General features: G+C 34.3%; 1 long non-coding RNA gene across 1 annotated transcript; it reads left to right on the top strand.

Moving 5' to 3' along the window:
- Positions 1-41,037: 41,037 nt before the first annotated feature.
- Positions 41,038-44,116, top strand: LOC141696654 (uncharacterized). The gene is made up of 3 exons (XR_012564462.1): positions 41,038-41,420; positions 42,998-43,091; positions 43,828-44,116. It is a non-coding gene; the product is annotated as an uncharacterized LOC141696654 (long non-coding RNA).
- The last annotated feature ends 27,973 nt before the right edge of the window (positions 44,117-72,089 follow it).

Genomic DNA, 72,089 nt, shown 5'->3' with positions numbered 1-72,089 from the left:
ATGCTTCCTTAAATGTATCATATGTAGTTCCACCAATAGTTCACAGCTAAGTGAAAGATAGAGTACCTTTACATCTAAGTAACAACATTTGAAGATACAATAATTCACCAGTTATTTCATGAACCTCTGTTAACCTCCCAACCACATCACATCTTTTCCTAAGCTTCCATTTAGCAATTTTCTTGATCCATGTGAAATTGCTAGGAAAGTCAGAATACGTAAAATTTCGAGCTTGTGGAAATTCACTATTAGCTACAAACCAAGCCTCTAGTTTATTGTTTTTGGAAGTCGCGTTATTGCACACATTCTGTTAGGTCACACACACTGTAGAAGGGGGTTGAATACATTATTTAGCACAATCAAATCGAATATAAGAACTCAAGTAACAGAAAATAGATTTTATTCAACACAATAAACTCTGTAACAATATGGAACTTTCCTTTCTCAGTGATGAACAAATTATCACGAGAGCTGCTAGAGTTACAAAGAATAATAACTTCGATAATCGTAACATTTATATTGTAAACTCTATGCCTGTGTTTATATACTACACAATTACAAGATAATCTTCTAATTGATATGGAATATAATTCTGCTTCCTAAAATATATCAACTAGTTATCTTTTCTTTCAAGTATTCTATTCTTCATAGAATTCCTTCTTCATGCACAATTCTTTCTGTCTTAGTCTCGATCTTCTTTCCTTTCAATCAGCCGCCTGCCTTATCTGAAAGTCATCTTAAGTCCCGATATTATCTCCTGATAAATATATTCTGAACCTTAAGTTCTGATAACTTAAGTTCTGATATCTTAAGTTCTGTCTTCAGTATAAGTGCTGATTTCCAGTTAAGTACTGATTTGTCCTGTTAGGTAATATCTGAAAACTAAACACGAATCATATTACACATGACATTATCAAATATATCTAACAATCTCCCCCAACTTGTAAATTAGCATAATATACAAGTTCAACAGATATTTGATGATATAAAAAACATTAAGTACAAAAGCATGAGAATTTGACTAGATAACTACAACTTAAAGTCCTTTCAGCTTTACCATCTATAACTTTTGATAATAGCTTCAGTCTGTATAAACTTTAGAATTTAAGTAGTTGTAGATCTTTGACTTGGCTTTAACTTTTAATTTCTTCTGATCATTTTGATATCAGGAGTTTTCCTGAGACAGTTCTTCAATAAACATCTCTCTACATATTCAAGTTCATTGACCATCCTCCTTTTAGCATTTATCAATTCATCTGTATCTTCTCCAGTTTAAAAAATAGCTGCTCTGAGATCATTTATCTTAGCTTTTCTTATCTTCTGATCTAGTCTAATCAGATATGCCTTGTCAGACTCTAGATTGAAGTCCACAGCCTTATAACCCAGAAAAGTAGTTATAATCCTAGCAGAGTTAGGCTTCATATCGACAATATCACCTTTGTGATCTCTGTACTTGGGACAATATGTGTTGTTAGACTTTACAGAATAAAGCTTCTTCTGTCTTTGAATTTGAGACTTTAAATATCCTGCAGCACCATCTGTTAATCTGTTTTTCACTTGAAGTAGGAATAGAACATGTTCCAGTTCTTCAAAATACTTCAGTGGTATAGCATTTTTCTTAATCTGATATACCCTTCTATCTGTCATAAAATATAACAAGATATGTTCTTTCAAGAAGGTATGGTAAACCATTTTTATAGATTCAAGTCGATTCAATCTTTCAGGAGTTGCTCCAACACCTGGTTTACTTAAGGAAGTTGGATCATTGGTAGTGTTATGTACTCTTCTTTCATAAGAACTACCCAACCCAGATTTATCTCTTGCTTCATTTCCTGTAACAACTCTTGTTTAAAAACCACTTGTTGCAGTCTTCAAAGGTTGAGTCTGTTTAGCTTTGGTGAATCCTGGTAGGAGTATCTTTGAAGGTTTAACATGAGCAATGTCAGAGGTTTCCTTTTCCTTATCTTCAGATATCAAGCCAACTTGAGCTATGTCATAGGTTGCTTGCTTCTCTGTCATATCAGAACTTACTATATCTTGACTCTGAACAACATGAGCCATGTCAGAGGTTGCTTGAAAAATCTTCTTATGCATCAATGTAAGATTAGCATCTGCTTCATCATCAATTATTTCTTCATCCATGATTGGCATATAAACCTTTACAGGTTCATCAACTTTTTCTTTACCCTTGGACCTTGGATCAATTTCCATTTGTGATTTGGCCTTGGTTGCCTCAGAACTTGTTCTTTCCTTTATCACAATACCCTTAGGCTTTGAAAATTTCTTTTAACAACAGAAGCTTCAGATTTTGTTTTGACACCTTCTGCTTTGAGTCTAGCTTCTTCTTCCTTTAGACTCTCAAAGTCCATTCCTGGATTTTCTTTAAGAAATAACTACTTTGAAATTTCTTCATCAAGTTCTAGATATTCACCAGAACTTATCCTTTTACCAGTATCAGAACTTATTCTTCTCCCAGATCAGAACTTGTCCCTTGACTTGTAATTCTAGCTTTACTTGACGAAAGTCCTTTGCCTTGACCTTGACCTCTATCCTTATCAGAGTTTCCCTGGTCATCATTTCCATCATCTTTTTCTTTCAGTGTCTGAATAGATTTGCATTTGGACTTAATCACTTTCTCCCCCTTTTTGGCATCAGCAAGTAATAGAAGAGAGACAAGCAATTCCACTGAGGATCGGATCTCATTGATATCGAATATAATTCTGCTTCCTAATATATATCAATCAGTTATCTTTTCTTCCAAGTATTCTATTCCTTATAGAATTCTTCTCCATGCATATCTCTTCTTATGTTTGTCTTGATCTTCTTTCCTTTCAATCAGCTGCCTTCCTTATCTGAAAACCTCCTTAAGTCCTGATATTATCTCCTCATAAATATCTCCTGATAACTTAATTTTAGACAACTAAAGTTCTGATATCTTAAGTCCTGACTTCAGTATAAGTACTGATTTCCAGTTAAGTACTGATTTGTCCTGTTAAATAAGATCTGAAAACTAAACACAAATCATATTAGACATGACATCACAAATATATCTAACAATCTCCCCCAACTTGTAAATTAGCATAATATACAAGTTTAACAGATATTTGATGATGTCAAAAACATTAAGTACAAATGCATGAGAATTTGACTAGATAACTACAACTTACAGTCCTTATAGCTTTACCATCCTCAAGGTCTGATATCAGCTTCAGTCTGTATATCCTTCAGAATTTAAGCAGTTGTAGATCTTTGAATTGGCTTCAATTTCTGATCTCTTTGATATAAGGAGTTGTTCAGAGATAGTTCTTCAACAGACATCTCTCAGCATATTCAAGTTCATTGACCATCCTCCTTTTAGCATTTTTTAATTCAACTGTATCTTCACCAGTTTGAAAGATAGCAGCCCTGAGATCATTTATTTTAGCTTTCCTTATATCCTGATCTAGTCTGATGATATAGGCTTTATCAGACTCTAGATTGAATTCAAGTCCCTTAATACCAGAAAATGTAGTGATGATTTAACAGTATTAGGCTTCATTTCAACAATTTCTCCACTGTGAGATCTGTACTTGGGACAGTATGGGCTGTCAGATTTTAAAGAGTAAAGCTTCTTCTGTCTTTGAATATTTGATTTTAAACACCCTGCAACACCATCTGTTGATCTGTTTTTCACTTGAAGCAGAAATAGAACATGTTTTAGTTCTTCAGAATTCTTCAATGAAATTTCATTCTCCCTGATATGGAATACCCTCCCATCTGTCATAAAGTATAACATGATATCTTCTTTCAAAACAGAGTGGTAAACCATTTGTACAGATTCAACTTGATTCAATCTCTCAGGAGTTGCTCCTACACCTGGTTCACTTAAGGAAGTTGGATCATTTGTAGTGTTGTGTATTCTCTTCTCTTTAGAACTACCCAATCCTGATTTATCTCTTGCTACCTTTCCTGTAACAACTCTTGCTTCAAAACCACTTGATGTAGTCTTCAAAGGTTGAGTCTGTTGAGCTTTGGTGAATCCTTGTAGTAGCATCTTTGAAGGTTTAACATGAGCAATGTTAGAGGTTTCCATTTCCTTATCTTCTGAAATCAAGCCAACTTGAGCTATGTCAGAGGTTGCTTGCTTCATTGTCATATCAGAACTTACTACATCTTGATTCTGAACAACTTGAGCCATGTCAGAGGTTGGTTGAGAAATCTTCTTTTTCATCAGAGTAAGACTAGCATCTTCTTCATCAATTATTTCTTCATCCATGATTGGCACATATACCTTTACAGGTTCATCAATTTTTTCTTTGTCCTTGGATCTTAGATCTACCTCCACTTGTGATTTGGCTTTGGTTGCCTCAAAATTTTTCCTCTCCTTAATCACAATACCCTTAGGTTTTGGAAGTTTCTTTTCAACAACAGAAGCTTTAGACATGGAATTGACAATTTCTGCTTTAAGTCTAGCTTCTTCTTCCTTTAGACTTTCAAAGTCCATTCCTAGATTTTCTTTAAGAAATGATTTCTTTGAAATTTCTTCATCAAGCTCCAGATGTCAAGTAGAACTTATCCTTTTACCAGTATCAGAACTTATCCTTTTACCGGTATCAGAACTTGTTCTTTGACTTGTAGTTCCAGCTTTGCTTGATGAAAAACCTTTACCTTGACCATGACCTCTACCCATTCTAGAGTTTCCCTGGTCATCATTTCCATCATCCTTACCCTTCAGTACTTGACTAGATTTGCATTTGGACTTAATTACTTTCTCCCCCTTTTTGGCATCAGCAGGTAAAAGAAGAGAGACAAGCAATTTAACTAGATAACTACAACTTACAGTCCTTATAGCTTTACCATCCTCAAGGTCTGATATCAGCTACAGTCTGTATATCCTTCAGAATTTAAGCAGTTGTAGATCTTTGAATTGGCTTCAATTTCTGATCTCTTTGATATCAGGAGTTGTTCTGAGATAATCCTTCAACAGACATCTCTCAGCATATTCAAGTTCATTGACCATCCTCCTTTTAGCATTTTTCAATTCAACTGTATCTTTACCAGTTTGAAAGATAGCAGCCCTGAGATCATTTATTTTAGCTTTCCTTATATCCTGATCTAGTCTGATGATATAGGCTTTATCAGACTCTAGATTGAATTCAAGTCCCTTAATACTAGAAAATGTAGTGATCATTTTAGCAGTATTAGGCTTCATTTCAACAATTTCTCCACTGTGAGATCTGTACGTGGGACAGTACGGGCTGTCAGATTTTACAGAGTAAAGCTTCTTCTGTCTTTGAATATTTGATTTTAAACACCCTGCAGCACCATCTGTTGATCTGTTTTTCACTTGAATCAGAAATAGAACATGTTCCAGTTCTTCAAAATTCTTCAATGAAATTTCATTCTCCCTGATCTGGAATACCCTCCCATCTGTCATAAAGTATAACATGATATCTTCTTTCAAAACAGAGTGGTAAACCATTTGTACAGATTCAAGTTGATTCTAGTTAACAGAAGGCTCTGATACCACTTGTTAAGTCACATACACTGTAGAAGGGGGTTGAATACAATGTTTAGCACAATCAAATCGAATATAAGAACTCAAGTAACAGAAAACAGATTTTATTCAACACAATAAACTCTGTTACAATATGGAACTGTCCTCTCTCAGTGATGAACAAATTATCACGAGAGCTGCTAGAGTTACAAAGAATAATAACTTCGATAATCGTAACACTTATAGTGTAAACTCTATGCTTGTGTTTATATACTACACAGTTACAAGATAATCTTTAATTGATATGGAATATAATTCTGCTTCCCAAAATATATCAACTAGTTATCTTTTCTTCCAAGTATTCTATTCTTCATAGAATTCCTTCTTCATGTACAATTTTTTATGTCTTAGTCTCGATCTTCTTTCCTTTCAATCAGCTGCCTGCCTTATCTGAAAGTCATCTTAAGTCCTGCTATTATCTCCTGATAAATATGTTCTGAACCTTAAGTTCTGATAACTTAAGTTCTGATATCTTAAGTTCTGTCTTCAGTATAAGTGCTGATTTCCAGTTAAGTACTGATTTATCCTGTTAGGTAAGATCTGAAAACTAAACACAAATCATATTACACATGACATTATCAAATATATCTAACACATTCTCCAAATCTGCAAAACTCTGGAAATTAAAGTATTTCTGACCGGGCAAATGTATTGGTAAGCGATCAACACTTGGGGAACGATGATGAATGTCAAACCCAAAAATCCTCCAGGATGCCTCAGATGCACAAACATGTCTACCATCAAGAAAATTCTTCACCTCATTCAAATTTTTCATGGATCTTACAGTTTATTCATTCCCTGATTTGTTACCTTTCTTCTTCAACAATATTATAGCAGTGCCATGACCCTTCAAACAGTACTTGAAGAGACATTTCTACAATCTTGAACTGTTGCATATTTCCAAATTTATATGACACTGAAAACGCAACATAAGATCTTGATTGTATGGCACTACATATTGATTGGCAAGGTTGATCCCTTTTTTATTGATAACTCTACCAGTGTTACGCCTCCGCTATACAGGAAAACCACAATCGTCAAAATAAGTATTACCATTAAATCTGCAATGAAAATATGAAAACAATATACATGCGTCAAAATTAATAATAAAATAATAATATTACGAAATATATGTATAATTCTAATTATTAACACCTCTTTAGAAATGACGAATGCATTTTCCTTTCACCATACATGGAGATGTGTATAAGTCCTTACAACAAGGTCCATTCATCATGTAGTTTTTAACAGCTTCCTATCCTATTGGATCAGAATTCTTATCCGGTATTTCAGCAGATACCAACTGGTCAACCTTTTCAATAGAATTAGGTCTTCTTTCGGGGCTCAACCATATTAACATATGCACATGTGGCAAACCCGCTTCTGGGATTCAATTACATGCATAACTGTGCAACATAAGTAAAGAAAAAACATGTCGATCAATTTATTGCATGTGTAGATATTTAAGCAAAAACTTAATGTAAAATTGTTGGTATCCAATAAATAAAATTTACCTCCTATACACTTTCCAAACTAGTTCTTCTTTTTAATCAAATCTAATAGTTGATCAAGCTTCAACTTAAATAAGCAGGAAACAATATCCGGTGCATCGACGGGATCAACATTAGGAAATAATTTAAGCTTGTTTTGTATCTCTGGCCACTTTGAGTTGCACATCATGGTGAGAAATAAGGATGGATAACCAATTGCAAGACATATTGCCAAGGAGTCCTTAAATTATTGAGACATGTATCGCTGAGATACAGTGAATAAAGCAGGCAGTATAACAGCTTTTCCAACATGCATTGGATCAGGGTATCCTCTACTGAGAACATCACGTACAGAATTATACAAATCAGCACGGATGGTAGTTTGATGCGTTGAAACCCAATCTAATCTATATTGTTCAATGGCAGCAAATTGATCCACAACGTACTGTTTCCATAAACGTCCGACAAGGTGTGGCGTTAAACCTGAAATTAATGACACTATGGTGAAAATTATGCACTTATTTATTACGCAATTTTTATTCTAATCACATAGCCTATGTAATATCCCAGGTTTTTAAATTGAGCGAGTCTATAAATCTTGTGATTTACCTTAAGTAAATATTATTATGACATTGTGAATAATTGGCATGTGTTTAATATATGGATTAATATGGATTAACTAATATTTGCACCCTCTCTTTCTTTCTGTGATTCCGAGGACGGAATCCGTTTAAGGAGGGTAGATTATAATGACCCGAACTTTTTTTATTATTATAAAAGTATTTTTCTTAAAAAGAAAGAAATAAAATTTAATATTTTATTCCAGTTTAAATAGTTTTCAAAATTTTATATTTCAATTCCGGGCTATTGTGTTGTTGATGTGTAAATTTCTTTCTAAACTAAATTTTATATATTGTCTCTAAAATCCAGAATTTATGGATTACGTGAGAATAAGTGTTGTGTGATTAAGTAGTTCGTGTGGTTCTGATCGTATGAGTAGTAAAGAGAAATTATGAATATTATACGTATATTTTATGTAAAGTTATATATGAATAATTTCCCGTAATTGTAGTTTATATGTGCCAGAATTGCGAATTTTAATTATTGATATTCTCAGAATGGGTCATATATTATTTAGATATTTTAAAAGTGAAATATTGATTGTCATATAATTTTATAAACGATTTGCGGAATTATTTAATGACTTTCTAATTCATTATATTTTGGATATTCGGGAATCGTCCAACTTCAACCGTTGTTACGTTTTTACTACCCGGAAGTCTCGAGAAAACTCCTTCCTAACCTAATTCGATTATTCTGAGCACTTTCCGTGTTTTAACTTTTTCGATCCGGAGTACGATTTTAGTTGTGCGGTTCCCGACACAAATTTTACGATACAATTTTTCTTTCGGTAAATCGACAAAACCCGTATTTTCGAGAAATGGGATATTTTGATTAAACTATTATATAATCTTCTCGTAATTCGTGTAACTAAGGCATATACAAAAAGCCTGGTTTTGATAAATATACTAAAACGGAGACCGTTTGGATCAGGTTTTATTTATTCTTAGCTATTAGTATTGGATTTTTATATCCGATATGATCCAATGGAGTCCTAAATTCTCGTAAATAGAAATAGACGTCAATGTACTTCATTCTATATAGATAAACATGAATATACAATAAAATTATACAGTTATCCAGCGAAAACATTAATATTCATCGTGTTCTTCAAAATCAATCGAGGATTCGAAGGCGTCATCGAACTCCAATTTTTGCGTGCAAGTAGTCGAATCGAAGCTCTCGACGAGTACAATCAAGTCCTATAATCTGTTCAACTGCAGAATCATCAAGTAAATTTCTATTTATTTTATTAATTTTGAATTCAATTGGAATTAAAATAGGGTTTTTTTTATTTTGATGTTATTTATGTGATTTGATGATTGCATGTTGTAGAGAATTAAATTATGAGCATTTTGGTATATTATACTCTTAATTTGGAGTTCAATAACATGTTTAAATTTGAGTTTGATTTTCGAATTTAGAAAATTAGGGTTATGAATACTTTGAATGTTTTCAATTCGAATTGGGAACTTCTTATAGAATGATTGTCTGTTTGTTTTGATTATTTGGGTGGAATATACTGTGTTTAAGCTTTAATTTCATGTATAAATATCTGAGTTTGGTTCAATCGATATAATTGTTTTGGATGGATTTCTGATCAAGCTCACCGGCGTTAATGGCGTTTCTTGTCAACGAACGAATTCTGGGATCAGTCTAATATTGTTCTTGTTTTCTGTAGATTTCTGGAAAGCTATTGACTGATGTAGGATTGAAAAACGGGGAAAATAAAGCCTTTTTGGCTCGTTTTTAGGTCACTTGAAAACGGGGGTGGCCGGATTCTGGGAAATTTCACGCCAGACTCGAAACCAGTTCTTCGCGGCCCGTTTCTATCATTCTCCGACCTGGTTTCGATCCAGAATTTCCCAATTCAATTCTTAAAAATCTATTAGTGCAGATTTTTTTTTAAAAAAAATAATCCAAAATTCTTATTTTGAATTCTATTTTTTTTATATTCAAAATTAATTGGGTTAATTATTTTTTAATAATTAACTGAATTATTTTAATTCTGGAAAATTATTTTCTTTAATATTTTTAAAAATTCAAAATTTGATTTAATTATTTGAGATTTATTTTAGTTAATTATTTATTGATTTAATTAATTGATTAATTCATTTAATTAATCAATTAAATTTGTAAATGGTTAAATAAAATGTAATCATTTATAATTAAGCCAGATAATGATTTAAAAATCATTTTGAGCTTTTAAAAATTATATAAAGGTATTTAAAATTCAATTAATATTATTTTATTCATAATAAATATTCTGCTTTTATTAAAAATACTTTTAAGACATAAAATCTTTCGTTTCAAAAGGTCGCTTAATTTTGTAAATGGTACCGAGTAAACGGTACCGAGTCGAACGTTGTGATGAACCGAGTCATATGTTATACGAATTATTTGATACTCGAGTTAGGTGTTTACATGATATGTGATGCCTGCTATCTGTTATATATGATATGTGCTGATAGGAGTGTCATGAAACTGTTTTAATCATATCTTCTGATCCGTAATTCGGATTCAGACGAAACGAAAAGTGATTAGAAGCTTATACTTTCTATTTAATATTTCGTAATAAAGTGATTGAGTCAGAAATGTGAGCATATGCTATTAAATATGCACAATGTGATTATATATGATCTGATTATGTGTTAAGTGAAGATCTTGTGAAGTATACGGTTGTATTTTATGTTAGGAAGGTGGTAAGTGAATCGAATAACATAATATAGTGTCCATGTTGATTGATTGTTGACTGAAATAGAATAAAAGGGGTATATTCTAATAAATAGACGAGATAATGTCAGAATTTTGATATGAATTGTACAAGCGTTGGTTTATAGAATATTGTGTGTAAAATGGGTTGACTGTAAGATAGAGTTCAAGCATGAGTATGTATTAATTGATAATTGGTATGTCCGAAGAATTATATGAGTTGAGTTTTGATTACGTGTTAAAAGTTTATCGAGATAAGTGATATGTATATGTGAAGGGGGTATGGATACAGATTTAATAATTTTAAGTTAAAGTCGATAGACTGTTTAGTGATTATAGTATTATGCTTTTCTCGTAAAGGATCCTTTCTCGTAAAGGATCCGGACGAGACGTGCAATTTTGAAGACATATAGAAGGTCAAATGATGTCACAAAGAGAATACGAAACAAGTCGAGAAAGCAACGACGTGCAGTGAATAAAGTAGAGTCAGAGGTTATCGGGGAATTAATATGCATAGATTGTGAAGTATGAAGTGTGAGACTAAGCTATCAGTTGAGAATTGAATATAAGGCATGTTCCTAAATCCTTTCTTATATGTTGCAAAGATTTGATATTTATTTCATGATTACGGTATTTTGTATTATGCGGTAAACACATCTGGTAAACTTTTACTTTTGAGAATGAAACCATGAATTCTTTCTATCTTCGAGTTTTGGAATAACCAAAAACTTATCCAATGTTACAATACTTCTTCAATGTCACCAGATATCATCCATTCATCGAACACACCCTTATGTAACTGATTTCTTTTCAGAATTACCAAACCTTTGTTATTACAAGATTGAATCTCTTTCATGCAGGTTTTATTTATAAAATGCAATGTTATTTAATTAGATGCTTTTAAAACTGTTGATTTTTGTCCGGTTTATGAATATGAATGTTTATTTGAATTGAATTATTAGAATGTGATTGTTTTTATAAAATATGTGGACCAAATTCGTGGTCAATTGTAGGCCAAAGTGTGCCTTGGATCCAGTATAGAGAACACGGCTGTGTTCCATGTTCGGGGTTAGTGTGTGACTGATCAGCAGCCTAACCTTTGGTTTTAGTGAAAATGAGATAAGTCTAGTTCTATAATTCTTTCGAATGATTGAATTTTTCCCAACTACCCTGAGCTTGTGAACTCTTGATAAATTATTTCAGATTGTTGTTGCTATATTGGTACTTGCTGAGCATTGTTGCTCACCATTGCTTTTCTTATAACCATTTCAGAAAGGCTTAAAGACGAGTTGTTCGAGTTCGGTAGCATTTAAGGATAAGGCTGTGCGAAGAGTATGAGTGATTAAGTTATCCAGAGGTCAAGGAAGGTTCTTAGAGAATGAGAAGAAGAAGGTTCGAGTTAGAGTTGTCTACTGAGATTCAGTTGTAAATCAGATTTGTAAATAAATTAGTGGTGATTCTTCTTATTGAAGAAGACTTGAAATTGTAAGAGATGTTTTTTATTAATAATAATGGTTAATTCTAATTTCAATGATGTAACTTGTATTCGATCCTGTTTTTAGGGGGTTGAACTGTTTTCTCTTAAATCATTTTAGATGTTTATGTTTTGAACTCTTTGATTTTTATTATCTTTTAAAAAATACAGGGTTTTCAAAAGTATTTTAAAAAGTGGTTTTCGTGTGATGACGTCAAATCCAGACTCCCGAATTTGAGGGACATCACAGTTGCTATCAGAGCTACAGGTTATAAGTTATTGAGATTGGAATATAGGTTATAATAAGCTTAATAGAGAAGAAGAATATGGTGTAACCTCAGATAGAGGTATAGTAAGACTATATGGGGATAATCTTCAAGTGGGTGAGTAATAAAATCAAGTTAGACGGTTAGGTTAAGAAGGTTAGATGGTTAAGTTGAGAATGTGAAAAGATTAAGTTCTAAAGTCTTAATGAATATTAGGTGCTTAAGTTAAATGTCTATCGTTATAGAGATTAAGATTCCTATTTCTAGATATTTCAGTATCCAGTAGGTGAATCAAATCAGATTAATAGTAATTTGAGAAGGGTCAGAGTTAGACCTATTTGAATAATTTTAATAGTGAGCAGTTGAATTAAAACTTGTATAGAATTTTGTATATCCTAGAAAGGCCTAGTAGTATTGAAATGTAGAGATGCTGGTTATTGTTCTGCTCAAAATATAAAGAGTAGATATTAAGAGATAGAGTGAGTGTTGAGTCTGAGTGAGAATTTTTGTATATGGATGAATAGTAGATAATAAGGTGTGTGTAGAGTTGAGTTCAATTATATGTCTGCAAATTTGTTAGAATGTTAGTATTCGATGACGACGACTGCGCAAAGCGGGATGAGGCATCAGGTTGTGTCAAGCTAAATGGGACTTCAGATGATATCAAGGTAGGCCAGACTTCTTGCCAATGATAGCACCTACGACGAGATCTTACGAGCAAATTACGAGTTAACGTTAATCGATTGTTAAGGATGCGAAGAAGAAGGCATGTAGTGGACAACGATTTATTAAATGAGAGCAGAAATTTGAGAAGACCTTGGCAATACTTTTCTTCAACTAAAGGTTATTCTGATTGTTTCTCTTCATCATTAAAGTATTCTAGTACTTGTTCTACTAAAAATTTTGATGATATTTTCTGCAAAAGTTTTGATAAATGGGATTTTCCATATCTCGGATATTGAGATGACAATTGTATTGATTCCTTGTACGAATTTGGAAACAAAGGTGTGTGATAAAAGCTTGATTGTGAAAAGTCAGCGATCTTCAATTTCTTAAGAGATTCTTTTGATATTCCTTTAATTCGACTGGGATGAACAACCCTAACTATAAGGGGAACAAGGTATACATGTATGTTTGATAGGAATTGGTTGGGACGTCATCACTTGTGTGTGTTGTGACTACAAGAAGGTTAACAACCGTTAGTAGTGTCTTAATTTGGACACGCAACACCAAGTTCGTTTGATCATATTGATCTCTCGGTCATTCTTTTATTTAAATGAAATCTATCCCGAAGATATCTTGTCTTATGATCAAAATTCTGAAAGATTGATTTTGGAAAGTAAATTGTGCATTTATGAAAGTCTTGAGATTCTTATTTCTATAAATTTGAAGTATGCCAAGGATAATCAAAAGAAACTAACAATACAATATTACGACACACGTAGTGGAAATATATATATACATACGTCTTAATTCTCTTCGCTGGTTCCGAGGTCGGAATCCTTATAAGGGGGGTAGGATGTAATATCCCGGGTTTTTAAATTGGGCGACTCTATAAATCTTGTGATTACATTAAGTAAATATTATTATGACGATATGAATAATTGGCATGTGTTTAATATATGGATTAATATAGATTAACTAATATTTGCACCCTCTCTTTCTTTCTATGATTCCGAGGATGGAATCCATTTAAGGAGGGTAGATTATAATGACCCGAACTTTTTAAAATTTGTTTATAATTATAATAGTATTTTTATTAAAAAGAAAGGAATAAAATTTAATATTTTAGTCTAGTTTAAATAGTTTTCAAAATTTTATATTTAAATCCCGGGTTATTGTATTGTTGATGTGTAAATTTCTTTCTAAACTAAATTTCATATCTTGTCTTTAAAATCCATAATTTATGGATTATGTGAGAATAAGTGTTATGTAATTAAGTGGTTTGTGTGGTTGTGATCGTATGAGTAATAAAGAGAAATTATGAATATTATATGTGTATTTTCTGTAAAGTTATATATGAATAATTTCCCGTAATTGTGGTTTATATGTGCCAGAATTGCGAATTTTAATTATTATAATTCTTAGAATGGGTCATATATTATTTAGATATTTTAAAGTGAAATATTGATTGTTATATGATTTTATAAATGATTTGCGGAATTATTTAATGACTTTCTAATTAATTATATTTTGGATATTCGGGAATCGTCCAACTTCAATCGTTGTTACGTGTTTACTACCTGGAAGTCTCGGGAAAACTCCTTCGTAACCTAATATGATAATTCCGAGCACTTTTCGTGTTTTAACTTTTTCGATTCGGAGTACGGTTTTAGTTGTGCGGTTCCCGACACAAATTTTACGATACAATTTTTATTTCGGTAAATCGATAAAACCCGTATTTTCAAGAAACGGAATATTTTGATTAAACTATTATATTATCTTCTCGTAATTCGTGTAACCAAGGCTCTGAGACCAAGACTGTATATACAAAAAGCCTGATTTTGATAATTATCCTCAAACGGGGACCATTTGGATAAGGTTTTATTTATTCTTAGCTATTAAGTATTGGATTTTTATATCCAATGGGGTCCTAAATTCTCGTAAATATAAATAGCTGTCACTGTACTTCATTCTATACAGATAAACATAAATATATAGTAAAACATACAATTATCCAGAGAGAACATAAATATTCATCGTGTTCTTCATAATCAATCAAGGATTCGAAGGCGTTATCAAACTCCGATTTCGGCATGCAAGTAGTCGAATCGAAGCTCTTGTTGAGTACAATCAAGTCCTACAATCTGTTCAATTGCAGAATCGTCAAGTAAATTTATATTTATTTTATTTATGTTGAATTTAATTGGAATTAAATTGGGACTTTTTGATTTTGATGTTATTTATGTGATTTAAAGATTGCATGTTGTAGAGAATAGAATTCTGAGCATTTTGGTATATTATACTCTTGATTTGGAGTTCAATAACATGTTTAAATTTGAGTTTGATTTTTGAATTTTGGAAAATTAGGGTTATGAATACTTTGAATGTTTCTAATTCGAATTGGAAACTTTTTATAAAATGATTGTTTGTTTGTTTTAATTATATGGGTGGAATATACGGTGGTTAAGTTTTAATTTCATGTATAAATATCTGAGTTTGTCTCAGTAAATCGATATAATTGTTTTGGCCGGATTTCGGATCAAGTTCAGCGGCGTTAATGGCGTTTTCTGATGGCGAACGAATTTCGGGATCAGCCTGTTATTGTTGTTGTTGTCTGTAGATTTCTGGAAAGCTATTGACTGATGTAGGCTCGAAAAACGGGGGAAATAGAGCCGTTTTGACTCATTTTTAGGTCGCCGAAAAACAAGGAGTGGCCGGATTCTGGGAAAGTTCCCACCGGACCCGAACCCGGTTCTACCCGACCCGTTTCTATCATTCTCGGACCCGGTTTCGATCCAGAATTTCCCAATTCAATTCCTAAAAATCTGTTAGTGCAGATTTCTTTTAAAAAAATAATACAAAATTCTTATTTTGAATTCAAAAAAAATTATTCAAAATTAATTTAGTTAATTATTTTTAAATAATTATTTTAATTCTGGAAATTTATTTTCTTTAATATTTTCAAAAATTCAAAATTTGATTTAATTATTTTGTGATTTATTTTAGTTAATTATTTATTGATTTAATTAATTGATTAATTCATTTAATTAATCAATTAAATTTGTAAATGGTTAAATAAAATGTAATCATTTATAATTAAGCCAAATAATGATTTAAAAATCATTTGAGCTTTTAAAATTATATAAAGGTATTTAGAATTCAATTAATATTATTATTAATTGAATTATTCTTATTTTGTTCATAATAAATAGACCTTTCATCCGTTTAATATGAAACGAACGCGTCTAGACTCTAGAAAAATATTTTGCTTTTATTAAAAATACTTTCAAGACATAAAATCTTTCATTTTGAAAGATCGCTTGATTTTGTAAAAGATTCCGAGTCGCGTAACTATCAAAAAGTTATATTTCGACTCGATTTCAGGTTTAAACGTACCGAGTCGAACATTGTGATGAACTGAGTCATATGTTATACGAATTATATGATACGTGATTTAGGTGTTTACATGATATATGATGTCTGCTATTTTTTATATGTGATATGTACTGATAGGAGTGTCGGGAAACTGTTTATAAATTAAACGTTTCAACCCTATGGATACAAACATAAACCAAAGAAATTAGATAACACTTAACGTGCATAATGATTAACAGGACTTCAGAATGAAAACAAACCTATAAGTGAAGTCCTTGCAGAGCTTTCCTGGGAGCGTGGATCCATGATTAACAGCATACCACAGGAGCATGGAACGAATGAGAAGATCAGGTAAGGCTGGAGTTATGTAGCAGTTCTGAGAGAGAAGAATTCAAAAAAATTTAAACGTACTATTCAATTTCTACAATTAGGGAGTGGTTTAGGGGTATATTAGGTTAGTTTCTAAATGGGTTGTTAGTTTCTAAATGGGTTATAATGGATTTAAATATGAAATATCCATGGATATGTATATAATATAAAGTTTTATGTGTAAATAAAATGGATCATGGGTTATGGGTAAATCTTATATGGGAAATAATAGCCTTTAAGATAATATAGATGTTTCAATGCTATAAAGAAATGCACTGAATAATCAAGAACAAGGTAATCATATTAGCATCCTTTATCTAAAGTTCATCTATACCTTAATCCTGACTAACTAGCATAGTACATATCAAGACACAACCAACCATTCATTTTTAGACTAAAATTTCAAGAACTTAACAGTACCGATCATATCACACAGTCAAGCAATAATTTTTCTAAGCAATACATAACCATAATATAGAAGGGGGACTTAGAGATTTGGGTAAGTTGTAAGGGGTTGAAGTATAAGGAATAGCCTCCAACTACTTTTTGTTTTTAGCAGTTTAACAAAAATTATTTTGGGTATGCATTAAACTATGTGAAGATATGTTAATAAAATAATATTAAAGGAAGCTACAATAAGTTGGATGTACTTTACAGAAAAGACACAAAGGCTCAATACAGTTTTATATATACATAAATATACCTAATGTGATTTGTATTTACCTTCTGTCTTTGGTAGCTTAGGAACTATAATTGGGAATTTCTTCTTCCTATAATTGACAAAATAAGAAGATAGAAAGTATTAGAGACTGTGCTTGTGAGGAGGGCGCATATCAACCAAATTTGATTATCTCACAAAGTCGCAACAAGATATTAGCATTGTGACTAAAACACAAGCTCAATACTAAGTTAGTCTGTGTTGGTGTTTATGTTACCTACACATTACAGCCGTAAATATGTACATTAACCATCACATATAATGTAACATCTCAGTTCTCATACATAATCAAATAATTACGAAATTTTTATTTACACTTGTAAACATAAATAAAATATGATAAAATAATTGCATCAAGGAGAAGTTCAAACCAAAAATTTTAAAAGGAATTATAGAGATGTTAAGCACATACACAATGGTTTGCGAGAAATATAGACATCGTGAGTAATCAAAGTCATACTTTGTAAGTCATTAACTCTAACCCAAAAGTAGGGCTGCTAACGTGGAAATAACATGTGTGCAGATTTGAGGCTTCTACAAGAATGCAGTCACAAAAAAGGGGGACAAGTCTAAAGAGATAAGTAGTCACACGAACTATTCAATAAGAAAAACATATATTTACAGAAATCCATTGTGAACACTAAAACATTATTTTTCATATTTAACAAAGGGCCTTAGCTTACCAACATCACCAATAAATGCCATATTCAAGTGCCTTTTATCAGCAACTTCAGTCTAGTTTTCATTTTTATCAGGAGCGAAAACTTCTTCTACCACTGAAGAGTAACAAGTATTAAACTCTCTGTTTAATGCTTTAGATGAAGCCAAAAATATATAGAAATAGGCACAACATAGAGCCATATACCACAATAAAAAAAGGGAAGGGGTTATATGCAGCTGAGACTCCTAATACAATCCATACCAATAAAAATAGTGATGGCCCCTCAAAATATAGAAAACAAAGCAAAATATTATGGTTAGACAATTGCAGAACAAAAAGAACATCCCATAACTTACAAAATCTATACATTAGTTCAAGTAAGAGGAGCCCAATTTCATCACAATAGTCTCAACTCAAAACCAAAATGACCAATAAGAACAATTTGAAGTAAAGGACAATAGTACATTAAAACCTAATTGCAAATTTAGTTGAGCCTCTCAGCTTGAACCGCGACCGAAACCTTAATTTGACCCTTCGCCTTGTAAATCGATCTCTAATTAAAGCTTGTAATCGAACCCCTATGCTTAGTTTGAAACACTAACCAAAGCTGCTAACTGACAGAGAATTAGAGAATTAGTAAAAGAAAATGTGTGACGGCCTCAACCCCGGGGTTGGGAGTTGACGTCACTAAACACAATTAACAGAAATACGAAAAAGATTATTATTAATATTAAACTACTACGACCCCATACCAAGATCCGATCCAGGTTCAAGTATGATCCAAGCTGTACATTATTACAAACCATTTATTCAAAAGTCCGACACACTAACTTATTCAACAACTCATAAGACCGCACATGATCTCTGATACTAACTACCTCTGAGGAGCCGGGTCCTGAAGGGGTTGAGACACGGTTCTGCCAAAGTCTGACTGGTCTTCTAGGCATCTGCGATATATATATATATATATATATATATATATATATATATATATATATATATATATATATAACAGGTTGCAAGGGTGAGCCTAATCGCTCAGCAGTTGCAACATATGAATATCAAGATAAAAACAGTAATGTAAACAGTTATAGGAACAGAACTATAATCAACATGAAATCCAAAATCTGTAGATCATCTCGAACAACAGTACATAAAGAAAAGCTGAGATAACTGGATATCAATGACTAGCATGCTTTTAACAAAACAAACGGAGAAGTGTGCTGTGTCAGTACCAGAGTCCAATTTTAGCATGCTATTCCCTTTTATAAATCCACTATATCAATTACTTAATCCCCTATGAGAATCATAAAGCCAAATCAGATATATAACAGATATGTGAAGCAGCTGATCAGGATATCAACATCAGACGGATCTAACTGTCATCCCATATACCTGTTCCGGAACTCAAAGACTAGCTAGGTCTCTGACCTGCTGGACTAATTGGTTATGAATTGTGCGCAACCGAATTAGCCTTTTACGCCACCTCAATAGGCCTACTCTGGCCCCTAGGTATCATATCTCTGATCGTTTTATCCAGTTTTCAAAACACTTGTATCTATCTCATTTCAAAATCATTCATTTTAACAGCACACGTAAAGCTGGTTCACAAATTATTTTTATTCGAGATAGGTACCTTTCGAAGTTACTTTTCCCCAAAACAAGTTTAAAACAGTGATTTATAACTACAGGGAATACGTAACTTAAAACGGTTCTGTTCCTTTACGAAAATAAAACAACAATCTATTCATACGTACTGAACCATAAAGAATGGTCAGGGTACTTGCCTTGCAACGCTTTGGAACCCCTAAGTAGCTTTTTCACTGACTTCGGTCCTTACGAAACTCGACTGGGATCTACAATAACATAATACCCTAATTAGTTATACCAACATGCTTGATATCCTCGAATCCTAATAACCCAATTCGATAACCCGACTCATGTAATAATTATACACGTAATCACGTAGTCCGTATTCAAATAATGGCAACACATTTCATATAATAAAGTACATTTCTTGTATTTAAAATAAATTTTTAGAAACTTTTTGACGGCGACTCCTCTATTTATGAGCCTGCCCGTCGAAACATAACTTGACGTCAATCCCAACAAATCACAACAATCCACAATCCACATTACAATGTAACTCGTATTTCGATACAACTAGTAATACAAATATTTATTTATTTTCGAAAATATTTTATACAAATCGTTTTATTTATTTATAAAATTAGGACTCAGATAATGGTCATCACGGTCCACCGTCCGCACGTAAAATGTCATCGCGGATGTCGGCAAAATTCTCGGGGCACCCGCTTACTCGGGTTCCAACACGAAAATTCCGCCGATAAATTTGTAAATCAACCCCACACGAAATTATATTTAATATCATGAATGGCAATCATAATTCCTGCAATTTAATAAAATAATATGAATTAAATTCGAATTAACCAAACCAACATAGCCAGCAAAACAATCAAGAACACAGCCACACGCACGCGCGGCGCGTGCAGCAACAACACAACACAGGCGGTCGCCTCATCGGACGAAGCCAGCGGAAACCGAGAAACAGAGGAACCATAAAAAAGGAAACTAAGAACACCACACCTAACTGATTACATACATATACATATGTATATATACTCACAATCAATTAAGCACGGAACCAAGCAGCCAATCGGAAAAGAATCAAGAAAAGCGGTGGCAAAACTCACCACAATAGGGAAGCCGAGAGTAGGAGGAAGGGAGGAAAGAGAGACAGAAGAGAAACGAGAGAGAGATGAACAAGAGAGGGAGAGAGAACCAGAAAATCGAGAGAGAGAGAGAGAGAAGACAGAGGTCGAGGGAGGAAGACAATGAACAATGGGGGTATTTTGTTTATATATTTTTTTCTTTGCTGATGAACACAGGAGGTAGCAACACCTGACACTCCCCCTTCTGAAAGTCCAACACGTAGTTTATAGGATAATTACGAGGGTTCTGAGTCTCGGTTTGCCCTAACACTTGTAATTAACGAACCGAAATGCACTCGAAAATAATTTCAGAAAATTATGAAAATAGTCTTAAAATATTATAAATATCCAAAAGTTAATAAAACATAAATTTCGTAATTTTAAAATAATTTTTGGAACGCAATTTATACCCGCTTTTAACAACTAAACGAATCAACGCACAGGTGAAAATAATCCAAAAAATTTCCAAAATAATTTTAAAATTATTAGAATATTATGAACTTCATAAAATATAAGTCTCGTAATTTTTGAAGAATTCTAGAGTTAAATATGGATTTTACAAGTAAATGCAATCAGAAAATTATTTAAAGATAAATAATTAATGAAATAGTGATTTCTCAATTTTATAAAATCCTAAAAAAAATTATTGGAATTATAAAATTATAAAACCAATTTTAGAGACAATCCAAATATTTATGGAATTTAAATTGCAATAAAACTATTTTTAAAAGCGTAACAACAAAATATAACTTAATAATAAATTACACAATTCCAACCTTTTCACCAATAAATCACAGATAAATTATATAAACAACACACCGCTGCCAAAACCAATACACATATTTTATTTATTTAATTATTCCATAATTACATCATTACAGTAATACAAAATATACAAGTCATTATATCCTTCCCCCCTTAAAAAGAGTCTGACTTAACTAAACAAATGAGGATATTTATCAAGCATGTCTGACTCTAATTCTTAAGTAGACTCTTCTACTCGAGGATTTCTCCAAAGGACTTTCACAGTGGGGATTGACTTATTTCTAAAGACTCACTCCTTACGATCTACGATTTGGATCGGTTGTTCCACGTAGGACAAATCTGGCTAACGCTCAATGGGTTCATACTCTATAACTTGATTCAAATCAGGAACATAGGGCTTCAACATGGATACGTGGAACACATTATGGATATATTACATTTGCGGCGGTAACGCTATCTCGTAGGCAACTTTCCCCATTCTCTTCAAAACCTCAAATGGTCCTATAAATCTAGGGCTAAGCTTACCTTTCTAACCAAATCACACTAATCCTTTCCAAGGTGATACCTTTAGTAATACCAGTGACCCTATCTTGAAGTTCATATCCTTTCTATGCAAATCTGCATTCTTTCTCTTCCTATCCTGGGCTGCTTCTAACCTTTTCGAATCAATGCCACTGCATCTCTGGTCTGCTGAACTAACTCAGGGCCTAACACTTTCTTCTCTCCTACTTCATCCCAATACAATGATGACCTACACTTACATCCATACAAAGCTTCATAGGGCGGTATTCCAATGCTGGCATGACAGCTGTTGTTGTACGAAAACTCAATCAAAGGTAAATGTTCGTCCCAATTTCCTTTAAAATCTAAAACACAAACTCTTAACATATCCTCCATGGCATGAATTGTTCTCTCACTTTGACCGCTCGTATGAGGATGATAGGCAGTGCTCATATTTAACTTAGTTCCTAAATATTCTTGGAACTTGGTCCAAAACCTGGAATTGAACCTTGGGTCTCGATCTGACACAATGGACAAATGAACTCCATGCTTGGTCACCAACTCGTCCAAGTACAACTTAACTAGCTTTTCCAAAGAATATCTTTTGTTGATTGGGAGGAAATGTGCTGACTTTCTCAATCTATCAATGTTTACCCAAATAGCGTTGTGATTAGCTTTCGTCTTTGGCAATCCTACCACAAAATCCATTGCAATCTCTTCCCACTTCCACTGGAGAATCTCTAAAGGTTGTAACAATCCACTAGGTCATTGATGTTCTTCTTTTATTGTCTGGCACTCATGACATTCGCTAACCCAATTTGCAATATCCTTCTTCATTGCTGGCCACCAAAATTTTTTCTTCAAATCTTGGTACATCTTAGTGCTACCAGGGTGGATAGAAAACCGAGAGTTGTGTGCTTCGTGTAATACTTCATTCTTCAATTCCTTCACATTAGGAATCCAAACTCTAGAAGAAAATCTCAACAAACCTTGGTTATCCTTTTGCGTACATAATTCTTCACCGGTCAGAGTGTCCAATTCTTGTTCCATAACTCCCTCTTGACATCTTTTGATCTTTTCAATCAGTGCTGGTTGGAAGGTAATCTCATATAGTTGCTCTTAACCTTCTCTTGGTAATCGAACTTCAGTTTCCATCTTTTCTAAGTCTCGTGTTAACTCATCCGTAATATGAACCATATTCAGCTTCTCCTTTCTGCTCAAGGCATCAGCCACCATATTGACCTTGCCTGGGTGATAGTTAACGGAACAGTCATAATCCTTGATCAACTCTAGCTATCTTCTCTGTCTCATATTCAGGTCCTTCTGAGTGAATATATACTTCAGGCTCTTATGATATGTGTAAATATCGCACTTTTCTCCATACAAGTAATGTCTCCACAATTTCAAATCAAATACTATAGATGCCAATCCGAGATCATGGACTATATACTTCTGTTTGTGAGGCTTTAGTTGTTTGGAGGCGTAGGCGATGACTTTATCGTGTTGCATCAATACACAACCCAAACCTTTCAAAGAGGCGTCGCTATAAATCATAAAGTTTCCCGTCTCATCTGGCAATGCTCGTACTGGAGCTGATACTAGTCTCATCTTCAATTCATGGAAGCTTTCTTCACACTTCTCCATCCAAATTAATTTCTCATTCTTCTTAGTTAACTGGGTTAATGGAGATGCGATCTTAGAGAAATCCTTTACAAACCTTTGGTAATAACCTGCTAGTCCAAGAAAACTTCTTATTTTTATCGGAGTCTTCAGTTGCTCCCACTTGGATACGGCTTCAATCTTCATAGGGTCTACCTTAATGCCTTCCTTACTTACCACATGTCCAATAAACTATACCTCTGTCAACCAAAACTCACACTTGGAGAACTTTGCATACAATTTCTTTTCTCTTAACCTCTGAAGGGCAATGCATAGATGTGTTGTGTGATCTTCGGGAGTCTTTGAATAGATGAGGATATCATCAATAAATACAATAACAAACTTATCCAAGTACTACTTATACACCCGGTTCATTAAATCCATAAAAGTCGCTGGTGCATTGGTCAATCTAAACGACATCACTAAGAACTCGTAATGGCCATACCTTGTTCTGAATGCAGTCTTGGGGATATCTTCGGGCTTTATCTTCAGTTGGTGGTAGCCAGATCTTAAGTCAATCTTTGAAAAATAAAATTTCCCCTTAAGCTGATCAAACAAATCGTCGATGCGTGGCAAATGATACTTTTTCTTTATCGACAACTTGTTCAGCCCCCTATAGTCAATGCATAACCTCATACTTCCATCCTTCTTCTTTACGAATAACACTGGAGCACCCCACGGAGAAACACTGGGTCAGATAACTCCCTTTTTTAATAATTCCTGAAGTTGCTTGGCCAATTCTTTTATTTCTACTGGAGCCATTCGATATGGAGCTTTAGAAACTGGTTCGACTCCTGGTAACAAATCAATTGAGAACTCTATCTCTCGATCAAGTGGTAATCCTGGAAATTCTTCTGGAAAGACGTCGGGAAATTCTCTTATTATGGGGATCTCAACCAAGGTAGGGGTTTCTTTCTTCGTATCCACCACATGAGCCAAATATGCTTCACACCCTTTCCGCAACACTTTCTTTGCTTGCAGTATCGAAAGAAACGTCTTATCCTGCCTCTGCCCTTGATAGATGATCCTTTTATTATCTGTGGTATACATAACAACTCTCGTTTTCTTGCAGTCAATATTTGCCTTATACAGAGACAACCAATCCATGCCTAGAATAAAATCAAATTCTCCTAACTCAAAAAGTATTAGGTCGGCAGGGAAAATATGCCTGAAATCTCTACGGAACACTTAAGACAATATTGACTTACGACCACTTTATCTTTATTAGCCACCTCTATGGTCAAAGGTTCATCTAAGTCTTCTAACATTAATTGCATGTTATTCACACAGCTCACGGATATAAAAGATTTGGATGCTCCCGAATCAAATAAAACGTTAACAGGTACGGAATTAAGAGAAAGCGTACCTGCAACTACATTGAAATCCTGAGCCGGAGACTTCTTAGTCATATTAAAGGTTCTAGCTCTGGAGGTACTTGTTGCTCATCCTTGGGACACATTTTTTTAAACACAGCCCTGGGTCACGGATTTGCAATTCCTAGCAATATGCCCCACTTTGCCGCAACTAAAATAGGTTACTCCTTGGGTCTCAGATTTGCACTCAGTAGAATAATGACCCTTCTGGCCACACTTGAAACAGTTGACGTTTTCTTTGGACTGACTACTGTGCTTCTTTTTGCATGTCTTGCAGTCGATCACTGGCTTGTTGAACTTTGTCGGAGTAGAACTGACTGAGGTAGTATTGGGCCTAGCCTGGGGGAAATTATGTCTCCTGAACTTCATATCCTTATTCTTTCCAAACCGGCGCTGAAACTTCTGACTTACTCCTCCTGGTTCTGACCTAGCAGGTCCACCTTCAAACTTCCTTTTCTTCTCACCCTGTTCCTTAGCAGCTAACCTCTGGTCACTTTCTATCACTAAGGCAGCCTGAACAACCGAAGTATATGTCTTGAGTTGTAAGGCTACAACTCCACTCCTAATCTCTATCTTCAACCCTTGTTGAAACCGCTTCACTCGCTGAGCTTCCGAACTCACATACTTTGGTGCTATACGAGCCACCTCCGTGAAATTGGCTTCATACTCTGTGACACTCCTGTCTCCTTGCTTCAACTCCAAAAATTCCATTTCCATCTGACTCTGGAGATAATCCGGAAAATATTTTTCCAAAAACAGTTCTGTAAATCGGGTCCATGGAATATGACCTTCTCCTTCTAACGCTCGCGTAGACTACCACCAATAATTTGAATCATTCTTCAAGAAATAACTAGCATAATCTGTCTTTAAATCCTCACTCACCTTGCTGAGTGCAAAAGCCTTCTCCATTTCCTTCAACCAGATCCTTGAAGCAACAGGATCCACTTTACCTTTAAATTCTGGGGATTTCACAGCTTGGAAAGACTTAAAACTAACAACTTGAGTTGTTCCCCCTCATCTCATGCTGCTGTTGGATCTGCAGCTGCTGCTGTTGGATTTGCTGCTATTATTGTTGTATGAGTTGTTATTGTTGCTGTCGAAATTGTTGTTGCTGTTGTTGGAATTGTTGTTACTGTTGGGCTAGCTGGGTAGACTGCTGACGCAACAAATCTACTTTCTTCAGTCTTTTTCTTGTCATCTTCTTTCTTATCATCCTTCTTCTTGTCTTTGCTACCAGTTACACTAGAGGTTTTGCTTGGATTTGAGCTAGAAGGTGGTTGATTACTTTTCTTCTGCTCATCATCATCCTTGTCATCCTTTAAATTCAATTGTGAACTTAGCAACATGGTATCTGCATTCGTGAGGTGTCTGTCAAGAATCCTGATCATTTCTTCATCTTCAATCTTCTTATTCTTTTTGCATTTGAGATCAGATTGAAGAGTCATGATCAGCCTCATATTTGACTTGACACATTTCTTTGGAACCATGAAGTGCTTGAATTTCTTGGTTTGAGGACAGATGTATGCCACCCCCTTATTTGGATAGAGATAGGCTTCTGGAAAAATATCTATCTGAGTCTTTTTAAGTTCTTGTAGAAGATGGGTGAGATGGGTGTCCTTTGGAATTACTCTATGCACTTTGTCTATTACTACATCCATCTCAGATGCTTTCAATTTTTGAATATTAGAGAGAGACACCTGTAGACATCTGTCCAAACCTCCATCCTTGACATTTGCAATAATTCTTTCCTCTCTGAAATTGTTGACCTCTACAATCACAACTCTGACAAAGTTTATGTTGTTGGTCAGTGCTCTCTTGTAAGTTATATAGTTGTTGTTGAGGGACTCACTCAAAACTGACAGAAGATCATTAAATTCTTGATCTTTGAAAGGTTCTTCTACAGCTTTTTGACGTTTGTCTTTTCCAACATCTTCAGATAGTTGAGCCTTAGAGTCTTGACCAACTTGAGAAATAGAAGTTGAAGTTGATGTCAATTTGTCCTTACCATCCTTACTAGCATCCTTGAATTTTTGAATCTTAGCTTCTATCTCCCCCTTAGTCTTGGTAACAGGCATGTATATGGGAGATGGTAATTCAGGCCTCACAGCTTCAGGAAGTGCAGGCAATAGAATATTAAGCTTTCCCATGATGACCCCCAAAGCAACAAAATTCTGTATTTATAAATTCTTATGAGAGTCCACCAGGGTTTGGATATTTTCCTGTTGACTCTGCACCGGTGTGGTGAGAGATTGCACTTGAGATGTGAGTGAGTCACTAGATGATTGTAGAGTAGAGACTTGATCTTGAAGATTTTGCAGTTGAAGATTTGAAGAAGAAGCTTGATGTTGTGAACTTAATGGTTGAGATGACCCAAAAGTTTCTTGCACTACTTATTTAATCCCTTCCATGAGGAGTGTAAATGGTTGATATCTACTCTAATGAAGCTGGTCCAATTTCAATCTAGTGTCATTTGAATTTATGATGTGTTGTTGAACCACTTCATGTAGAGCCTTGAAAGACTGTCTAAGAGCTTTGACATCTTTATCCACATTAGTCATGTCCAATCTTGACATTTGATCAGAAAAATGTTGAAATTTGGAGGTGATCTTGACTTTTGAAGGTATTATTTCATCCATCTTCTCTCTAACCAACTTTCTTATTTCGTCCTCATGTCCAATCAATCTGAGTTCTAAGGATTTACCAAATAGGTGAAATTCCTTGAGTTGAGCTTTCTGAACTTCTGTGATGGCATCATATACAGCTTGTGGAGACACGTCCTTAGAATTGCTTCCCAGAATTGTGACATAGTCATCTCTAAATCTGGCCAAGACTTCTTCTATTTCCAGTGCATAGTCCTTAGATCGCCAAGCATCTACATTCCCATCCTGCTCAGCATCATTGATAATCTTCTATTTTTTTCTACTTCTTAATTATAAGATAGCAGAATGGCTTGATAGTCCTGATTGCTCATGTTTGTTGTGAGGAGGTGCTGTGAGATATTGGCCAACTCAGAAATCTGATCAACTTGAAGATCATCCATTATATTAGGCTGGACTTCGGTGCTTTGCATCCATTGTTGGATATCATTAGATGGTTGTTGTTGAGAAGAAGAAGGTTGTGCAGCATCAAAATCACATGTGACAAATGTCACAGTTTGACTCACAGTTAAAGTTGTGGTTGAGAGAGTTTTTTATTCCACATTAGAAGTGGGAACCTCCATTTGAATTGAAGGGGAGTTAGCTATGTTACTGTCATGTGCTCTAGCCTCAAACCCTTGTGTTTCTTTTAAAATACTATCACTTGAAAGTGTTGTACTTGCCTCCCCCATAGCAGGATCATTGGCAATTGAACTCCTAGCCTCAATTATGAGTGCAACTTCAGCTAGGGTTTTGAGGGGAGTTGTTTCAAATTGTGGAACCTCCAATTGAATTGGAGATGATTTAGATAGCTCCCCCTCAGTAGTACTACCCTCAAACCGAAAAACCTGTGAAGGTTGATTTGCACATGAAGATGCATTGGTATCCACCACAGGCTCTTCAGTAAAAACTGATGAAACCACTATATTTGTGTTGGTGTCATCAAGGTCTACCCCAACATGTAGCCTCTCACCAACAGATTGTCGTTCCTTGGTGGTGATCATGGTTTCTAGAACCATGTCACTTGATTTTGGCAACTCTTGAGAACCAAATTCAAGAGTTTCATTATAGGAAGAAGAATTTTGAGATATAAGATTGTGAATATTAGAAGTGAGTGTTGGCAGCTCCCCCGAGTAAATGAGGGAGCTTTAAGAGATGTGCTCTCTTTGTGTGTGCCATCCTTATTTCTTCTACCATACACTTGAATTGATTCAAGTGTTTGTGCAGACTCTTTATAGGGTGCACTTGGGAGGGTGCTCTTTTCAATAGAGACATCTAGTTGAGAGGATGCCCCTAGAATCTGTTTTTGTCCATGTTTTACAACTGCATGCTTTTGAGAGAGGTGGTTTGAGTGGTCAACTCTGTCTGTTTTACCTTCTTTGGTTTTCTTACCAAGGGTGACTCTTGTTCTTGTGTATCCTCGCCACTCTCAGAAATTATTGCAATTGGTGCCCCTTTTCTCTTCTTTTTACCCACTTCACCCTTTTAGGTGGATAAAGTGGTTGGTTTCCTAGCTTCTATCGGTAGAGAAGAAAGGGTTCAGTATTGGTAGGTTCCTATTGGTGTTCTTGTATTTGTACTTCCATAGAAGCATGAACCATTATGGTACTAGGTTCTATATTTGCCCTAATGTCAGGCATAGGGTAAAATTAAGTCCTAAACCTCTCCATCATAAATGGAGTGAGTTTAAGACTTACATTTACCTTATTCTTTGTATTAAGTGAACCAAATATACTTTTGGACACTTGCTTACAATTTCCTATTCTTGTATTGTCTATACCATTCAGTAAATGAATGTCTGATACTTTATGATTTAAATAGACATTCTAAACCTAGGGGAAAAAGTTTCTTTACCTCTTTTGGCTAGGGGCATTGTGAGTCTGGTTCCAAGTTCTTCCAAGATCAATAGACCAACATTCAAGTGTCTGTTGTAGGCTATTGAGTAGACTAGCTTTTACGCCATACATGAGATGTTGTCATATCTAGTCTTCCTGCAAGTAAAGGCCCTCACAATGGAATCCACCAAGAATGACCATTCCTTCCTGAGATTGGTCCCGTTAAGACTTGCCAGATTAATCCTTCCTCCATAGTTGATGAAGTCTATTAACTCATCTAGTTCATCCTATGTTGGCACCTCCGCCAAGTTTTCAGTTGGAAGTCCCAGAGCCAAATTCACATCTCTCTCTCATTGAACTCAATTTGTTGGCCTCCAATTGAGTAGTTCACCGCTAGAGAGGTTGAGTTATCATGCACAACTGTTCTCATCACAGCTGTTGTCCATAATTCATGCAGGACATCCATGTATAGGAATGGGTTTGCAGTCTAAGCACCTATTAGATAAGATTTAGACAAAAATCTGAATCTTGGGCTTGGTTAGCATTAGTAAAGGCGAGATAGTTGGTTCCATTCCTAAGGATTTCTGCTCTAGCAAGATTGAGTGCCATTTATTTTGAGTGATAGTGAATGGGTAAGAAAAATTTGAGAGAAATAGCTTGAAACGAGAGAGAAATTGGTTTAGATTTGAAAATTAGGTCACTTAGAATTTTTGAAGGCTTAAAACATGTGTATGTTGAGATGCATGGGTATTTATAGTAAAAGGTAAATGACTTTTCGAGAACTCAAAATAAATGTTTGGGATTAGCTTATCGAGAAGTCATATAGATACAATAGATACATATCGAGAAGTAATTTTTCTGACTCTTATCGAGAACTAGAAAATGACTTATCGAGATGTCCAATAATAACCATTTTGTCCTTGATGGATTGAAATTATTCCAATTTTTATTCGATATAAATCAAAATAAAATTAGAATTAATTTATGTCAAAAGTATTTTACTTAAAATAATTTATTATTAAATTAAATTTTTTTAGTTCTAAGTTATCGAGGAGTCTAAAAATCATTTGTAGAGAACTCAATAAAATAATTATATCGAAATCTCTATACAGACTTATCGAGAGGTCATTGAGAGACTTGTCGAGATATAATTCGAGAAGTCAGGTAATTGACTTATTGAGAACTATATCGAGAAGTCTCAAATAACTAGTTGAGAAGTCATAATAAGGCTTGTCGAGAAGTCCTTCATTTACAGAAAACATGCATGAAGACATTCATTTGCAGTTGCACTTCTAGTCCTCACTCCAGCAGTTGGATCACCAATAATTGCTTCTCTAGTGTGAGTCTTGTGCCACTTTCTGGTGTGAGTTTGTTGACTTGTATTTTCTTCATTTTCTTCATAATTGGCATGACTTGCAGAACCTTCTTCTTTTTCTCTCCCTGAGTTTGTGCTATCAAATTCAGGTACATGAGATGAGTTTCCATTTTCATGATTCACTTGTTCAGTTGAATCTTCATCAATTCTGTGAATTGTGATGACTTCAATTTCATCCTCAGAATCACTGTCAATATTGAGATTTTCAAATTTTAGGGCCTCAACTTCATTTTCATCAAGGCATTCCAAACCTGGACACTTGTCATCATCAAAATTAACATATGTGCTTTCTATAATTTTCTTTTGATCAAGTACATAGACCTTGTAAGCAGTTCTCTCTAATGAATATCCCATAATAATTGCTTCAAAGACTTTAGAGTCAAATTTTCCCACATATTCAGAGTTATCCTTTAGAATATAACACTTACTTCCAAACACATGAAGATGCTTCATAGTAGGATTTCTTTTAGATAAGATTGAGTAGGGTGACTTTCCAAGATTTTTGTTGATGAGATATCAGTTTTGAGTATAGCATGTAGTATTCACAGCTTCTTCCCAAAAACTAGTTGGCAGTTTTGCATCTTGCAACATTGTTCTAGCAGCCTCTACTAATATTCCGTTCTTCCTCTAAACTACCCCATTTTGCTGAGGTGTCCTTGCAGCAGAGAATTCTTGAATAATGCCCTTATCTTTGCAGAATTCAGTTAATGTTGCATTTCTGAATTCTGTTCCATTATCACTTCTCAATCTTTTCACATAATTCTTATCTTCAGCATGCTTCTCTACTTTCTTGATGTGTTCAATTATGATGTGTGAAGTTTCTTCTTTGGATTGCAATAACTCTACCCATGTGTATCTTGAGTAGTCATCCACCATCAGAAGTGCATACTTCTTTCTTGAGATTGAAAGGACATAAACTGGTCTAAATAGATCCATGTGAATAAGTTGCTGATGTGCACTTATAGAATTCACAGTTTTACTTTTGTGTCTTGATTTCTTCATTTTCCTTTCTGAAAAGATTCATAGACTTCATTCTGAGCAAATTCCAGATAAGGCGTCCCTTACAAACCCCTTTTTGACTAGAGTGTTGACTTCCTTGAAATTCGAGTAAGACAGATTCTTATGCCACAGCTTGCTTTGCTCCACAGATGCCTTGGTGTAGAAGCAAAACATTCCATCCTCATTTGTTGATTCCAAGTCTGCAACAAATAGGCTTCCTTTTATTGCTCCTTTCAGAGCAACTTCACCAGTTTTCTTGCTGATAAAAGTGCATTCTTCTTTGTCAAGTGAAACTTTGAATTCTTTGTCTCCAAATTGACTGACACTAAGAAGATTAATTTCAAGACCAGCTACCATTGCTACATTTTCTATGACAACATTTCCAAAAATCAAATTACCATATCCTATTGTGAAACCTTTGATGTTGTCTACAAAAATCACTAATGGGTCAACCTTCTCCTCAAATTATGATAGCAGGGCTATATCACCTGTCATATGTCTTGAGCATCCACTGTCTATGATCCATATGACTTTCTTCCTTTTGCCCTGCACACAATGAGGATTAAGTATGTTTAGCAACCCAAACTTTCTTCTTGCTTACAGAATGTGCAGAATTAGAATGAGTAGATTCAGAAAGAATAGTGTTCATGGACAGTTGTGCAATTTCCCTTTTTAATGCAGACCCAATATTTACTTCTTTGAGGTCTACTCTTAACTTATGGCAACTTTTCATTACTTTTAAGTTGCAGGGAATGCAATCAAACTTGTCACAGAAAGAGTAGGGATTATTTGCATTTGCTTCATTATATTTGTATGCTCCTTATACTTGCTTGCTAACAACCTTTTTACAAAGGTGAGTTACATGATTCACAGAGCCATATTTTTGACATTATTTCCTTGGAGCATCTACAACAAAGGCAAAGTTGTTGCTTTTGTTTATCCCAATATTTCCATTTCTATTCTTTTTCTTCTTTCTTGTATCTTCAGTTTTTACTTCCTTAACAGTTGTCTTGGAGTCTTGATTGATCATTGGCCTCTTTTCAACTTTGGAAGTTGGAGTTGTTTATGCATTTTTCTTTTCATTGTATTCATCAACAATTTCTTGCTTTATGATCAACTCTTATTCACTGAAGTTTACTTCACATGCCTTGAACACAAGTGATCCAACCTTTCTCAGCATTGTTGGGACAACTTCATTTTTAGTTACTTTACCTTTATCACCTACAGTTTTCTTGTTACTGTTCAAAGCATCATAATCAAGACCAATAGCTATGTTAGCACATGGCTTGTTTTTTATCATGATACTGACAAACCAATTCAGATGCATTTTCTAGTTTCTCCCTCAACACAGTCTCAATTCCAGCAGCACACTTAAGCTTGTTTTTCAAATATTCATTTTCTTGCTTGACTGACTCAAGCTTCATAAGCAGTAGATCCATCTTCTGTTTCTCACTCTCAAGTTTCTCATTTGCTTTAGTTAGCCTACAAACTTCCTCAGTAGCTGCTACCATGCTAGTGTGTATATGAAATATCTCTACACTCATCTTTTCCACAGTCTCCTTATATTGACTAGCATTTAAATCAATATTGGTTAGAGTTGGTACCTCAAATTTTGAAGTATATGCTTCTCCATGCTCAAAGGCCATGAGTGCATAATTTCCCACTTCTTCATCCTCATCATTATTATCTGTGTCATCTCAACTCTTTCCTTCTGCAATATAGGCTTTTCCAAACTGTTTCTTTAAGAGAGCTTCATACTTTGCCTCCAGTTACAAGTAAGCTTTATCCTTCTTCACCTTTTTGGGCTTTCTACATTCAATAACAAAGTGACCCAACTAATCACAGTTAAAGCACCTTATATTTGATCTATCAATAGATCCTTTCTTGTAGCCACCTTTGCTAGTTGAATTAAACTGAGTTTTTGGTTTCCAGTTGTTGTTGTTGGAAGACTGTCCCTTACTCTTAAAAAACCTTGGCTTCTTGACTCTTATATTGGAAAATTTTTAGCCAAGTAAGCCATGTATTGATCTATTTCATCTAGCTCATCCAGGGTATAATATGCATCTTCCTCCAGCTCTAACACAACTTGCTTCTGAGGTCCTTTGTTCTTTTTTTCCAAAGCTTGAACAACTGAAGCTTGATTGTCTTACTCATCTTCACTTTCTTCTTGGTCATTTACAATCAAAGCACCGGAACCATCAACAATGTGTCAATGATGTGCTTTCAGTGACTTTCTTTCCAGCATCTCAAGTTCATAGGTCTTCAAGATTCCATATAGAACTTCCAAAGTCATTCTACTTAGATCTCTTCCTTCTCTAATAGCTGATATTTTCTGTTCAAGGTGGTCAGGAAGAGCTAGTAAAATTTTTAGGTTAACCTCTTCAGCCTCGTAATATTTATCATGTAGCTGCAAGTCATTTATCAACTTATTGAACCTCTCAAAAATATCAGTAATTCCTTCTTTTGGTTTATCCATAAAACCCCCACACTGAGATACCAAAATCCTTCTTTGGTTTACCTAACTTCCTCTATTCCTTCACATAGAATCTCTATCTTCTCCCAGATTTATTTGGCTGTGTCACAATTGATAATGTTATTGTACATTACATAGTCAAGTGATTCTATCAAAATCAACTGCAAGCCACTATCCAGAGAGACTTCTCCTTTTCAGGTTCAGTATATATGAGGGATATTTAGGAGCATAATGTGCTGGAATGACCATGTCACCAGCTGTAGATTCCCAAACTCTTTTCGTGGGAGTCAAAGGCCCATTCTTGAGAATCTGAACATATATTAGATTGGCCATTCTTATAAACAACATCATTTTCTTTTTCCACAATGTGTAGTTAGATCAGTCAAAAGTAGGGATCTTGATACTGCTAAGCTTCTGTGTACTCATTCTTCCAAGATCTTTAATCTATTTGTTTTCAGATTTTGCTCTGATACCACTAGTTAGGTAATGAATACAATACAGGGGGTGAATGTGTTTTGGTTATTTTTAAGCTTTTTCAAATGTTTTTGAATATGGTGAACACTGTAATCTAATTTGTAGAGATAAGGGTTTTTAACAGAAATAAAAGAACATGCACATAAACACACTATCTTCAAAACTCACTTAATTTTATATTAAAATCAAGTATGTCTTGCTACAAATTTCTGGGTACTTTTATGATAAAGAACTTAGCTGCTTTCTTGAGATATATACAAGAATTTTAGATATATTATTTGTTACTACTTAAACAAGGCATCTAGTGTTTACTTTATAGAACATTAAACACTTGTTTTACACAGCATGTAATAGCAAGTATTAATCCCTATTTTAAGTTAACACAATCTTTCTATTTTTAGCTTAGTATATCTTTATCAAACCGTGCATGTCTGTGTCTTTACTTTGTCAGTTATTCTTGGCCTTTGATCTTGTACTCTTCAAGCTGACTTTGTAGACTTTTCAAATCAGTGATTGATTTGTTTGTTGATTTGACAATCTTGGATATTAAACTGATCTGTATTCTGTACTTTGAGATTTGTATCGAGATCTCCAATTTGAACTATAGAGAACTGACATCTCGATAAGTATAATATCTTATCGAGATCTCTGAGTTCTCGACAAGTGTATTGACTTATCGAGGTCTCTAAGTTCTCGAGTAAGCTTGACTTCTCGATGTCTTCAAGTTCTCGAGTGAGCTTGACTTCTCGATGACTTTGAGTTCTCAAGTGAGCTTGACTTCTCGAAGTCTTCTAGTTTCGAGTAAGCTTGACTTGTCGAGGTCTCCAAGTTCTTGAGTGAGTTTGTGAAGTCTTCTAGTTTCAAGTAAGCTTGACTTGTCGAGGTCTCCAAGTTCTTGAGTGAGTTTGACTTCTCGAAGTCTTCTAGTTCACGAGTAGTCTTGACTTGTCGATATCTCCAATATTTATGTCTTCACTTTACTTGTCAATATCTCTAAACTTCTCGATAATTCATTCTGGAGTTCTCGAATGACTTATCGATATTACTTGATCTGTTACTTGTAGATTTCTTGGTTTAAAATGTTTTTCTCAAAATAGGTTTATTCAACTCCAAGCTTCTTCACACTATCTCTGAGGCATGATCTTCATGATCTTCTTCGAGAGTTTATTCTTAGGCTTGAGACTGTTCTACAGAAAAATACTTCAGTCTAATCTAATGACACTTTTACAGACTCAAGAAATATAATACAACATGTAAACTTAGATTATTATATAACATACTTAGGGTTGTCAATTTGACTTAGTCTTGTTATAGTACAGGCATGTCTTACACAACATATAGTGGTCCAAGCATGGTTAGAGAGATTTCATTAGAAGAACAACATATTTGGATGGAAAATGCACGATTGAAAGGTGAATTATACCAAATTTGTGCACTAACAGGGATGTTATTGGGATGTCCAGTTTTGACTTTGGGTACTCCACCTAGTTTGGAACTTGGTATGGGAGGAAATGGATTTGGTGGTATGATCTCAGTTTCAACATGAATTCCTTTGGGGCAACCTGATTTTAGATATGTGATTCTAGATTATTTTATATGGTTCATAAAACTAGGCTAAATTTGGTTTCATCTGGAATAGAAAGATCGACGTACCTTGAGCTTGCATTGGCTTTGATGGATGAATTGATAAAAATAGCACAAAATTAGGATTGTCATCTTCATTACTTATTTTATAGGATTCATCATTATATGAATGACAAGATAAAATGATATTGCTACTTAATTCTATGAATACACCTTTGTAGGTCAGGTCATATAATTGAAAGTCTTCAATTAGCCAGTTTTAGAAAATTCTTCTAGAAATAAACCTAATCAACTTAATTTTTGGAAATTTATTTTTGATACCATGTCTGGGAAAAATATACATTAAGGGAAAATTGTACCATCATGCTATTATTTTTTTGAAAATTTATGTTAAGAAGGGTAAATCATTCGCCAAAAATTGATTGCTGAAGAATTTAAATTAGATTCTGAAAAAAGTATTAATAACAGGTTATGAAAAAAAGAAAAAATAGAGAGATTGATATAATAAGAACCAGGGAGCAGAGTTTGAGGTCGTAATATATTACACAGTGTTTTTTGTTAACTTCACATATTGACCGAACTTGTAATGAAAGATTGGTTAACTCTAGTAGAAGATTGAAAAAGTAAACATAAGAGATTAGAGGAACTAAGAGGAGAAGAGAAGTAAATTTAGATGAACATTACGGATAACAACAGATCTGCGATTAAAGCACTTAAATAGCTACAAGTTTTCTACCAAAGGAAGACTCTAGAAAGTAAAATGCATGCATTGATAACTCTAAAATGTTCTCCACTCTTCCTATAGCAGGCAACAAAGACCTCTAAAATAAATACAGAGATAAATAAAAAGACTCTTCAAATTCTATGACATCGTCAGCTTATAGAAAAAAATCTTACAAATGTGCTTTATCAAAAATTCTTCCCCTTATGCACCCAACACTATTTCATCTACTTCATTGTCTAATTAGCTCTACTTTTTAATGTTCAACATTAAATTACAACAATCCTTAAACCGAGCAGTGTTAGAAGGAGGACTTGATTGAAATCAAATAAATTTGAGGAACATAGAAATAATCATGGTATAAAACATGAGTGGTAGAACATATTGTATAAATTAGCTTAACCACTACAATTATTCTGATTTATTTTCAATGTAGTAATTCCATAATAAACTTGTACTTGATATTGTTATGATATATTGGTTTTCGGTATTATCTATGTTGTCTACAAAATTTGGGCTATAGATATAAAGATTTCACCAAATTTAAATTTAACTAAAGTTCAATAAACTTATTTAACTATTCTAATAATGTCCTAATTATTAATTTTTTTCTCCAATTTTCATAATGCACACTTATTATATACACCTTTGAATTAGAAAGTAAATTTCTTTGAAGAATCAAACTCTATTTATATCTAGATATCTAATAGAATAAAGGATTAAACATCACACCTTAGACATCAGTCATAAAGAAGGCTATGTTTACATCACCAACAAGAAAAACTGTTAGGTCTCGAAGTATCATAAAGGGGGGAGGTTGAATACGATACTCACTAAATTAAAAAATTCTTTTGAATCTTTTGCGGATAAATAATTTAGTGTTTGGTTATTGGTTCCGTGTTCCTGAGATGAATAGTGTTTATGACATTAAATAAAGAACATAAGATATTCGTGAAAGTATATATTCATATATAGATCCTCGAGGGTGTTGCTACATTCTGGTAAATAAATTAACCGGCTACAATCCAAGAACAACAATGTTCTTGCTTTTACAAAGATTTATAAATAAAATCCTATAGAAGATCTGCAATTATTTGTCCAATGATTTAATTACCAGATAACGGTTATAATGCCCCTAAATAATATACAAGATTTAAATTGGGCATTATAACATTTCTTCAGTGAGAAGTTTAACGAATATTTAATAAGTTTGGGCTTCGTAGTGTATCTTTTTTTTCTTATTTCACCAGCTCTCCTGAGAGAGATGATGAACAGAATAAAAACCAAGATTGTTAATTTCCTTCCGCTTCAAGTGTAGACTTATATATCAATTGGATGTGTCGCCAGTTATTTACAAGTAAACCCATTGATCAACTCAATAAAGTGTTTCTGAAAAGTTACTTGCGCCTAGGGAGAGTAAATCACTTAAATTCTGAGCAAAACCCATCCACTTGCTCCTATAAGAAGACTATAATCTTGTACTTGTGCCTAGAGTAGTGTAGAAGGTCCATTGCCTTAGAATTATATGCTACTTGTGCCTCCTAGCTCCCTAGGACACTCCACTTGCGGCCACGAAGCAACTAGGAAGCATTTGCCTTGGTATTTGGAGCTTAATTGTGCCTACAAGGCCAAGGGGCACTTTACATGCGCTAAGGATCATGCTAGGAGGTTCTTGCCTTAGTTTTTTCATTTGACTGGCGCCCACAAGGGCTACTAGGATCACCACTATCACCACTTAGCTTCTAGGATAAATACTGCCTTAGAAAATAAGCTGAGTTGCGCTTAGAGAAGCTAGAAAACTTCCCACTGACGCCTAGAGTAGAATACATGCACTTTTGAAATAGTTTCTGCTCTCGTTTCTTCCCAGTTGCTCCTACTAGGTCAAGACCAACACCAGTACTTAGATTTTGAGTTTTACTTCAAGCTTCTTGCTCCTCTTAAGAAAAAGAGTGGCTATGGTGACTCCTACTACAAGGTAAGGGTCACTTTAACTAAGTTTCTATATAACATTTTAACCCTTAAACTGTCCCATCTTCAATTATTCTCTCTGATTCTTCGTATAAACCATATAACCTTCATATACAGATACAAATCCTCAATTAATAATTATTCTAATGATAATACTCATATTTCTTTTATGAACCGCTGACACCTAATGCAACTAGTCTGGTTCACAGATGACTAACTTCAATTCAAATATTTGTATTATAACTTTGATTACATTGTTAAGCTTGCAACAACTTCATCGCTTCGAACAATTACTGTCAATAAACAAATGTACTTTCACTCGAATCTTTTCTGGTACTTAGACAACATCTTCATTGCTACTACAATCTTGCATACTTCATTCGTTGTTCTTCACTGACGCTTGAACTTATAAATAAACTCCTATTAGTGAGTATAACTTCAAGGCTGCAAGTGTCCTCTTTAACCTTTTTCTATACCATATCTTAAATTCTTCAGGTTCCTATGCTTCAAACATTGTCTATCTTCAATCAATTTTAATACACTAAAATCTTCCGGTGGCACGTTTATGCTGAATCTGCAACAGTTCTGAAACCTTGAAAGTTTTGGAACTTTATTATTCACCGAGGTATGAACATATTAATGAACTTATTTCGGTGACCTGTAAACAGACTTCAGAACTTCTTCTAATGTTTTGAGCCTTTCTATTTTCATTGTCTTCATTTCTTCCTGATTCATGTGTAAACTTATTCCTGATTTCTAGCGTTGAGTTATCACGTCTACTGTTTATACAGCTTCGCAATCTCACCAACAATCTCCCCATATTTGATTGTTAAACCTAACAAATAAATTAATATAGAGGATATGTGACACTCTACAAACCCGGGGTCTAGATTTGGGAGTCACTAACTAATAAACTATAATATAATATTCATAGCGGAATAAAAATAATAAATATGATCCCTTGCATGCAACTAGATCGATCAAAAGTTATAGTATGGAACAGGAACTACTACAAACTAAAAGTTGTTACAACCCATAGGTCTATTTAGTTTTAAAACCTATTAAAATTTTATTAAAAACCACTAGACTAGTTAAACATATCAAAACAGTCTACCTGGAAGGCACACCAAAAACTAATTACAAGCACACGACTCCTGATCAAACCTTTAACTCAGACCTGCTCTGGCCTAGCTGAAGGATCAGAAGAATTGTAACATCTGGGAAATTCGCGTATTATATTATTATTATTTTTATGGATTATGTGGTTTATGTGAAATTTTGTGAAATAGGGAATAATATTTAAATATATTTTATTCCAATTTGACGAGTCACTAAGTGAGTTACGATATAGTGTGATTGTTATGTGAATCAAAATTTTGTCAATATGTGTTTTATGATAATATCGTAAAAATGAAAAATTGGTAAATGATTAAATAAAAGTGAAATTAATTGAATAATAATTCTTGAGTGAATAACGTGTTCTAAATGTAAAATTAAATGTTTACATGTCATGTGCGTGTTTGTTGTGTAAGTGAAACTGTTTGATTTATTAAAAATGAATTGTTATGTGAAAATTCTGGTTTTAATGATCTTTAAATATTTTTATTAAATTATTGGTACATGATAAAATCATGATTCTTATTTTTATATCTCTGAAATGATATTATAAACATTCTAAAAATATATGAGTATTTTACTTTGGTCATCTTGCATTCTAAAATGATATTAAGATCATTATTTTACTTATTGACCGCTGATTTTATAAAATTCATATAAAATAAACCGTTCGCTCAAAAATTATTTTAAACATATGGGTAGAAAGATAATTTTATTTTCTACATTATAAAAATGATTATTTTATTTTATTAGCTAGTTTAGAATTACCATGTATTTTACAATTGGAAATTCGTGGTGTTTTTGGCTTAAAAGAAAAATAAAAAGAAATTTGTTTTAATTATGAAATTACAGATTTGCCCTTGAATTTTGCACTCCAAAAGCACCAGCCCTTCTTCTTTCTTCTTCTATTCTCTCTTTTCTTCCTTTTCTCTCTTCGAACTCTCTCTCCCTCCCTAACTTCTCTCTCATGCATGCAAATGCTAAAACATATCCAAATTTCAATCTCTCACCATTAAATTTCATATTTTTCAAAGCTCTACTCCTCCATAGCTTGCATGTAGCTATTTTTTTTTTAGAAAACCTCTTTTGACTTTATCCAAAAATAATTAAATTTCGTGACGTGAACCTAAAAAGAGATGTTAGATATGTAGCATATGAAATGTGGAAGTCAAAATATGGTGAAAAATCATATGAAGGCATCATCAAGCTTCAACCCCCTTTCGGCCATGATCATTATGAGAGCCGATGGGATGTTCTTGAATGTTTAAGATTATGTATTGATATTAATTTAAACATTGGCGTGTACTTGAGAGGCATATTAGTGGTAAGTAGTTTTGAATTCTTGTAAATATTGTGTCTTATTCGTTATCTATTGGAATGCTTTAATTTTTATTTTGCTGGAAAGACAATTGTATTATCTTCGGTTTATGTTCTTTGAGTTTCCTGAAATTTGGTGTGTAAGCATATGGTTTATGCTAGTTTTGTGGCATGAGTTTAAATGATGTTGATGCTTGATTTCATGCTATAAGACTTGTTTTAATCTTGATTGTGTTTGCATGCCATTGATTCTTGATGCATGTTAATAATTTGAATTGTACGTGGTTAACCATTGATGCATGTTGATATAGATGTTTGCATGTCATTATTTGTGGGTCAACAAGATGATGATAGTAATAAGTGGATGTGTTTCTATGTATTTTTTTAACTACTGCTTTTAATCAATTCGTTCAGGTCTCAATTAAATTCGGATCTTAAAAATAATTACATATTTGGATTCCTTGCAAAAAAATAGATGGAATAGGCTCTTGAATCATGTCAATCGGATTTAAAACGAATGAGCTATGTGTGGTCGAAGTTTGGCTTTATTTGTGTAAATTTCGATACGAATTTTAAAGGTTTAATTCGAAAATTGAGATGATAATATCAAACTAAACTCTAGTTAAATGATAATGTTATATGTGTAAGTGTATGTTAAGGACTTTGTGATTTTTTTGAGTTATTGTTGGAATTAAGTTAGAATTCCATTGGGTATTAGTTAATGTAATCACGAGTAGTTTTGTTCTTACGTGCCCTGTTTCTAACTCTGTTTTGGTCCTGTTATATGTCTTTTTTATATTCAAAATCTTCTGTGATTATGTGCAACCTGGAATCTGGTTTAGGCACACAAAAATTTTATGTCATTTGATTTATTGAGTAAAACGTTATGCATGTTTTACTCAATTTTGCGTAGAGCAAAAATTTCTTTGTTCTGTTTATAATTTAATCAGTTCATTTTTGGTCTAAATAAACTAATTTCGAAACGAAATTTTTATATCGGTTTGGGATTATATACATAAGGAATCCTGAAACATTTCGTGTTAAGTTGATTACTTTTCGATTTACAAAAAATGTTTTAGTAAAGTGTGCGCGGTAGAAAATTTTGAGTTTTTTAAATTATTTAAATCGATTTAAATAATTGTACATGCTTGTTTGATCAAGATGATTGTGGAATTTATTTGTTCGATAGTTTAATTTGAATTAATAGAATATTCAAATCGAAGTTCATTCTTTTAAATGCTAAGTGGAACTTGTATAAGTAATTAAAATGGTGGTTAAATGTATAGTTAGTTGATCGTGAATGAGTCGCATAATTGATATGTATAAACTACGCGGCCTATGTGTTAGCGAATGACTTGAGTCATCGAATATGTAAGGACTTGTTTACGCATACATGTTAGTATATAAAAAAAATTAGTATATATAAACAATGTGGTATTATCTTATATCATATGAGTTGTGCTATGTGATTATTTATGTTGGTTAAGTATCAAATTATCGAAAGGGTAGACTAATGTTAGACGTTCAGGGTGAACGTCGATATGATTATAAAAGATATTGAATTAGTGTCATTTATTCATGTAGATTTAAAAGGAAAGGACGTGAGATGTAGAAAAGGAAAGGCTAAGTTAGGTGACGTGAAGTAAGTTCTTGTGAGAATACTAGAAATCGCTATAAGGCAAGTACTCTCACTCTAACTTATACCAATGTTTACCTTCAAATTGATTACACTTGTGCCAATACCCTTGTTTACAGTGGAACTTATGATCATGTCCTTATCATAGTCAATCTTATTCTTGAACTATCCATGCTATATTTTATTTATCAATTGCCATGTTACCATGAATCCTTGTTAAATAGTATGCTTCGATAATTCCTTATTTTGACACTAGCTCATTTTGAGATATACCTTGTTATTCAAATCTGTGACGCCCTCAATCTCGGGTTTAGGAAATGAGGACTCACACACCTCTAATCTAATAATTAAATATGCATAAACCCCGATTAACTACTAACAGGATCAACAGGATAAAGTATGAGACAAGATTACAACTATCAATCATAAAATATAACTAACAACCCAAAAAATATTATTAAATAAACAATATCGATTCCGGCTGGGAACCGACAGATAACCCATTGTATCTTTAAACATTTCCTTCTAGGCGTGTGCTCACTCAAAAATACCATTACCTGCTCTGGCAACCGGAAGCCCTCAACATGGTAGGGACCACCAGGTATGCTCTTACGAGCAGTGCGCCTAAGCCTGGCCATCTTCTTGCTTAACTGCCATGGTTAGATTAAAACAAAACATATGAGTATAAAACTCAGCAAGTAACTATAAAGCAGTTTCTATGATATCATTTCACAATATACTTTACCAAACTCAGGGCATTCTACTTTATTTGATCTAGGTGGCAGATTTCCAGCTTTTGGGTTAAGGAAAGGTTTTGAAGGAACAATATGGAGCTTTTATGGAACAAGGCTCGACGTAGATCGAAAGCCGACATTCATCACAAATCATCAAAGGATCAGAATAGATCTTTCAAAAAGAGGAAAGCAACAGTATTTCAATATATGGAATCAATCATATGATCAACAGATTTAAGAATCAGGGTTCTCGAGCTTTAAGCTTCATATCAACTCTTTTCAAAACAATATAAACCATTCTCATTTTCAAGAATCAATTTACTGAACAAGAAGTTTCAGTTTCCTTTTAAATAATCATTTAGAACACTTGATTGGATCACTTTATCTTTCCATTTCAATATAATTCGGGTGATCAGCCCGTACCGACCTCCATTCCGGTCTTTAAGGTACCAATCGGCATAATTTCAGCCTTAAATTGGACTAGCCCCGCTAGCCTCTTATCATGACTGGACTAGTCCCACTAGCCTCTTACGTCCCAATCCAATCCATCAGGAATTCGTTTGGAAAACCTCGAGTTGGAAAAACAAATAGGTTTTCTAAAATCCATTTTATCATTACCAAGTATATGAAATCATTCAGACACTTTCGAGTCGAAACTCATTCTTAAGTCAGATTTTAAGAAAAACAAAGTTCAGGGAATGATTCAAGGATAAACAAGGAACAATTTTGAAGGATTCTGTATCAAGGATAACAAGGCATTTAAGTTAAAAGGATCAACATTTGTTTAGGGATCAATAGGGTGATCAGGAAATAAAGTATCATCAAACAGGGTTCACAAGGATAATTAGAGGGTTCAATACAATTCATGGCTTAATAAATAACTGGAACATAAAGGACAGATTATCAAAGGGTTGAATCATTATGCTTATCAATAACAGTTTATCAAGAACAAAGGCAGGATATCTCAAATCAATATCAGGGTTTCATAATTCAACAGTTCAATACTCTACGTGGCATGAACAACATTCTCTTTATAACCATTTACACAAGTAATCAGAGTTACTTGCCTGAATTTGCTATCCTGAAGGTTGAACTACTGCCACCTAGTATATCCTTTCCTTTTCTAGCCTGAATGCCCTCACGCTCTGAATCTACAATAAAACCAAAACCTTAATCAGTTTCTCAACTCTCGTTCCCAGAACGATCACTCAATACGATAACTCGATTATACTTTTGACTCGAACGATATGAGTATAGCTTATATACACACAGCACATAGCACATTCTTTACTCATAGCCTTATATCACTTTACATATACTCGCTAAACCTTGACTATTTTCCCCAAATCAAATATTTATAACTCGTACAAACACACAATGATATGCACGACTATTACTTATAGCTTTTAACCTCTATTAACTCAATTCCCTTTTCTTTTATCCATAATTCGAACCAAAACACAATCCAACAAGCAAAATTCAAAGGTTTTCACACATAAACATTCAATCATTCTATCCTTTACCAAAAATCAGATTTTTGACTTTGAATTTCTTTGGCCTATTCGGCCTTAACCACAATCACAATCAAATCAAATCATGCATTAACAAGTCCTTTTCTAAATCAACATGCAATCTTATTACTTTCTAGTTAAACCTTAATTATACCAAAATCAAGTCACAAAAGTCAATTCTTCTTTTTACTAACATAAGGTCGAACCAAGACCTTGACCATGCATTCCCAAATTTTGCATCTAAACAAATATACAAGTCCAATTATCATAGAATCATACTTAAATCATAAAAGAACATAGCCCTTTTTGGTACATGCAAACATTAAGAAATTTTTATCATCCAATCTTTACTAATTTCCAAGAATGAACATTAACAAGTCATGACCATTAAAATCATTTTTGATCTTTTAAAACCAAGATTCCATTCGGGTTTTTCAAAAACAATACATGCAAATGATCTTCTTAATCCTTAAATCACACATCAACCCATAATCAAACATCAAATTAACAACTCATTCATTTTAAAAAAATCAACATGATTTTCAAAAAAAATAGCAAGGGCCATTCGGCCTTTCCTCAAGAAAACACACATGCAACTCAACTTTTAAGCTTTTACATCTTTAATCCTACTAATCTCTTAACATCAAACTAAATTAACATTACAACCAACAAGAATCAATCTATTAACTTGTAATCAAAATATCACATGCAAACACAAATATTTGATTTAAAGATTCTAGAGCTCAGTTTTTAACATCATTGCTCACCACCGGTTCACCGGAGTTCATCACCGGTGGCGGTGGTTTCTCGGTGGTGCCCTATTTCGGGGTTTCCAACCTTGAAACCTCCGATTTATGTACACACAAGGCACATGCAAGACTCACTTGGCTTTGAAAATCATTTTTCAATAATAAAATCACCTCCTTAAGCACATATTAGACCATATACACACACGTACACATGCATCAAGCATGAACACACACACACACATCGAGCTTGCATGCAACAAGATATTCACACATGCACACTCCAATAACTACTTATGTATGTTTAACAAAAGATTTTGAGAAGGATTGGTGAGAGTTATCAAAGAAACAAGTGGTTTACCAAGAGAAAAGAAGAAGAACCGAGAGAGAGAGAGAGTAGCTGAGAGAGAGTGTGTGAGAAAGAAAGAGAGAAGAGAGATTGATGTGCTCGGGAAAAAGAAAGAAAAGGGGGAAGAGAATGAGTTTTATACTCAATCAAAATCAAGGGCATTTTAGTACATTACTAATTCCCCTTTTTATTCTTATTAGTTCCTTCCTTTTTACTCAAATGTAACAAGAATTAAATATAAAATATATCTCTCTCGGGAAGTTGAGAATTATTGAAAATGACAATATTAATACGTAGGCCTCGAAATTAGCTTTCCAACCATTACTCATAATAAGATTTTGAGCGTACGGTTGATTTTATATGAATTTCGCAATCTCGCCTTAATAATAACATTTTTCCACATAAAATCAATTTAAAAATGCAAAGACCACCAAATAAATCCACTAATCATTTTTTTAAAAAGTCTCTAGGACCACTATGAAGATAACAAAACAAATCCCATGTTTTTATCTTACTCGGATGATTTTATAAAAATGCGCGAAGGTTAATTCAACCTTTATTTAAATCACATAATCCATTAAAAATTTATAAAAATGTCACAGAACACATAGTCATGTACACAGACAACAATCTCACATATATAATCACATAACGACTCAGGTCTGATCATAGAATTTATCCTTCTCTAATCTTTATCCTTTTCTACGCGTACCAGGTCACGTTCAGCCTGACGGCCCGACGCTCAGCGTTTCGATTACGCTTCTCATTATCTTTACCAATTAACACGTCACTTAGGACAAAATACTTTATTTAAACATTCATTTCATTCAATCACACATAATTCACATTTTATATTCTTTAACTCCTTATTAGGACGTGTTCCGTTCTACCTGACAGCCCGACAACACAGCTTAACTCCTAAGTTAACTCTTTAAATTGGAACATTTTTATTTACACTCCTATATTCAATTATACAGAAAAGACAATTAATCAGCACTTAGTCACATAATTATAATCACATCACATAAAGCATATTTTATTGACTTAATTACGTCGCAAAATTCTCAGTCGTCACAATCTACCCTCCTTAAAAGGATTCTGTCCCCAAAATCTAATCTAAGCAAATAGATGGGGATACTTTTCTTTCATTTCGCTTTCTAATTCCCAAGTCGATTCTTCGACTAATGGATTTCTCCATAACACTCTAACTAGAGGTACATCTTTATTTCTAAGCGTCTTCTCTTTTTTGTCCAATATTCGAACTGGCTATTCCATATAGGACAAATCTGGTTGGATCTCTACTGGTTCCAACTCGATCACATGGCTCGTATCAGCATTATACTCCTTTAGAAGAGATACATGAAATACATTATGCAGATGTTGCATTTGCGGAGGTAGCGCCAACTCATATGCCACTTTCCCAACTCGACGCAATACTTCAAATGGTCCAATGTACCTAGGACTCAACTTTCCTTTCTTTCCGAATCGGGTCAAACCTTTCCAAGGAGATATCTTTAACAAGACTTTATGTCCAGGTTCGAATTACATGTCTTTCCGTTCTTGATTTGCGTACTTTGCTTGGCGATCTTGAGCTGCAATTAATCTCTTTCGAATCATTTCTAACTTTTCTTTCGTTTGTTGAACTAGCTCTGGGCCAATTAATTTGCGCTTACCAACTTCATCCCAATAGGTAGGGGACCTACACTTTCTTCCATACAACACTTCATAAGGCGGCATGCCAATACTCGCGTGATAACTGTTGTTGTAGGAAAACTCAATTAAGGGCAAATGATCGTCCCAATTTCCCTTGAAATCTATTGCGCAGGTTCGTAACATATCTTCAATTGTCTGAATTATCCTTTCACTTTGTCCATCTATCTGCGGATGATATGCCGTACTCATTTTCAATTTAGTTCCCAAATGATCATGGAATTGTCGCCAAAACCTCGAGTTAAACCTTAGGTCTCTATCGGACACGATAGACACAGGAACCCCATGACGCATCACAATCTCATCCAAATACAATTTGACCAACTTTTCCAATGAAAACCTTTCGTTTATCGGCAAGAAATGTGCTGACTTTGTCAACCAATCGATTACCACCCAAATCGCACCATTATTTGACTTGGTTTTAGGTAATCCTACCATGAAATCCATGGCGATATGTTCCCATTTCCATTCGGGTATGTCCAGTGGCTTAAGCAGTCCGCTCGGCCTTTGATGTTCCACTTTGGCACGTATAACATTTACTTATCCATTCCGCAATTTCCTTCTTCATATTTGGCCACCAATAACTTTATTTTAAATCCTGGTACATTTTCGTACTTCCAAGTTGAATTGAAAATCTCGAGTTATGCGCTTCTTGCAAAATTTCGTGCTTTAGTTCCATGACATTAGGTATCCAAATACGTGAGTTAACACGGTATACCCCTTTTCCATCCCTTTGAGCTTTAATTTCTTGTCCTGTCAACTTATCCTTTTCGTGATTCATCACTTGCTCTTGACAGCATCGAATCTTTTCCAAAATTTCAGGTTGAAATGACATTGCATATATAGCTTCACCTCCAAATTCTGAAGTCTGCACTATTTCCATCTTTTCAAAATCCTTGATTAATTTTTTCTGATGATGTTAACAGATTCAATCTTTCCTTTTGACTTAAAGCATCTGCTACCACATTTGCCTTTCCAGGATGATAGTTTATAACACAATCATAATCTTTGATCAATTCCAACCACCTTCTTTGTCGCATATTCAATTCTTTTTTAGTAAAGATATACTTTAAACTCTTATGATCCGTATAAATCTTGCACTTTTCCCCGTACAAATAATGCCTCCAAATCTTAAGGGCAAACACGATGGCTGCCAATTCCAAATCATGCGTTGGATACTTTTGCTCGTGCGACTTGAGTTGCCTTGACGCATATGCTATTACCTTCCCGTGTTGCATTAACACACATCCAAGTCTTTTATATGAAGCATCACTGAATATCACAAATTCCCCTTTTTCATCTGGTAATACCAACACTGGGGCGGTTACCAACCTCCTCTTTAACTCTTGAAAACTTTCCTCACACTTTTCTGTCCAAACAAACTTCTCGTTCTTTCTTGTCAACTTTGTTAACGGAACGACAATCTTAGAGAAATCTTGCACAAATCTCCTGTAATATCTGGCTAATCCCAGAAAACTTCTGACTTCCGTAGGAGTATTGGGTCTTTCCCAATTCATTACCGCTTCAATCTTGGTTGGGTCCACTTTGATTCCTTCTTTATTAACTACATGACCAAGAAATTGCACTTCCTTTAGCCAAAATTCGCACTTTGAAAACTTAGCATACGGTTTCTCTTTTCTCAGAATTTCCAAGGAAATCCTTAAATGCTCCTTATGATCTTCTTCCGTCTTGGAATAAATTAGTATATTGTCGATAAATATAATAATGAACTTATCCAAATATTGCTTGAACACTCGGTTCATAAGATCCATAAATGTGGCTGGCGTATTCGTCAAGCCAAACACCATTACCAAAAACTCATAGTGTCCATATCTCGTTCGAAACGCTGTCTTGGGTATATCTTCCGCTTTAATCTTTAATTGATGATACCCAGATCTTAAATCAATCTTTGAGAAATACGAAGCTCCTTTTAACTGGTCAAACAAGTCATCGATCCGTGGTAGAGGGTACTTATTCTTAATCGTCAACTTATTCAGTTCGCGGTAATCAATACACAACCTCATACTTCCATCCTTTTTCTTTACAAACAACACCGGTGCGCCCCACGGGGATACACTCGGTCAGATCATTCCTTTGTCCAACAATTCTTGCAACTGAGCTGTCAATTCCTTCATCTGGACCGGCGCCATGTGATAGGGAGCTTTTGACTCTGGTTCCGTTCCAGGAGCCAAATCAATCATAAACTCGATCTATCAGTCTGGAGGTAGTCCAGGAAATTCATCAGGAAACACATCCAGAAAATCTCTTACTACCGGAATATCCTCGATCTTCACAGATTCTTTCTCCACATCCACGACATGAGCCAAATAAATTTCGCATCCTTGACGTAGTAATCTTCTTGCCTCAATAGCCGTTAGGAATTTCTTCTCTTGCCTCTTTCCTTTGAATATTACTTCTTCACCATCCTTGGTTCTTAATTTCACCTTCTTACTTCTATATTCTATTTGCGCTTCATGGTTTGACAACCAATCTATTCCTAGTATGACCTCAAATTCTCCTAACTTAAAGGGAATTAAGTCAGCAAAAAAGTGCCGACATTATATAGTCACCTCACAATCAGGACAAATCTTGCTAGCAATAACTTTCTCTTGATTTGCTACCTCTATAATCAAATTAGGTTCTAGAGGGTACGCAACACAATTTAACTTAGCAAAATACTTTCAGAGATAAAAGATCTAGTTGCTCCAGAATCCATCAAAACTTTTACTTCTACTGAGTTACTAACAAGCATACCTGCTACCACGTCCACATCTTGCCCGCATCTTTCATTGTCATGTTAAAGGTTCTAGCTCTAGGTTGAGCTGATGGTGCTGGGAGAGACGGCGGTCCAGCAATCCTGAGAACATTAGCCTTCTGAACAGGCTCTTTACAATTCCTGGCCATATGGCCCACTTTACCATGAAACAAGTCAAATCAGGATTCCTTGCTCCATTTGGGCATTCTGAAGAGTAATGTACACGTTATATTCAGCTTATTACACCTTCCCGGGTGTCTCTTTCCATAATTCCTGCACTCTTGAATCTGGGGTCTGCTGTCCTTCCCCGGTTGTCCAGTTTTCTGGAAACGGTTCTTCTGAGCCCCGTTACCGGGTTTAAACTTTCGGAACTTTTGGTTCTGACCTCCACCATTCTTTCCAAACCTTCCTCTAAACTTTGAGCTCCCTTTCTCTTGCTCAGAGCTTTCAAATTTCCTTTTTCTTCCTTCATTTTCTTTTCTTGCAGCTTCTCGCTCACCTTCCACTATCATCGCTTTTTGAACCAAAGCAGCCTAATTCTTAATCTCCAACATTGCTATTTGACTCCTAATCCACGGCTTAAGTCCCTGTTGGAACCTCTTGGCCTTCTTCGCTTCCGTATTCACGTACTCAGGTACGAATCTAGACAAATCCGAGAATTTCACTTCATACTCCACTACGGACATATCCTCCTGTCTAAGGTCCAGAAATTTCATTTCCAACTGGTCTTGCATATAGCTTGGCAAATACTTCTCCAGAAACATGTCAGTGAACTTCTCCCATGTTAAGTCTTTGCCTTCCAACAACGCCTTAGAAGACTCCCACCGGAAACTTGCTTCATCTTTTAGGTAATAACTTGCATACTGAGCTTTCTTGTCGTCCTTAACTTCTGCTAACTCAAAAGCTTTTTCCATTTCTCTCAACCAAGACTGAGCTTTAATCGGGTCTGGCAAACCTAAGAATTCTGGGGGATGAACAGATTGAAAGTGTTTGAAATTTCCAACTTTAGGGGCCACAGGTTGTTGCAAAAGCTGAGCAAGTCTGCTCATCATGGTGGTTTCTGGATTTACTTCCGGGTCTTGGGTGGGAATTTCTTCTTCTTGGTGATCTGGTGAGTTGTCCATTTCTTACAAACCTGATTGAGCAATTATTTAGCAATATGATAGCATGGCATAACAATAGTTTCTATAAAATCTCTTTTGTGGGTTTTAAGTTTTACCTAATTTGCACATGCAATCCTATTACTACATAATTCTCATATCAGTGTTGTTTTATCATGGCACAGAATAGGGTTTTATGATCTTTAAACATGGTTATACGAAAACATGGTTGTATAGAAACGTAATATTGAGAACGGTTTATGAGATATTTAAGGTGCACAATGGAAAGTAAGACAATGGATTTATTTAAACAAGGGTACATAATGATAGTTCTGGATATCACAGGTTCTGAAATAAGGTACAATAATATAGCAGGGTTAAATAGAGGAAAAACTGGAAAATATCCCCCTAACTACCCCTAACTTCTAACAATTACTACTACAACACAGTTCTGCAATACAACAAGATAAATGAAAAAGGGATCCCGACATCTGACCAAGTATCCCAAAGCCTACCGGCGCTGAAAAACAACAATCTACGGGCTCAACCAATAGTCCCGTCTAATCATCTAGAATCTCTCTTAACACAACCAACATCCAGCGAATGATCTTATGCAGCCTCCAGGCCTCAGCATAAGCATCACTAGTGGATGGTCCCTCATCCAATCTCCTCCTGGCAACCTGCTCCACCAACTGAATCCTAGCTCTCCACTCCTCCATCACTACTGAAGTCCTCTGCCTAGAATCTCGAATCAACCTATCTACCAAAGCTCCTAACTCAGGAATGCGGGAGTACACAAAGTCTCGATCCTGGGCTAACTTGCCACCAACACTGACATGTACAGTCTTAGGCATCTCGGACTCTGGCTCAGGGGCAGGGGTCTCTGAATCTGGCCTCAAGGGTGAAATCTGCATAGGGATCTCACTACTCTCAGAAGGGTCCTCCTCTGGGTCTGAACTAACATACACAGGCTCCTCTGGAGAGGGTGGAATGGGGTCCACTGGGGTACCAGTCAAACTAATCTCTAAGTCTGAGTCACTACCACTACTAGGATCCTGAGAGAAAACACAAAACAACAATCAAGAAACAATGTTAGGGTTAAATAAAGCTTCCAGCTAACTCACACCCTAACTTTAGTTGCCACTTCACCAATAAAAACTTTCCTTAGACTATACCTAATAGTCTAACTCAACTCTATATGAGTCGAACTCTCTCGCGATATAGATATATACCTAAAATACCCTTTTTAATCCTAACTTGTCTTAGGGACTAGATCCTGTAGCTCTGATACCAACTTGTGATGCCCTCAATCTCGGGGTTAGGAAATGAGGACCCACACACCTCTAATCTAATAATTAAATATGCTAAACCCCGATTAACTACTAACAGGATCAACCGGATAAAGTATGAGACAAGATTACAACTACCAATCATAAAATATAACTTACAACCCCAAAAATATTATTAAATAAACAATATCGATTCTGGATGGGAACCGACAGATAACCCATTGTATCTTTAAACATTTCCTTCTGGGAGCGTGCTCACTCAAAAATACCACTACCTGCTCTGGAAACCGGAAGCCCTCAACACGGTAGAGACCACCAGGTGCGCTCTTACGAGCAGTGCGCCTAAGCCTGGCCATCTTCTTGCTTAACTGCCATGGTTAGATTAAAATAAAACATATGAGTATAAAACTCAGCAAGTAACTATAAAATAGTTTCTACGATATCATTTCACAATATACTTTACCAAACTCAGGGCATTCTACTTTATTTGATCTAGGTGGCAGATTTCCAGCTTTTGGGTTAAGGAAAGGTTTTGAAGGAACAATATGGAGCTTTTAAGGAACAAGGCTCAACGTAGTTCGAAAGCCGACATTCATCACAAATCATCAAAGGATCAGAATAGATCTTCCAAAAAGAGGAAAGTCAAAAAGAAGAAAGCAACAATATTTCAATATATGGAATCAATCATATGATCAACAGATTTAAGAATCAGGGTTCTCGAGCTTTAAGCTTCATATCAACTCTTTTCAAAACAATATAAACCATTCTCATTTTCAAGAATCAATTTACTGAACAAGAAGTTTCAGTTTCCTTTTAAATAATCATTTAGAACCCTTGATTGGATCACTTTATCTTTCCATGTCATTATAATACAGGTGATCTGCCCGTACCGACCTCCATTCCGGTCTTTAAGGTACCAATCGGCATAATTTCAACCTTAAATTGGACTAGCCCCGCTAGCCTCTTACCATGACTGGACTAGTCCCACTAGCCTCTTACGTCCCAATCCAATCCATCAGGAATTCATTTGGAAAACCTCGAGTTGGAAAAACAAATAGGTTTTCTAAAATCCATTTTATCATTACCAAGTATATGAAATCATTCAGACTCTTTCGAGTCGAAAGTCATTCTTAAGTCAGATTTTAAGAAAAATAAAGTTCAGGGAATGATTCAAAGATAAACAAGGAACAATTCTGAAGGATTCTGTATCAAAGATAACAAGGCATTTAAGTTAAAAGGATCAATATTTGTTTATGGATCAATAGGGTGATCAGGAAATAAAGTATCATCAAACAGGGTTCACAAGGATAATTAGAGGGTTCAATACAATTCATGGCTTAATAAATAACAGGAACAGAAATGACAGATTATCAAAGGGTTGAATCATTATGCTTATCAATAACAGTTTATCAAGAACAAAGGCAGGGTATCTCAAATCAATATCAGGGTTTCACAATTCAACAGTTCAATACTCTACATGGCATGAACAACATTCTCTTTATAACCATTTACACAAGTAATCAGAGTTACTTGCCTGAATTTGCTATCCTGAAGGTTGAACTACTGCCACCTAGTATATCCTTTCCTTTCCTAGCCTGAATGCCCTCACGCTCTGTATCTACAATAAAACCAAAACCTTAATCAGTTTCTCAACTCTCATTCCCAGAACGATCACTCAATACGATAACTCAGTTATACTTTTGACTCGAACTATACGAGTATAGCTTATATACACACAGCACATAGCACATTCTTTAGTCATATCCTTATATCACTTTACATATACTCGCTAAACCTTGACTATTTTCCCCAAATCAAATATTTATAACTCGTACAAACACACAATGTTATGCACGGCTATTACTTATAGCTTTTAACCTCTATTAACTCAATTCCCTTTTCTTTTATCCATAATTCGAACCAAAACACAATCCAACAAGCAAAATTCAAAGGTTTTCACACATAAACATTCAATCATTCTATCATTTACCAAAAATCAAATTTTTGACTTTGAATTTCTTTGGCCTATTCGGCCTTAACCACAATCACAATCAAATCAAATCATGCATTAACAAGTCCTTTTCTAAATCAACATGCAATCTTATTACTTTCTAGTTAAACCTTAATTATACCAAAATCAAGTCACAAAAGTCAATTCTTCTTTTTACTAACACAAGGTCGAACCAAGACCTTGACCATGCATTCCCAAATTTTGCATCCAAACAAATGTACAAGTCCAATTATCATAGAATCATACTTAAATCATAAAAGAACATAGCCCTTTTTGGTACATGCAAACATTAAGAAATTTTTATCATCCAATCTTTACTAATTTCCAAGAATGAACATTAACAAGTCATGACCATTAAAATCATTTTTGATCTTTTAAAACCAAGATTCCATTCGGGTTTTTTAAAAACAACACATGCAAATGATCTTCTTAATCCTTAAATCACACATCAACCCATAATCAAACATCAAATCAACAACTCATTCATTTTAACAAAATGAACATGATTTTCAAAAAAAATAGCAAGGGCCATTCGGCCTTTCCTCAAGAAAACACACATGCAACTCAACTTTTAAGCTTTTACATCTTTAATCCTACTAATCTCTTAACATCAAACTAAATTAACATTACAACCAACAAGAATCAATCTATCAACTTGTAATCTACAAAACCATTCGGCCTTTTTATCAAAATATCACATGCAAACACAAATATTTGATTTAAATATTCAAGAGCTCAGTTTTTAACATCATTACTCACCACCAGTTCACCGGTGGCGGTGGTTTCTCGGTGGTGCCTCATTTCGGGGTTTCCAACCTTGAAACCTCTGATTTATGTACACACAAGGCACATGCAAGACTCACTTGGCTTTGAAAATCATTTTTCAATCATAAAATCACCTCCTTATGCACATATTAGACCATATACACACACCTACACACGCATCAAGCACGAACACACACACACACATCGAGCTTGCATGCAACAAGATATTCACACATGCACACTCCAATAACCACTTATGTATGTTTAACAAGAGATTTTGAGAAGGATTGGTGAGAGTTATCAAAGAAACAAGTGGTTTACCAAGAGAAAAGAAGAAGAACCGAGAGAGAGAGAGAGAGAGAGAGAGAGAGAGAGAGTAGCCGAGAGAGAGAGAGAGAGAGAGAGAGAGAGAGAGAGAGAGTAGCCGAGAGAGAGAGAGTAGCCGAGAGAGAGAGAGAGTGTGTGAGAAAGAAAGAGAGAAGAGAGATTGATGTGCTCGGGAAAAAGAAAGAAAAGGGGGAAGAGAATGAGTTTTATACTCAATCAAAATCAAGGGCATTTTAGTACATTACTAATTCCCCTTTTTATTCTTATTAGTTCCTTCCTTTTTACTCAAATGTAACAGGAATTAAATATAAAATATATTTCTCTCGGGAAGTCGAGAATTATTGAAAATGACAATTTTAATACGTAGGCCTCGAAATTAGCTTTCCAACAATTACTCATAATAAGATTTTGAGCGTACGGTTGATTTTATATGAATTTCGCAATCTCGCCTTAATAATAACATTTTTCCACATAAAATCAATTTAAAAATGCAAAGACCACCAAATAAATCCACTCATCATTTTTTTAAAAAGTCTCTAGGACCACTATGAAGATAACAAAACAAATCCCATGTTTTTATCTTACTCGGATGATTTTATAAAAATGTGCGAAGGTTAATTAAACCTTTATTTAAATCACATAATCCCTTAAAAATTCATAAAAATGTCACAGAACACATAGTCATGTACACAGACAACAATCTCACATATATAATCACATAACGACTCAGGTCTTATCATAGAATTTATCTTTTTTTAATCTTTATCCATTTCTACGCGTACCGGGTCACGTTCAGCCTGACGGCCCGACACTCAGCGTTTCGATTACGCTTCTCATTATCTTTACCAATTAATACGTCACTTAGGACGAAATACTTTATTTAAACATTCATTTCATTCAATCACACATAATTCACATTTTATATTCTTTAACTCCTTATTAGGACGGGTTCCGTTCTACCTGATAGCCCGACGACACAGCTTAACTCCTAAGCTGACTCTTTAAATTGGAACGTTTTTATTTACGCTCCTATATTCTATTATACAGAAAAGACAATTAATCAGCACTTAGTCACATAATTATAATCACATCACATAAAGCATACTTTATTGACTTAATTACGTCGCAAAATTCTCAGTCGTCACAAAATCCCATAAATTTCATTCTATATGTTATGATCTAAGAATACCTTGAGAATTGATTTCTCTAAATACTTGTTTTTAAAAGATGATTCATGGCATCAACTTTTAAATGAAAATTGATTAATGAAAAATATTTTCTTAATATTAGTGGATTTGGACTAAGACGCATGTCCTTTCCACATTTGTTATATTAGGCTTAAAATATGCCTATGGTTCCCACACAAATTGCTTTGAACCCAGCGAGGTTCGGGATTACTTCGCGGCTGATCACTGGCTGTAATCTGTAGCGTCATAAAATGATTTTTTAATGGAGAATTGATTTCAAATGTTTTATAATTGATGACTTCTATTTACCTTTAAATCATGAATTGAGATATTGTTATCCTGTCCCTTTATGGACTTACTGAGAATTTGGTTCACTTCTTGCTATTCACCCATGTCATTTCAGCTAGAAAATATGGTTAGGATGAAGCAAACTGCTCGTAATTCTACCAATGGAGTTGTTGAGAACTATGTGAGAGCACAGGTAGTATAGCCATGCTATTGAGTGAGGAACGATGATATTGTACTATTGTAATAGTAGTTGGTGATGAGCTGTTCAAACTTTAAACAAAGTGATCTTGGATATTTATGTAATCGCACTCAGTTGTAATATTTATATATAAGTTGTTAGTTTTTTTTATAATGTTCGGGGTGTGACAACTTGGTATCAGAGCCAGGTTTAGAGTCCCTGGACAACCCAAATAGGTTATATGATATATATAAATATGTAGTATAATATTCAAGAGTTTAGTTATATATTCGATTCAGACGCTAATAATCTCTTATATATATATAATTTGATAGTAACGAGAGCATTCGTTCTCGATTTCCATACCATATGATACCATTGCTTTCTCCGTGTATGATGATTTGAGGCTTGAGTTTGATAGGCTTCAAGGCAAATATGTCCGGCTGATGGAGCGACTAGATGAGACGTATACGGATAATCAACAGCTTGGTATTATCAAACCAACCTACATTAACCTACTAAGTATTCCTAAAAATCACATAGAGTTTGATATGAGATTATCGGATATAGTCTTGATTTTTAAGTTATGATGGCGTTAGACTTAAGGTAACCTTATCAGATCGCGCATACTGCATACAATGGTATCATTAATTTTCAGACACTATGATGGATGAGTCTATAGCCGCCAAAGATTAACCGTACCACCCCAAAACTTTTGATACATGGAATTGGTTTAAGATGAGCCTTCTGCAGAATTTGGCAAAAGAGAAACAGATGGATCTTTGTATGATTCCTTGGATTATTCCGTATAAGAGGATTCTGAAGTTGATAAAGTTAATTGACATAACGATCATAGGACCAGTAACTAGGGCAACTAATTTGGATCTAAATACGAAAGAGGATCCATGCGGTAAAGGAATTGGCTACTGAAGAGATGATTGAGTTGTGCCACTGATTTTCGTCACGTAGTTTTTCCTCTGAGTAGAGTTGAATTAAGCTTTGATGCATAGGTAAATAACAAGATTATCCAATTTGGCCCGGTGTACTGTGAACAAGAAGGTCATATGTACCTAGTTTTCTTCAAATTTTAACGTCTATTTACGGAGGCGAGTTGCAGTCAAAGATGGTATGAATGATCATCAAGTACGGGTTCATGTGGAACTGCTACTGTTGAATGGATTTTTTTTAATGCACCCCTTGTTCTCACATTAAAAGTGATTATATGTTTGTATTAGACAACACGAATACCGTTCTTTTCCAAAAATTAAATCTCGACCTGATTAAAACAGATATATATACCTAGTTACTATTTTTACCTAGATCTATCCGTTTATTCCAATTGCCTTGTTCTAAACCAGTGATATTGCAAGCAAATTATTTAGTAAAGTGTCGCGTCGATGTACTAATGAAAATTTCAAAAACAAATAAGTGTTTTATTTGATTAAAAAGTTTTCTTTTAACACATTAGTACGTATAAATTGATTCTAAACCAAGTTTAGCTGATTACTAGATAAATTGCTTGCATATCATAAGAACCATGCCTCCTAAAAGAAACACTGACCCATATACCCAGTTATCATATAATTTTTAGCCCTCCTTCAACAGTAAACCGCCAACCCAACACCATAGCAGCAGCTAAAGCAGTAATAGCGAATACCGTTCAAGATGAAGTTTTAAGCTGATATGTTGGTTAAGCAAGAAGAATGTCAGGGAATAGAAGTTGTTGAAGGGAAACTAACCATTATTGAATATAGATATGACAGTTGCTTAAGGGAAGTTCACAAGATTATTCTTGGGAAAAGTGCCTTCCATGATACCCACATAACGGAGGAAATTTAAGCTTTGAAATCGAAAACAAGGAATATAAGCGTGAAAACTAAGAGTCAAATTCTATCGAATCAGTAAGAGTCATTTCTAAGAAGAAGGATACTAGCTAGAAGAAGTAACAAGAGACCAAGTTAACTTCTTATGCCGCGGACATCCTGTAGTCAAACATTTAATAAGCAATGATAAACAATGGAGAATAAGAGATCTTATTAAAGAAGGGAAAAGAAAAAGTGAGCAAAGTGTGAAGAGTTGGAAAGTGTTTCCCAGGCAAACGACTATCATGACTATCCTTCTTTGCTATCAATGAACCCTGATTACTGTTTCAAACCCTATTTTTTTAATTCTGCAATTTGATTTCCATAATAGCCTAAAACCCTGATTCATCGTTAAATTGTTCTATAAATGTTATAAGTACCCTTATAACCTTTATACCTACCTTTTTTTTAAGTGATTTTGAACAAAAATACTAGGATTTTCTCCGAATGCTTTTACATATCTTGGGTCAATATTAGACATGAAATCTTTGACCATTCTTATAAAATTGTTTTCAAAATACAAATCAAGTGTTTTCTTATTAACCTCTTAATGGATAGTCGTGATCATAACATACTAAAGAGATCCTAGTAATTAACGAGTTTTCAGGTGTTTTCCCCGCTAAATACCTGGACTACCTCCAGATAAAGAAGTTGAGTTTGCTATTACTTGACACCTTATATGGATCTAATTTCAAGGGCATCGTACCAAATGGAACCCATGGAAATAAAAGTATTAGCAATTTAGTTGCAAGGACTACTGGACAAGGAATTAACAAAGCCGAGGGTATTCTTAGGGGACCACCAATGTTGTTGTGAAGAAAAAAGATGGAAGTACGATAGTTTACATTGATCATAGAGAGCCCTATAAGTTAATGATAAATAGAATTATCTATCACCAAGGATTAATGACCTGTTTGATCATTTAATAAGGGTACCACGTTTCTCCAAAATTAACCTACCATCATCTAAAGGTCAAGATAAAAGATATTTCAAAATGGTGTTTGCACACGTGTAGACACTATAAATTTTGGGTTATGTCTGTGGGAATGACGAGTAAGCCTGCAATTTTCGTGAGTCTTATGAATAAGGTTATCAAGAAATACCCGGATAGTTCCCAACTGCTTTCATTAATGATATCTTACTAAACTCCATGCCAAAGAGGAAGAGTGCTAAAGGATAACTTTCGATATCCTAACAAAGGAGAAGTAATATGCAAATTTCTCAAAGTCTGAGTTTCGGTTCAAAGAATACAATTTCTTAAGCATGTGGTCGGTGGTGAAGGAATCAAGGTAGATTATACGAATATTGAAGCGATAATGAACTGTGAAAATTCAAAGATATTAATGGAAGTCAAAGACTTATGGGATCAGCTGATTATTATAGATCATTTTTTCAAGATGTTTTAATGACGTGTATACCGCTGGCGAAGCTAATAGGAAAAGATGAGGAAGTCAGAGTAGAACAATAAGCACAAGGAAAATTTTGAGAGTTGAAAGAAAGGTTAGTAAATGAACTAATATTCAGTCTTACCAGATGACAAAGGTAATGTTGTAAATTCCAAGGAGTCTCTCACAAGGACTTCAAAAGGTACATTGATACAACATGATAAAATCATCGCGTATAATTCCAGATGATTGAAACTTCATGAGCAAGAGTACCTAACTTACGATTTAGAATGAACGACATCGATATTTGCATTTAAAGTATGAAAACGTGAAGTATTAGTTCCTCCCAGAAAGAGCTTAGTACAAGATATCATGGAATAAACAGATTGAGTACTATGACTACACCATCGAAAAAAAAGGAATGTGAAAAGTGGAGATAAAGATACGTGCGCCAGAATCAACAGATTCATGATCGATAGAGATTTTATCCAAAATTGTTAAAAAGAAAATTGAAAGATGTCCAGAACAAGAAATGGTACGTGAAAGGGAAAGTTAAAGAGATGAGATAATGATTTAAAAAGATGATAAAGTTTCGCTAAGATTTTTCTTCTCGCATTTGGACTCCTAAGATTGCTGTATCGAAGAATGGGGTGTAGTGTACACAACTTTTGAGTTGAACTACGACCAAACTTCTCAATGAACTAATAATTGAGTGTTAAGATTTGATTTATTAGCGTGTATGGTTTCGAACATATATGTGATACATGCCCTGATTAAATTGGATTAGTTGCGTCGGTTTTGCGCCGATTGGTAAGCGATAATATGAAGGAGGTGCTGCCCAATTTTTTTTAAATACCAAGTTTTCTAAAATAAATAAGCAAGCCTTCTTAGTATTATGTAATATACTGTTCCCAGTTCAAAAATTGGATTTATTAATATCACATGTTTAGAAATATTTTTCTTAAAAACCCAACTTAGTTTGATTAACTCAGATGTAAGTTACTTAATTATTTAATTGAAGAAATTGATCAATTAAGTTGAATTAATTGATTTATTTTATTGATTGATAGTTATTTAAATATAAATTAGTTTTAATCGAGTCAAGTTACCTTTTTTCAGAGTTTGCGAAACTAGAACTCCTAGACTATCTTTGATCAAATAATTTTCTTAAAGGCATTTTTGTAATGAAAATAGAAACAGTTCATAATGGATTACATGGTATATTTTCCCAGAACAAGAGCTAATCAGCATGTAGTTGAGTAACAAGAGATAGATTAACCCCGTCGGTAATTTTATTTCGACTAATGAAGGGTTCTTACATGACCAATTGGTTCATTTGTATTTGAACAAGATGGAATCGCGTCACCAGATTTCAACATCGGTTGTATCTAATCAAGATCCCAGATTTAACTCAAGAGATTGAAATAAGTCTTAGAAGTGCTTAGGCACCAAGATGCATATGAATTATCGTTACCGTGCGCAAGAAGTAGAATGATTTAGTTAGTGAAAGACATGAGAAAAATTGGCGCTTCGGTTTGAAAACAATCGGGAACGAACATTCCTCGTTAGTAGAAGATTGGTGTTAGTAAGTAGATATGAGTATGTCACTTTAATGGAGCTTTACATGATAGAAAAACACTATAATCCTCGAATGAACTTAGATATATCATGATCTATAAGTGTATTGTGAGAAAAGAATGATTAAGAATATTAGAGTGTGAATAAAGTGAAATAGGTATAAAGATCAAAATTTTTGTCTTGGTAAATATTTATGATTTATACAAAGATGTTGTATCTGATGGAAAATATTATATTGATATGGATATAATATTCGCTTTCGAGACGTGAAACGATAAACATGTGAATGTTATGTGAAAATGAGTAGAGAAGTCTATGAGAAGTGATAGTTCTATTGATTTCCAAAGTAGTATGAATCTATTTTATACTACTAACTCTCTCTCTTTTTACACCATTATTTCCTAAAAATTTCTATCATTCGAATGAGATGAACGATCTATATGATGTGACTACTTGTTTGTGTGACAAAAGGATCCGTGGGATGCCACCTAATTATGTGTTGTGAACTATATAGTACTACTGGCCATCTTAAGTACCAATATTGTTGTTCTCAGCATATCAATTTCTATCCATTTTTCTTTTAAAGCTGATTTAGCAATATTCTTGCGTTGCTCTACAACTATTCCTTTCCTCAAAAATTTTCGAATCGAGACCTTGTGCAAAATCTGATCTTATATATTTTATCTCTCTTATCTTCAAAAGAAATACATGAGAGGTGTAATCGTACCATTATACGAGGTTTTAGTACATTAGAAATTGATCGAGACTTTGGAGCACTTAGAAATGACTTAGGCTATTATTGCATCCACGACAACACCGTATTCATAGTATCATGTGTTGTTCTCTTAAGTGGTATAGCTTCAATTGTGAACCATGTAAGGAAATGTGAATCCTTAGATAATTAGCCTACATATTATATGAAAGTATGAGTAGAACAACCGGTAGAAATACTAAGACCAGTAAGAAATAGTGTAAAGGACAAGTGTATGGGATGATGAGATTGACAGAGAAATTTCAGAGGCGAAACATCAACGTGAGAACTTGAAAGTAAAATTCTTAGCAAGCATCCTTATACGTGTAATTAAGTTTGATTCTGAGGACAGAATCCTTTTAAGGGGGATGTAACATCCGGGAAATTTGCGTATTATATTATTAGTATTTTTATGGATTGTGTGATTTATGTGAAATTTTGTGAACTAGGGAATAATATTTAAATATATTTTATTCCAATTTGACGAGTCACTAAGTGAGTTACGATATAGTGTGATTGTTATGTGAATCAAAATTTTGTCAATATGTGTTTTATGATTATATCGTAAAAATGAAAAATTGTTAAATGATTAAATAAAAGAGAAATTAATTGAATAGTACTTTTTGAGTGAAGAATGTTTTCTAAATGTAAAATTATATGTTTATATGTCATGTACGTGTTTGTTGTGTAAGTGAAACTGTTTGATTTATTAAGAATGAATTGTTATGTGAAAATTCTAGTTTTAATGATTTTTAAATATTTTTAAAACATTATTGGTACATGATAAAATCAATATTCTTATTTTTATATCTCTGGAATGATATTATAAATATTCTAAAAATTCATTTTTTATTCTTTGAGTTTCTTAAAATTCGGTGTGTATGCACGTATTTAATGCTAGTTTTGTGGTATGAGTTTAAATGATGTTGATGCTTGATTTTATGCTATAAGACTTGTTTTAGACTTGTGTGTGTTTTTATGCCATTATTTCTTGATGCATATTGATAATTTGAATTGCATGTGGTTAACCATTGATGCATGTTGATATAGATATTTGCATGTCATTATTTGTGGGTCAAGTAGATGATCATAGTAATAAGTGGATGTGTCTCTATATTTTTTTTAACTACTGCTTTTAATCAATTCATTCAGGGCTCAATTAAATTCTGATCTTAAAAATAATTACATATTTGGATTTCTTGCAAAAAATAGATGGAATAGGCTCTTGTATCATGTCAATCGGATTTAAAACGAATGAGTTATGTGTGGTCGAAGTTTGGCTTTATTTGTGTAAATTTTGATTCGAATTTTAAAGGTTTAATTTGAAAATTGATTAAATTATAGATGATAATATCAAACTAAACTCGAGTTAAATGATAATTTTATATGTGTAAGTTTATGTTAAGGAATAGGTGATTTTCTTGAGTTATGGTTGGAATTAAGTTAGAATTCCATTCGGTATTAATAAAAGTAACTACGAGTAGTTTTGTTTTGGTCATGTTATGTATTTTGTTTGCGTTCGAAGTCTTCTATGATTATGTGCAACTTGGAATCTAGTTTAGGCACACGAAAACTTTGTGTCATTTGATTTAACGAGTTAAACGTTATGCATATTTTACTCAAGTCTGCGCATAGCAGAAATTTCTGTGTTCTGTTTATAATTTCATCAGTTCATTTTTGGTCTAAATAAACTAATTTTGAAACCAAATTTTTACGTCAGTTTGGGATTATATTCATAAGAAAGCCTGAAACATTTTGTGTTAAGTTGATTATTTTTCTATTTACTAAAAATGTTTTAGTAAAGTGTACGCGGTAGAAAGTTTTGAGTTTTTGAAATTATTTAAGTCGATTTAAATAATTATACATGCTTGATTGATCAAGATGATTGTGGAATTGATTTGTTTGATAGTTTAATTTGAATTAAGAGGATATTCAAATTGAAGTTCATTTTTTTTTAATTTCTAAGTGGAACTTGTATAAGTAATTAGAATGGTGGTTAAATGTATAGTTAGTTGATCGTGAATGAGTCGCATAATTGATATGTATAAACTACGTGGCCTGTGTGTTAGGAAATGATTTGAGTCATCGAATGTGTAGGGACTTGTTTACGCATACATGTTAGTATATATAAGTATATATAAACAATGTGGTATTATCTTATATGATATGAGTTGTGCTATGTGATTATTTATGTTGGTTAAGTATAAAAGTATCGAAAGGGTAGACTAGTGTTAGATGTTCAGGGTGAACGTCGAGATGATTATAAAAGATACTGAAGTAGTGTCATTTATTCGTGTAGATTTAAATGGCAAGTACGTGAGATGTAGAAAAGGAAAGGCTAAGTTAGTGTCATTTTATAATTGATGCTTTCTATTTACCTTGAAATCGTGAATTGAGATGTTGTTATCCTGTTCCTTTATGGACTTGCTGAGCATTTGGCTCACTTCTTGCTATTCACCCATGTCATTTCATCTTGCAAATATGGTTGGGATGAAGAAAACTGCTCTTAAGTCTACCAATGGAGTTGTTGAGAACTATGTGAGAGCTCAGGTAGTATAGCCATGCTATTGAGTGAGGAACGATGATATTGTACTGTTGTGTAAGACATGCCTGTACAATAACAAGACTAAATCAAATTGTTAACCCTAAGTAAGTTGTGTGGTAATCTATGTTTGCATTGTGTATTGTAACATTTAAGGCTGTAAAAATGTTTAAGGGCGGCCTGGCGTCTTTTTCTGTAAACAGTATCAAGCCTAAGAATTCTATCTCGAAGAAGATCAAGAAGATCATACCTCAGAAGAATTGTGAAGAAGCTTGGAGTTGAATAAATCTGTTTTGGGAAAAATAGTCTAAGTCAAGATCTCTACAATTCACAGATTAAGTGTTATAGAGAAGTCATTCGAGAACTCCAGAATGACTTATCGATAAGTTAGGAAAAGCTATTAGAGAACTCAGAGATATCGACAAGCCAAATTGAAGAAATGAAGATTGGAGATATCGACAAGTCATTTCTTCACTAAAGAACTTTGAGATATTGATACGTCTATTTATCACTAGAGAACTCAGAGTTATCGATAAGCCAACTTGTCATTAGAGAACTCAGAGTTATCGATAAGCCAAAGTGAAGACATGAAGATGAGAGATCTCGACAAGCCAAATTCTCTTATAGAGAACTTAGAGACTTCGATAAGTTAAAACATCTGTAGAGTGATTAGAAATCTTGATAAGCCAATATACTTATCGATATGTCAAGTTCTCTATATACAAAACTGGAGATCTCGAGGTAAAACTCAAAGTACAAAGTGCAGACCAGTGCAATATCTAAGATTATCAAGCAACAAACAAGCTAATCAGATGGATTGACAAGTCTACAAAAGCAGCTTGAAGAGTACAAGATCGAAGGCCAAGATTAACTGGAAAAGTAAAGTCACAGGCATGCAAGATTAACAAAGATACACAAAGCCGGAAATGGAAAGATTTGGTTATCCAAAAATTGGGTTTAATACATATTGTTGCATGCTGTGTAATAACTAGTGTTTACTGTTCTATAAAGTAAACACTGGATGCTTTGTTAGATGCAACAATTTAGATCAGAAATTTTGTATTCTCTCAAGAAAGAAGCTAAGCTCTTTATTAACAGAGAGCCTAGAAATTTTGTAGCAAGACATTCTTAATTTTAATATAAAATTAAGTGAATTTTGAAAGATCTGTGTTCACTATTGGTATATGTTTAATTTTAGTATTAACACATTTCACTACAAGATTTAATTTACTTTGTTCACCACCATAAACAAATCAAGAAAAGCAAAAAAACACTAAAACACATTCACCCCCCCTCTGTGTGTAATTCATTACCTAACAAGTTGTATCAGAGTAAAATCTGAAAGTAAACAGATTCAAGATCTTGAAGAATGAATACACAGAAAATCAGTAGCATCAAAATCCCTATTTTTGATAAGACTAACTGTACTCTATGGAAGAAGAAAATGTTGTTGTTTGTCAGAATGGCCAATCCACTATACATTCAGATTCTCAATAATGGGCCCTTCACTCCTATGGTAAGAGTTGAGAAATTTACAGATGGAGACATGGTCATTCCAGCTTATTATGCTCCTAAAGATCCTTCAGAATACACTGAGCCTGAGAAAGAAAAAGTTTCTCTAGATAGTGGCTTGCAGCTGATCTTAATAGAGTCAATTGACAATGTAATATACAATAACGTTGTCAACCATGACACTGCTCAGCAGATCTGGGAAAAGATAGAGATACTTTGAAAAGGAACTGAGGAAGTTAGTTCAAATCAAAGAAGGATACTGATTTCACAGTATGAGAGTTTCATGGCTAAGCCAAAGGAAAGCATTACTGATGTGTATAAAAGGTTTAACAAGTTGATTAACTTGCAGCGACATGATAAATTTTACGAAGCTGAAGAAGTGAACTTGAAGTTTTTGCTCACACTCCCTGACCATTTGGAACAGAAAATTTCAGTAATCAGAGAAGGGAGAGACTTGAGCAGATTAACTCTGGAAGTTTTATATGGAATCTTAAAAACATATAAAATTCGAAATGATTCAAAGGAAATCATTAAGAGTTGATAAAGGGCATGTTGTAGATGGTTCAAGTGCTCTTATTGTTAATGAAAGCCAGACCTCTAATGATGAGCCAAGATTCTAGACTCCAAGTGTCACAACTAGTGAGCAAAGAAACAATGAATCACAGGAACAAGTCATACTGGAATTGGAAGAAGATGAGTTCTACACCCTGGATGAACTTGATGAGCTAGATCAATCAATGGTCTATCTGGCAAGAAAGTTCTCTAACATTAGAGTAAAGAAGCCCAGATTCTTCAAGGGAAAAGGACAATCATTCAACGAAGACAACATCTGGAAAGGAAAAGGGAAGTATACATCTGATAGCAAAAATGGCTACAAAACTGGATCTATTAACATATCAAAGATAAGGTGCTAAAATTGTGATGAGCTAGGCCATTTTGCTACATAATGCAGGAAACCAAAGAAATCAAAGAAAGATAAAACTTATCTTGAACTGGAAGCAAAGTATGAAGCTCTTCTGAAAAAGCAGCAAAGGAAAGCCTATATTGCAGAGGGAAAGAGTTGGGATGATTTTGACAATGATGAAGATGAGGAAGTTGGAAATTATGTATTTTTGGCCTTGGAGCAAGAGAGTCATCCTCATCAAAAACACAGGTACCAACTCTTACCACTATTGATTTATAAAATGAATCAATATAAGGAAACTGTTGAAAAGATGATCACAGAAATGTTTCACATTCATACAAGTATGGTTGCTGCTAATGAAGAGGTTAACAGACTGACAAAGATAAATGAAAAGCTTGAAAATGAGAAACAAGAAACTGAATTGTTGATGGTAGAGCTTGAAGCTGTGAAACAAGAAAATGCATACTTGAAAAACAAGCTCAAGTGTGCAAATGAGATTGAAGCAGTGTTAAGGGATAAGCTAGAGAAGAATGAAGTTAAATTGAAGTCCTTCAAGAATGCATCTGAGTTGGTTGGACTGTATTATGAGAAAAATAAACCATGTGCTAATATAGCTATTTGATTTGATTATGAGGCCTTGAACAGCAAAAAGAAAGTTGCAGATGACAAAGACAAGAACATTTCTAGTGAAGATGTCCCAGTAATACTGAGAAAAATTAAGTCACCTATATTCAAGGCCGACGAATTTAACTTTAGTGAGAATGAGTTAATCATCAAACATGAGCTAGCAGATGAAGATGCTGCAAAGATAAATGAAGAAAGCTCTCCTGTTAGTGAAGTTAAAATGAGGTTCATGGATAACCAAGATCTCAAGACACCTGTCAAGGAAACAAAAATGGAAGATGCAAGAAAGAAGAAGAATAATAGAAATGGGAAGATTGGGATAAACAAAAGCAACAATTTTGCTTATGTTGCAAATGCTCCAAGAAAGAAATGTGAAAAGTGTGGCTCTGTGAATCACCTAACTTATCTTTGTAAAAAGATGATTAGCAAGCTAGTCGCGGGAACCTACAAGTATAATGAAGCCAAGGCAAATGATCCCTATTCATTTTACGATAAGTTTGACTAGATTCCCTGTAATCTAAGAGTAATGAAAAGTTGCCACAAGCTGAGAGTAGATCTCAAAGAAGTCAGTATTGGATCTACAGCTGCAAGGGAGAATGCACAAACATCTATGAATACTATTCTTTCTAATACTTCTAATTCTACTTCTGCTAAATCGGTTAACAAGAAGAAAGTACCGAACACAGCTTGGGTTGCTAAACACACTTAAACTCATTATGTGTAGGGATAAATGAAGAAGGTCATATGGATGATAGACAGTGGATGCTCCAGACATATAACAAGTAATAAGGCCCTGCTATCATAATTTGAGGAGAAGGCTGGCCCTTTGGTGACCTTTGGAGACAACAACAAAGGATTCACAATGGGATATGACAAAATTGTTTCTGGAAATGTTGTCATTGATGACTTAGCATTGGTAGTTGGTCTTGAAGTAAATCTTCTCAGTTTCATCCAGTTTGCAGACAAAGGTTTTAAAGTTCTATTTGACAAAGAAGAATTTATCTTCATCAGCAAGAAAACCAATGAAGTTGCTCTAAAAGGAGCAAGGAAAGGAAGCTTGTTTTTACAGACTTGGACTCAACAAATGAGAATGGAATTTGCTATTTCTACCCCAAGGCATCCACGGAGCAAAGCAAGTTATGGCATAAAAAACTCTCACATCTAAACTACAAGGCAATCAACACTCTGGTCGAGAAACAGTTGGTGAGAGACATGCCAAAATTAGAGTTTGCTCAAAATAAAGTCTGTGAAGCCTGTCAGAAAGGAAAAATGAAAAGTTCAAGTCACAAGTCAAAAACTGTGAACTTCATAAGTGTATCATTGCAACTTATTCACATGGACTTGTTTGGGCCAGTAAATGTCTTATCAATTTCAAGAAACAAATATGCACTTATGATGGTGGATGATTCTCAATATATACTTGGGTAGAATTTATGCACTCTAAAGATGAAACTCCACACATCACAATTGAGCACATAAAGAAGATATAAAATATGTTAAAGATCAAAACTATGTAAAAAGATTGAGAAGTGATAATGGGACATAATTCAGAAATGCAACATTAAGTGAATTCTGCAAAAACAAAGGAATTATTCAAGAATTCTCTGCTGCTAGAACACCTTAACAAAATGGGGTAGTTGAGAGAAAGAACAGAATATTAGTAGAAGCTGTAAGGAGAATGCTGCAAGATGCCAAGTTGTCAACTAGTTCTTGGGAAGAAGCTATTAATACTGCATGCTACACTCAAAACAGATATCTCATTAACAAGTTTCATGACAAATCACTTTACTCAATCATGTCTAAGAGAAAGCCTATTATAAAGCATCTTCATATGTTTGGAAGCATGTGTTATATTTTAAAATACAACTCTGAATATGGGGGAAAATTTGACTCAAAAGTTTTTAAAGCAATTTTTCTGGGATATTCATTGGAGAGAAATGTCTACAAGGTCTATGTGATTGATCAAAAGAAAATCATGGAGAGCATATATGTGACTTTTGATGATAACAAGTGTCCAGGCTTAGGATACCTTGATGATAATGAAGCTGAAGCCCTTGCATCTGAAAATCTCAACATTAACAGTGATTCTGATGAAAAAGCTGAAGTCAATGCACAATAGATGATGAATGAAGAGTCTATTGAACAAAAAAATCATGGAAATGGAAGCTCATCTCAAACACCTGAATTTGATAGCACAAACTCATGGGAGAAAGAGAAGAAGGATCTACTAGTCATACCAATAATGAAGAAAATGATGAAGGCACCAGTTAACAAACTCACACCAGAAAATAGGATAGGAGTCACAATCCAAATACAATAATTGGTGATCCAAATGCTGGTGTAAACTAGAAGTGCAACTGCTAATGAGTGCCTACATGCATGCTTTCTGTCTCAAGTAGAGCCTAAGAAAACTGAAGAAGCTCTAATGGATCCTGATTGGATATCTACCATGCAAAAATAGCTTAATCAGTTTGAAAGAAACAAAGTTTGGGAGTTAGTTCATGCACCAAAGAAGAAGTTTAATTGGAACAAAATAGGTGTTTAGGAACAAGATGGATGAAAATGGTATAGTTACCAGAAACAAGGCAAGGTTGGTTGCAAAAGGTTACTCATAGGAAGAACGGTTGATTATGATGAAACTTTTGCTTCAGTTGCAATACTTGAAGCAATAAGAATTTTTCTAGCATTTGCTGCACATTTAAATTTCAAGGTGTATCAAATGGATGTCAAGAGTGCCTTCCTAAATGGTGAGTTAGAAGAAGTTTATGTGCAACAGCCACCTGGCTTTGAAGATCCAGAATTTCCAGATATTGTGTACAAGTTACTTAAGGCTCTATATGGACTAAAGCAGGCACCTAGAGCTTGGTATAATACATTTTCATAATTCCTACTTAAACATGGTTTTACTAGAGGTACCATAGAAAAGACTCTC

This window comes from Apium graveolens, chromosome 11, assembly GCF_009905375.1.
Source record: "Apium graveolens cultivar Ventura chromosome 11, ASM990537v1, whole genome shotgun sequence".
Classification (NCBI taxonomy): Eukaryota; Viridiplantae; Streptophyta; class Magnoliopsida; order Apiales; family Apiaceae; genus Apium; species Apium graveolens.
The sequence above is the reverse complement of the archived record's forward strand: the minus strand, read 5'-3'. Positions and strand labels throughout refer to the sequence as shown.